The sequence below is a fragment of the Castor canadensis genome, chromosome 2 (assembly GCF_047511655.1).
Source record: "Castor canadensis chromosome 2, mCasCan1.hap1v2, whole genome shotgun sequence".
NCBI classification, from domain to species: domain Eukaryota; kingdom Metazoa; phylum Chordata; class Mammalia; order Rodentia; family Castoridae; genus Castor; species Castor canadensis.
In genome coordinates, this window is record NC_133387.1 from 126,962,628 (window position 1) to 127,023,575 (window position 60,948).

The following is a 60,948-nucleotide window of genomic DNA, read 5'->3' on the forward strand; positions in this document are numbered from 1 at the left end:
GACATGAGTACAACAGCCCTTGTTTTCCACACAAATTCCTCTCTCTTTCACACCCCAGCATATGCTGAGAGCTCTGAGCGGCACTCTTCTTCCATCTCCGGGAGGTGTCTTGAAACATTTTTAGCTTACCAAACACAAGTCAGAGGAGAATCTGTTTCTTTACTCAAAGATAAGCATCTTCAACTGCTTATTTATACTGCAAATGGAAACCTATAGGTTGAAAGAGACTTATATTCATTCTAAAATTGGTGTCTGTGCCATGGTTAACAGTGCACCCACTGTGTTTGAAAGCAATCATCCAGGAAATGCCACGTTGCCCCCAAATGTTCAAACCAAATGCCTACTGAAATTAGAAGTGAGTAACATTAAAGAGCTGAGGAGGAAACTCCTCCTACTGAACTAGTGGGACCACAAGCAGGAGGAAGATACCAGAAATGACAGTAAGATGGTGGGAGTAGAAAGGTCTCATGACATAGAAGCAGGATCAATGCCGTTGAAGACCTGGTAAGAAATGACAGATTAAACATTTAGGCCTGGTGCTGGTGACTCATATCTATAATCCTAGCTACTTGGGAGACTGAGACTGGGTGGCTAGCAGTTCAAGGCCAGCCAGGGCAAAAATTCATGAGCCCTGTCCCCCCGGACCCCAGCCAAGGAAAGCTGGGCACAATGGCATGCCTGCTGTCCCAGCAGTGTCAGGAAGTATAAATGAGGAAGATTGCCAGTCTATGGGCAAAAAAGGGAGACCCTATCTTCAAAATGACCAGAGCAAAAAAGGCTAGAGTAGCGGCTTGAGGGGTATAGCACCTGCTCCAAATCCAGTACCACCAAAAAAAAAAAAAAAAAAAAAAAAAAAGGAAAACAGTCAAGAGCTGTGCTGTGTAATACAGTAGCAACTTACCATACACGGCTATTTGTAATAATTAAAGTTAAATATAAAGTGAGAAATTCTCTTCGGTTACAATAGTCACATTTGACTAATAGTCACATGTCCAACATGTGGCTACCATATTGGACAGCGTGGATAGAAGACATTTCCATCACAGCACAAAAGTCAACTAGGCAGTGTGGTCTAGAAGGTTCTGGTTGACTTCTGGGTTAGCTTTGTGTTAAACTGGGGAGAACTGCCTGTCTGCCAAATGAAACAATCCATGCCAGGGAAGGGGAAAATAACTCTCCTCCTAGAATGAGCTGCTATGCTTCAGTGCTGGCATTTGTATTACAAGAAATAGACAAGCAGAGACATTTTGAGCTAAGGTCAGAAGGAGTTAGTAATGACCACTCTGAATACCTCACCTCTTGCTTCTAAACATTCATAAATATGCCAGCCTCTCTTCATCTGCTAGTGGCTGATTGGATTTTATTGCTCATTTCTCAAACATTTTCTCTGCCATTGCTTCCTCCTGAATCCAATGTTCTGCTGTGGTAACGTTTTTGAAAGTTTATTTAAATAAATTCAATCAAAATAGAAAAATGCAGACTCTTCCCATTTAAAAAAAAAGGCAAGAACTTTATTTTAAACAAATCTCAGTTGTATATTACATCATGTCCATGTCTAAATCAAAACTGATAATTCAAAGGAAAAAGAGGGCTTCATGAAAGCACATCACCCGATATATCTCCTGGAGAATGCTGTAGCTAAATACACAGTGGATGTAAAAGGTACAATATGGCACTTAAATCCATAAGAGCAGAAAGAAGGAAACTTAGACACAGTCCAAAGCAATAGGTTTTTGAACCTTTGGTATATGTCTCAAATAAGAATTCGTAAACACTCATTAGCCAATAGTGTTTAGTTCCAGGTTTGTTAAGCCAGTGATTGCATGTATGTGTGTGTTTCAAAAACAACTGATTAAATAATAAACTGGGATTGACGAGGGCTGATTAAGGTCTCTGGCGTGAGCACACAGGTAAATCGAAACCATGGCAAAATGACGTGCAGCTGTGTTGCACAACAAAACTATGTAAGAAAATGAGTCAGATACACCAGCTAGAAATTCTGGGGCTTGGATAGACGCCCTCAATATTAACAAAAGAAACCTTTTAAATACTAAAGTCCACAAGCTAGAAGGCAGAAACATCCCACGGCTCATAAATGCATGCCTAATGATGCAACAGCCATCTCACAGAAGTGTTGCACTTGCATATTGAGTTCCCTCCCGCCACCCCATCCCCCACCCCTAATAAACAGCACCACTGCAGTTTGAGTTAGAAAACTGGAAATACTGAGACATTCCTAAGGGTTTCATAATGACTACAAGCCAGTCAGATGGGGCTCTAATGCAAAGCTCGGTCATGACCAATCTCTAAAAGCACCCCATGGAATTCCCTCCAGCTTGCAGATAAACCACAGTAGGGCTAATGTAAGGCCAGATTAAGAAAAAAAAGCTGGCATGCTATCCTGGGTTGAGGAGAGGGGCATGCTGATTGGGTAGATACATGAAGGATCCCCAAGGAGGCTTGTCCTGTAGTCCAGGATAAAGGGACTTATATCAATGAAGTACTTCACTCACACCATTCACCAGAATGCACAGCTCAGCAGAGCTAAGTCTGACTTGGTAGTTGGGAAAGTCCCCTGTTACCAGGGCCATGAGAGAGAAGTTCCCAAAGAAGTCTAAATCATCAGTTTTATCGCTCCAGCCAATTGTCTCTGTGGAACCAGTAGTGTGACATGTGACAATGCTTCTAATTTTTCTCCTCTCCTGTCAAGGCAAGATATCCACTTAACTGGCCTTATTGTACACCCGAATGGTGAGAGTCACACAAACGAGGACAGAGCTATCTACCCGGGAGCAGTCATCCGCCTTGAGGTTGACAGATTCACCCTGCAGGCCTTTCCAAAGCCTGCCCTTTCACACATAGGCAGAGTCACTGGACTGAGTCCTGCCAAAATTAGGAACACTGACCCGGGGTAGGTCCTTGTTACGGATCTCATAGACTGACTTCCTCTTGGCCTGGGCCCCTCGAACAGCCAGCTTGATTTTGCGCCATCCCAGGTGGTTGAGTTCAGCCAGGTTGAGCACCACACAAATGCCGCTTACAGCAAACATAAACACTAGAAAGACAGTTTTCTCAGTGGGCCGGGACACATAACATTCCACTTCTTTGATGCAGGGGTAGCGGTTACACTCGTACAACCCCGGGACACTGAAGCCATAGAGAAAGTACTGGCCCACCAGAAAGCCAATTTCCAGGGCGTTTCGGAACACCACTTGGATGATGTAGAAACGAGAGATGCCTTCCTGCCTTCGGAGTTTGGACCTGGCCGCAGTGCGCAGTCCTGATGGGTGTGGCGTCAGCTCCTTAACCTCTAAGCAATCTGGCTCTGCCTCCTTGCTGGTGTTCTCTGTGTTCTGCAGCACTCCGTTGACAATGGCATTTTGCAACTTCTTATCTTGTTTGCCCCCACCACTGCCCCCACCCCCAGTTCCTCCAGGACCCCCCATGGACTCAGGGGGATCTCTGTCCAGAGCTAGGAAGACAGTAGAGTATCGGCGTTCTCGCTGCTTGGCAGACTGGTGCACAGAATAGGTGATGAAGCAGAGACTGGGGGTGCACACCATTATGATCTGGAAGACCCAGTAACGGATGTGGGAGATAGGGAAGGCGCGGTCATAGCAGGCCTGGTTACAGCCGGGCTGCAGGGTGTTGCACACAAACATGGTCTGCTCATCATCGTACACCGTCTCCCCCACAATGGCCACAATGAGGATCCGAAAGATCACCACCACAGTCAACAGGATCCTGAGCAGAGGAAGGGATGGGGGAGCAGAGGAAGAGAGAGGTTCTCACAGACTGCTACACTGAAGGGAACCCCTGATCTACCTTTCCCTGTCGTGGTGTTTACCAGTCCTTTGACTAGGGAGCTGTCCATCCCTGCGTGGTGCTGAACTGGGAACCTCAGAAACAAATTTGCCTCTTTCTTTTCAGCTGGATGCTGGGAGCACTTCATATTCCAAGGACCCCACATACACTACACACATGTCCAAACACGGCATCATATAGATTCCATCTGTATAATGGAACGTGCAGAGACACCAAACACACCTTGACTCTGGACGGCAACAGCACACAGAAGGCCTGCAGGCAGTGCGTGTTTCAAGGCCTACACACAGGGTGTGCACAGAACTACTCTACCTGTATATTTAGCCTGTTCTCTTTATCAACATCGAACTTAATGCTTTATCGAAATAGATAGCTATTTATATACATACATGAATATATTTTCAGATGGACACAGACTCACAAAATGTCAAGTGTGTGTGTGTGTGAACTCTGACACTGTAAGTTTTAACAGGCAAATCACTGTAGCTTAATAAATATTTTCTGAGAAAGGATGCATCTGCTCTGGAGAACAAATCCATCTCCCCACTTGCCCTTCTCTGTCCAAATGCAATTCTGCTTTCTTTGTAAATTCTATTTTGGGAACCGGATGGAGATTGGCTCTGTGACTCTGGAGAGTGGGGGGGCCCAAGACTGAGCCAACAACTCCTTTTCTGGTGAGGGAAGAGTGGACGCCCCCTCCTCCCGGGAGCTTCACAGCGCTATGGGGGAGCTAGTGAGGAGGAGCTGGAGGAGGGGGCGTCACGGGGCGTCGGGTAATCCTTCCACACCAGCCACACAGGCGCAAGGACCTGGGAAGATGGGGAGGAGGCAGGGGACGGGCTGGGGGCTGGGGTTGGGGACTTGGGGCTGGGGGTTCGGTCCCCAAGGACCGCCCGACGGCCCGCGGACGGCTGGCTTGGCGCCCTTACCTCCCGATCATAGTGGAGTGCTGCTGCACCGCGGCTTCCAGCAGCCTCTCCAAGATGGTCCATTCCCCCATCGCTGTACATCCGGAGGCAGCAGACAAAGACTGGGCAGTACCCGGCACGTTCCTGCTCCCGGCCCCTCCCCGGGCCGACTGGGAGCGAATGGCCCCCCAAGTAAAGAAGCAAACAAAATTTTTTAAAATGCACGACTCCCCCCTCCCATTTATTGCACTTAACAGAGGGAAGCGGGAAGAGAAGTGCGCGCTCTTGCCGGGCGCGGTCCAGAGAGCCGTCTGGCCGCTCGTCCGTCTGTCCGTCCGGGGTCGGTCCGCACCGGCGCTTGCGGGCCGAGGGGCGGGGCGGGGCGGCGTGCGGGTCCGCGCTCCTGCGGCGGGAGAAGTCTCGGGGCGCCGCTGTCCCTCGGCTACAGCTGGGGTTGGTGAAGGTCGGGCACCACCCGCGCTTGCCACCCCCGCGGGCACCTGCGCTGACGCTGCGAGGCCGCGCGGAGCGCGCACAGCCGCCGCCGGCCTGGGGAATCCGCGGCCGCCGCGCTAATCCGCGCTTAAGTAGTCTCCGCCTGCGTCACTCCAGGTCGGCGCGGGGACCGGGCGTTGCGCGCTGCGGGCGCCGCGCGGCCGAGCCCGAGGGTCGGGGACGCGCGCCGGGGGGGAGAGGGGCCGAAGTCCCGCGCCTCGCGGGGCGCGCGGCGACGGGGACAGCAAGCACGGCTGCGCCCCTCGGGGCCTCTGCGGCGCCCAGGTAACCTCACCTGACCGCCCGCCTCCCGTGGGAGGGGGGAGCCCGGAGCCGACGCGTGGGCGAGTGGAGAGGGCCCTGAGCCGGCAGCCCGTCTTGTCCCCGCACGGCCCTCCCCGTGTGCTCTTTGCCCTCGGGGAGGCAACTGCAGTTCCTTTTCCAGATGGAGATGCTTTCCCCTGGAGAGGACGCTTCCAATTTCCCTTGGAGAAGGGCAGCTGGCTGAGGGTGACGCTGAGGTTTCCAGCCTCCGGGGATCAGATGCTGGGGTGAGGAAGGCCTGATGGGGTCCTTGCAAGCTAAAGCCTAAATGCAGGTGTGAAGCCGCCTCTGAGGATGGGGGTCTGGTAGAAGCGTGAACCCGACAGGTGTCTAGCAGTCGGCCGGTGGGGTGGCCATGGTTAAAGGTATCGCTTCCCCAGCACAAACCCAGATGGTCTGGTATTACTAAGGGAGGACAATACGGTCTAATCCGAATTTAAGGAGACCCAGTATTCCGTGAGCAGAAACAGGGGCTCCCAACCTCGCCCCACTCCCACTTTCCTTATCCAACCTCTGCTTTCTTTACTTGACAAGCACATCCTGGACTCTGCTTTTAAATTTACATTTTGTTGTCAGTTCTCTCTGGAGCAAGTACTTAATTGATTGCTGGAAATTTGAAACAGTCACACCAGGCTGCTAATTAGTTCAGGATCAGTTTGAGGAGGCACCAGAGTAGTGAGTGTCTCATAAGAATGTTCCAAAAGCACAGCGGGTAAGTAGTTGTCATCCTTTTAAAAAATACAACTGTGAAAGGGTTGCTAGCTCGTCTTAGCATGTAATGCGGCAAGAATTATCCACGGGACCATGGCACACATGTGTATTACATAAGTCACACAATGATGGCCTTTAATTCTAGAGCAGCCAAGGTGGTTGGGTACCTGGTGGCTCAGGGACTGGGAAGGAACAGAGAATGGAGTGAAGTCCCCTCTCAAGGCACTTCTGCATAGATGAGGCTTAAAAGACATGAGCCAAGTTTGGGTGACAGAGGGATGACTGACTGAGGTCCCTTCCTGAGGCTGATGCTTTTAGCTCCCTAAAAAGCAGCTTTTCACTAGAACGAGCGAAAGGGTCCACTAAAAATTGAGAAAGATATAGGGCATAAATAGAACGTCAGGGCTGAGGTATGGTCATTTTACCTTCTGGGAAAGGAGGAGGAACAAGAGTGAGAACAGGTGGCTATCATTCTCCAGTTGGCTAAGGATGGAATGGTGATCTCCCACCTCTCCTCCCTTAGGTCCTTCCTCCCTGTATTCACTCCTTCTCTGTGAGACACTTTTGGAGTAAAGGATCTCAGACAAAAAAGAGAATGAGTGAAGAAGTCCTGAGGGAAGTCCATTTAATGTCCTTAAATGTCCCCAGACAAGCTGCACATCTCAAAATCATTACCTTGTGTACTTGGGCTTTTCTAAGCCCTTAAAGATAGTGGTCCTGAAGACACAGATAGCAGGAAATACCCTTGCAGCATTCCCACAGTGCAAATATGCCCTAGGTCACGACTGAACTGTCAATCATTAGTTTATTATTTTGAAATATACTTTAATATGCCATATAGATTCAGAATGTGAGCACATGTGTACAGAACATGGGTATACAAACACAAGACCCTTATGTAGAACCTGTATCTTAAGACTCATCCATTGGACTAGGTAAGAAGTTTTAAGGTTAAAAGCCTTATTCTCCTTTGAGAGCTGCTATTTTTATTTTATTTATACAAATTTTACTAGTCAATTATACTGCAATAAACATAAAAAATAAAACAAAAAGCCAAGTTCCCATGTTGAAAGACCTTAAAATATATTTAGGACACTGATCTTATATCTTAGGAAACAGGAAGTTTTCATGGGACTAAAATAATTTTTAAATAGTCATCAATTCAATTGCCTTAAATTTCAAAGCCTTTGTATTTTAAAAGACTAAAAGGAGCCAGAAGCCTGAATGTGCCAGAGCTGTAGAGATAACATCTAAGCAGCAAGTTCAAATCATCCTCCAAAAATTGAGACCACAGAAAATAGAAAATACCCAACTGTTAACTATTTCATCTTTACAAATCACTCAAAGTTGCTTTATACTTGCTATATGTAGTTCCTTGTTTGAGCCCAGTCAGCTCTGTTTCCAATTAAAAATTCTTCCTGATAGTGCCACATTAAATATGAAAAGGTCCTGTGTCTGCCTGAAAATCTGAAGTTCCTTGGGTTGGAATCTTGCCTGGTTCTGTTTCAAGTCCCCTGTGACTGAAAATGCCCATTTCAGTTAATGGGAAGTTCTCTCTCTTAGTTCTACTGTGCAACTCATTCTACAATTTTAAAGAAATGGTTTGGATGAAAAACAGTGGCACTCATAGCACTAACATTAGTATACACTAGACTATTTGGGTTTGTTCATTAAAAATATAAATACGATGGATTCCCATCTCAAATAGCTAAATTAAAATCTATACAGTGAGGGTTAAGTACCTGCATTAATTATAAGGTCTTATTTATGGCTCTGAAAAACAATAAAATTTTGAGAACTTTTACTTCCATGAGCACTAAGTTTGGAAGGAGTCCTAGAAATCAGGAAATCTCACCCATGTCTTCATAGATGTTAAAAATGTTTTAGGTAACTTGTCTAAAGTCATACAAACGTCAAAGGAGGAAGCCGTGGAGGAAGTGGTATTGAGAGTCCTTAAGAAGAACATCGAGGGAATTTAAAAGGGTAAGAGGTGACCTTTGAAGAAGGAAAGGGGAATTAAAATACATCCACCTGTGAGCATCTAAGGGGAAATAATTCCTGGGTTATTAGCCTTGTAAAGCCATGTCTTACTAAGTACATTAACTGAGCAGGGACATAGTTCCAGAACTAGTAGGAAAAACTGTAAAGTCAAGGAGCAAAAGGCATGGTTCAATATTCTAATTCAAGGGTGGAGTGCAGAATTCCTGACAATAGTCCATTTACTGCATAGATGTGTCTGGGTTTGTTCTTATCTTTATATATGCTTAAATCTGGATTCTCGTCTCAACCACAGGTTCCAAGGTGAACTTTTTAACTTCGCAGCTTCAAATCTTTGTATATGTGGTAAGAATGAAGTTCAGTCCTGACTCTACTTGATGATAAGATCTTGGGGGCAGAGGACCTGCTATTCACCGTGGTACTTTCCATGGCGGCCTTAGCACCGTGGAAATCCAGTATTTGTTGGGGGAGCTGGGTAGCTACTCTTCCCCTCACCTGGAGGAGCTGCATGTTCCCGGAGTAGAGGTGGGTTCCACCCTCCACCATGACCATCAGTAAGTCAAGCCAGAGAGGAGAAAGGGAACTACCGCACACACCAGGGGCAGCCTGGACTCCTCAATGGAAAGCCTTCTTGCTAACTACCAGCCCCCACTCCTCTTGCTTCCATTCTTACCTCCCACACTGTGGTCCCAACATCTGCTAAACTAACCCAAGAATGCTGCTGAGCAAAGCTTGGGTGGCAGCATCAGACAGACCTTGGAAAGCTGATTGCAGCCCTGGATGCATTTCCCCCGGGAAGCACCAGCATCTGTAGCCTCCCAGGATTTGTGTGAATGGGAGAGACTACATTTGATTTGGGATTGGTCTCTGTGTTAAAGTCCATTCACAAACAGCTAGGATTAACTGAGCTTTATCTCCCCCGGTGGCCTACATACATCTGCTTCCTAATGAAACCATCAGATTGTGTTCTGAAGGGGCAAACCCAACCTATCTTGTGAGACATCAAAGAACATAAGTGGCCAATGAAATCTACTGCTCTTTGCTGCAAAGTGGGCTCCTTCTCCCGCTCCTCCTCCCTCTTTCTCTTTCTGTCTCTCTCCCTCTTCCCTTCTTCCTCTTTCTGTCTCTGCCCCTCTCTCCCTCTCTCTCTCTCTCCCTTCCTTTCTCTTTTCTCTTGCATCTCATTCCGTGTTTGAACCTCAGCTTAAATGTTTAAGGAAACAATTTTGTTTTGCTGTTTAGACAAAATTTATAGTATCTCCAAAAGGAATAAAGCTGTCCAACCCACCAATTATGAGAAGCCATAAATATGGTAGCTTGCTTTCTGGCAGTGAACATTCCAGAGCCTGTTCTCTTCAAAACTATTTTGCATTTTCATGGTCCCAGATGCCAAACTGTGTCTTAGCTTCAAGAAATTTTGGATCTAAATGATAGGGAAATGGAACTTTTTTTTGCCTGCTAGTCCTTTGAATAAAAGGGTATGTATCCCTTTTAAAAAATCACATGTACAAATGCCCCATTCCTCCCCATCTTGTTTATAGGGAATATACCTTTGTGTAGTTCTGTCTCAGGGATTAACGTAATATGGCATTGTGGCCGAAGCCGATGTGTGAAATCACAGCAAATAAATTAACACTCCGTTAAGAATCAAATCAGCCCTGCTGACACATAATCTTTCGTTTATGTCAAGTCGTGATTCCCATTCACATTGGGAGCTTCCCAGGGGGGCTCATTAGACCTGCAGGAAGAGATTTCTTTTAAGTGAATGCTATTCAGAAGTCATTCAGCTTCAGTGCAGAAGAGCCTGCCTGGGGTCTGGGCACTGCCTCCCACGCTGTCTTTGTGGCTGTCCAGCCAGAACCCCACCCAGCCATGCAGGATATAGCTGGACAGCCTGCTGAGTGCGTTTCCAGTCTGTATAAAAGAGAGGAGGAAATTGCAGGGGAAACACATGTGGGTAGGACCTACCCTTGATGAATTGTTAGACTTGGAGAATACATTTCAGTTCTTATGTGCGTCTTTCCTGCACCTCTTCTGTATCAGAGGGTGTTGCTGAAAGTTAGATTTCTCAATCAGATCAGCAGCCAAGACTGTAAGGTGGAGTTGGTATATGTCCCCAAAGGAACCTTCCTCTCAAAAAGCTGGGGCTTATTTTCAAGGTCCTTCCTTGCTCCCGTAATCATACATGGATTTCCTGAAATTCAACAAAATTCTGTCCTTGTCAGGGTTCTGGAGGGTCAGGCATCACTCAGCCCAGAAACTTTTGTGTTTTTGCAGTTCTTGTCATACAGCCTACCATCTGCTCACTCTTAGACACCAACATGGAAGTAGAGAGCCTCTTATCTGTGCAGACGTTGAGACTGAAAAGGGGTAGCCACTCACATATGGCTCACCACGCGCTTGGCCAAAGGCTTGTCAAGAGCCGGATTCCAGTTTGCCCACTTGATTTAATTCAGTGTTCTGTAACCTGAACCTCACACCAAATTCACCTTTTTGGTATATACTCATCTACTCACCTTGACTGTAGACTGTCAGCAGGCAAATCTCCCACACCTGGAACTCACCTGGACCACGTCCTGTGGATGATCTCTGAGTCTCCCACCATTGCCTTGACGCTTGCTCCACCACCATAAAGAAAAGTAATCCGATCAAGAAGCACACAGTAGGTGTTAATAACTGATAACTACTTAATATGTTATCTTTCTCAGAGGAATTAGCCTCATTTAAGTTGCAAGGAAATGAAAATTTTTAGATAGTCTTCCAAATGTCATACTTGGCATGAAGTGAATAGCTATTTGGGAGCAAAAGATGCTTTGAAATAAAACCCCCAAAGTACTTGCTTCTTTTATTGGTCTATAAAAAAACCCCCAAAGTACTTGCTTCTTTTATTGGAACTACAAGAATTACACAAATGCAATGGTTCTTGCAGCTTTACTTTACTATACCTTAGAATCACCTGGGGAGCTTTGAAAACTCTCAGTGCCAAAGCTGTACCCCAGACCAATTTAACCTACAATTCTGGAATTTAGACTTGTGCATTAATATTTTTAAAATTAAAAACTCTCCAGATGATTCCTATATGCAGTCACGTTCAAGCACTAGTGCAATAATGTACACTGTTAACTTCCAAGCTGCAGCAGCTCTGCACGACTCCAGTAAAAAATCTTTCTCCTTGCGATGGAAATGGTGCTTCTAGCCACAAAGGTAGAATTTCATTCTGAAAATGTGTTCATGTGGTTCTCTGCGTACTTAATGTAATCCACACAGGCTAAGTTGCTAAACTGCAAACACCCATCTCATTTCGTTTCTGTCCACTCCTGGCCATCTGGTCCTCTGTACTCCTATTACATGGCCATGTGTGTATTAATGAAATGATTGCATCCGATTACATCTTTTATTCTGAGCAAAGAAGGACAGTTCATGTATTCTGTTCCCTGCAATCACTGTTTCTCTCATGATTTGAATAATTAAGTTATCTGTTTCATGCAGAGGTGGGATGGTCTTCCATTAAGGTAAGGATATAAATCAGCTGGGTGATGGTGGCTCATGCCTGTAATCCTAGCTACTCAGGAGGTAGCGATCAGGAAGATCGCAAATAGTTTCTGAGACCCTATCTCGAAAAAAACCATAATGAAAAAGGGCTGGCGGAGTGGCTCAAGGTGTAGGCTCTGAGTTCAGACCCCAGTACTGAAAAAAAGAAGAATATAAATCTAATATGTTACTGCTTAAATTAACATTTTAATCTTGCTGGACATATCTGTCAGATAGCTATTTCAGTCAAAAGCACAGAAGCCTCCATGTCAGATACTTGTCAGTAGAATCTTGTTTTAAAACGTCCATCATATAGTTCATGTTAATGCTCAAGTTGTGACAGTCGATGTACAAGAGGGGTCACCTAAGGGCTGAGCTGGTCACTCTTTTTTCTCTAATTTCTCTAAGCTTCATCTCTGAAACGGCAGATAACCAAAGAAACACATACCTACCCTATCCGCTCTGTTATTGTTTGGTGGAGTAGGAGACATTGTAGGCAAGGAAGACTCACTTTTTAACTCAAATGCTTACCACAGTCCTTTGTGTTGTTTTGCAACCAAGACAGTTATCTTCTTGGGCAAACTTTGCTTTTATTTTTGTTTTTTTGGCAGTGCTGGGGTTTGAACTCAAGGCCTCACGCTTGCTGGGCAGGTGGTGCTCTACCACTTGAGCCAGACTATCAGTTCAAGACAATTATCTTCTTAAGGGAATTTTTTTTTCCATTTTGTGACCACTGCATGAGCAAAAATGAATGAGGAATGAAGGATGGATAGCACTCTTTATCAACTAACCATGTTCTCGATACCTTCCTGGAGCATACATTTAAAAGTCAGTTGGCGTCCATGAAAACCAACATGCATTGTCTTACCCACATTCAACCCCCTGATATTCTGTCTTTGCACACATATGTTCTTGGCCCTCTCCTTCATTCATTTGTTCAATTAAGACTTATTCCTTGCTTCCTGTGTGCCAGGCAATATGAAATAGTGACTAGTACAGCATGATGCCTGACATCCAGGAATTTGAAATCTAGTAGGGGAGGCATATACTATTCAATCCAATATTAATCAAATAATCTCAAATACCTAAGTGTAATTTTAAAACTGTGATGAGTAGCGACTTCCTAATGACAGCTCTGAGAGCTACAGTCCCAGTTACACAATGAAGCAGAGAGAGGCTGGCCTGCTCTGTGGGGACGGGTCAGGGGGAAAGGGCATTCTGTAGCTGAGATCAGAGGAAGACTAGTGAGAACCAAGGGCAAGGGTGGAAGAGGAGCCAGGAGCCTCGAGAGCTGGAGAACAGCAGGGAACAGACCTTGGGGCAGCTCCAGAGCAGATTGCAATAAGCAGTGGGTGAGTTCCTAAAATGTTCTACACAGTGTCAACAGGCTGTTCCACACACGTGGCTCTCCAGGTGCAAAAGGAACCATTTTGAAGCTTGTGCTGTTCGCATGGTCAAGTGCTGATGGGCTGGGATGGGGACCCACATAGGTTTGCTTTTGCTTTTGTTTTGCAGAACCAGGGATTGAAGTCAGGACCTCACACTTGCTAGGGAAGCACTCTACCACTTGAGCTACTCCCACAGCCCTTTTGTTTGTGAGTCTCCAAACTTTGCCCGGGCTGGCCTCAAACTCTCAACCTTTCTGCCTCCACCTCCTGACTAGCTGAGATCATAGGCACTACATATTTTTTTTTTAATGAATGGATAGGTTGTGGTAGGGAGACTCCCTTTCATTCAACGTGTGTTTCCTGGGCTGTAGCTCAATGGTAGAGCAAATACCTAACATGCATCAAGCCCTGGGTTCCATCCCCAGTACCACATAGAAAAGGTGTGTTACATAGCGGTGTCATTAATCTAACAGCATCAACAGTGCCACCACCTTACCTCATATCAGAGAACACTTCCCACCAGGGAAAATTTTAGTTATCAAATAGTTATTTATGTAAAAATACACAAATGAGTTGATTTTGAAGACCTTGGAACTATATTCTAAAATACTATTGTACATATTTTATATTTATCATTAAGTACAATCTTTAAAACTTCAAAAAACATGTATGAGAAAAATAGATTACCAAAGCAAAAAATTTATATATGTGTGTGGGGGATACAACAGAGAGGTTTAGTAGGTTTAGCCTACATGAAGAAGACAGGGTAGTTTGTTGGTTTGTACCTTTCTTCCATGTACGCCTTGCCGATTACTGAGAAAGGTTCTGAGCTCCTAGTTAAATACATATATGGAAGGAACTACATGTATGTAGTGTCTCAGAGGATTGCTAGCTGCATATTAATCCAGAGCACTTTTAAAAGCACCAGTATCATCCCTTAAAAATCCCTGAGTAGGAAGGATTGGTCGTCCTTAAACTTGGCAATGTTGGCAAAGCCCTATCTGCATCCCAGAACTCTTGAGCTCTCTGTAGTTGCCCCACAGACATCCAGATGTCACAGTATTGGTAACAGGGCTCATTATTTTCTTTCAAAATTCTCTCCTATTCTGTTTGTCTTGTAGATCCATTCTTTGCCATTCTGTGCTCTTCTGGGTGTCCTGGGAGGCTAACCTTTACAAATGGCTACTTTGGGCTTGCATTCAGGTTTGACCAATGGGAAGCCTGGGCAAAAAGGTTGAAGGATAAAAGGGATATGAGGTGAGACATTTGCTCCTCCCCGCTTTGTGAAGTTTTGACTGCATGTCTTTGTGACTCTTTTCTTCCATGGCCTTGGAACTCACAGCATTTTGGTAATTCTGTAATTCTGTTTCTTCTCTTGTCCCTTCAGACCCTCCTGACATTGCTAGACCTTGAGCGTCTCTCTCAGTGTCTCTCATTGCTTCCCTTAAACCTGCACACAATTTTCCTCCATGAAAAGTTTCTCCAGAAATCCCAGGTCAAAGAGTCATACGTTCCTTGTCAGGCCCTGACTGCTATACCACCATCCTTATTTATTCTTATGTCTGCCTGTTTGCACAAAACATAACCTACTTCCTCAAGCAAACCTCCTGTTCCTGCTTCTCACCCATCCAGCAAATCCTTATGACCTTGTTAATCTCCCAAGTATCTCTGAAAGTGTTCCCCACTTCTCTCTTTTTCATAACTTATTTGCTCCCAACCCTCCAAAAGAGCCTCTGATATATCTCCTAAACCATTCTTTATCTTTCTGGAATGATCTTCCTGTAATGAATTCTGGCCAACCTATTTATAGTTCTTCAGAGGTCCCTATAGATTTCTAGGTAGGTCAGACTCTTTACCAATCTCATAAGAGAGTTCCTTAGAGTCTGGCCCATAACTACCTCTGTTTACCTATTTACCTATCCTTTTCCACACACTCCCTATACTCCAGCCACACACAGCTTCCTGCAGCTTCCCCAATGTACCATTCCCTCCTACATCCCCTTGGTTTTCCATGTGCTGCTGTCTGCCAAGGATGCGTATGCCTCACCTTTTCCACCGGCTGCTTCTGACTCATTATCCTCAAAGCTCCCCTACTATTACCTCTGAAGGGGCGGTGGCATGAAAGGGGCACGTGGTGACAAAATGCTGGTGCAGTTGTATCCATTCTGCCTTCACATGTTCCAGACCAGCTCTGAATTTGGGCAGGAATCTTAGCAGGAACTGAGTGCTTCTGCACACCTTTAACTCATCTGTCTTTCTTCATCCTTATCACTTCCCAGGTCAGGCCGCTTATCATTTCCTCCTGGAGTAGTTCAGTAGCCACTTCACTGACCTCCCTGCCTCCAGTTTTACTCCTTTCTCTCCTACTTATGGTTCAACCTTAATGTAAATTTTCAGATTGTTTTTCTTGCAGTACCGGGCATTGAACTCAGGGCCTCGTGCTTGGTATGCAAGCATCTTACCCCTCGAGCCACACTTTCACATTAATATAAAACTTAAAATCCAGACTCTTAAAATGCAGGTCCTTATGTGAACTGGCTGTCGTTTGTCTCTTCAGTTTCATCTCTTGCAGCTCTTCCTTAAGTCCTAAGCTCTGTCCAGATGGACAGTGCACTTTCCCAAATCCATCCTGGCGCTTGTGCCTGCAAGCCCGCTGCATGATGCAGCCTCTGTCTGAAAAGCCTGTCCTGCAGCTCCTCGCCACCCTCACTTGTCCCACAGACTCATGTCCTCAGGGAAGACTGCCCCGCACCCACCCTCTGCACCCACTGTGCAATTGTGTTAATTGTCCTTCTAGCATACAGCCTCCCACACCATGAAACACTCATTCTCACCAATGGACTGTGAGCTTCTCCAGTGCCAGAGTTCTTTTCCTTTTTGTCTGGCTCTGTTTGGTCTTCCTTTTGTATGCTTCCAGTGCCTCGTATGGGCCCTGAAAGGTAATTGGCACCCAAACCTTTGCTGAGTGAAGCTTCCTGAGCACAGCAGCCACAGGACACTGGTCCTGGAGAGAGTGATTTAGTGTCCATGTTTGTCTATGGCCAGCAGAGACCATTTGCCAACCCTCCCCCGTGCTGCTATTTCCAGTAACCCTTCTGACGTTAACCTCTTCCATGCTAGGCTTCGGGCCCTTTGGAGGCACAAGTTTTTGAAGAGAATGTTTCGCAACCATGGACAACACAAGCCTCAGTCCCGCTGTGCAGACTTGCAACTGTATACGAGGGTTGAATTACTTACCTTCCCTGGGCAGCCATTTCTTCCCCTGACACCATCACTGGATTGCTGAGAGCCTTACATAACATGTGACCTGGTGCACAGTAAGTGCTCAATAAATGTGTTTCATTCCTCCTTTGTATTCCCTCAGCACCCTGTGCATATCCCATCAAATTTCTTCATATTCACAGGACATGGGGACATGCTGGATAATTGTTAGTTGACTGAATACAATTCCTGATTTTACTGATTATCAACTTGGGGTTTAGAGAGATTAAATGACCTCCATAAATCATACAACTGGGAAATGACTAAGCCAAAAACCTCAACACAAATCTAATTCTAACGCCAATGTTTATTTGGTCCAACTGCATGAAACCCTGACACAAATGGGAACAAATGTTTCTGGAATTGGAGCTGTACTTACCAGCAGAGATTTGGTCTCACAGGGTTTATCAAGTTCCAGGCACGATCTATCTTCCTGTGTTGAAAGAAGAGGACTCGGCTTTGTCTCCATCTGCCCCAGCCCGCCCCACTGCGTACTTCACCCTTCCTATTCTACCATTCTCCTAAATAACTGCAGAACAAACTTTGTTGAGCAGATAGGGTTTATATTCTGATGACTGCATTAGCACTATTCACAAATTGGTCACATAGTATTCTTTCCTGCCCAAAGTTCTGTTTTCCTTCGTAGGAAAGTCATCACATGTTATATGGTTGGCTTTCTGAAGACCTTCACTGTTCCAACCCCAAATTCACAGTCACCCCCCAAATATTTGAATACGCTGTGTTCTATCAATTCCATTTCATAGTCTGACTGATTGGGAAAGTGAACTCCTGATAGGCTGAGATCTTCACCACTTCTTTCCTGCTCTCCATTTGCAAAGGACTTCAACCCATTGCTACCTAACCATTTCCTTCAGGATTTTGAAGGCCTTCCTCCATTGTCTTCAGCTTCTGGTGTTGCATCTGAGAAATGCACCTGCTGTTCTGAATTTCACAATATCATGTCTTTGGTGTAAATCTCTGCTCCATCTGCTTGGCTGAGTACACAAGGGGCCCCTTGAAAGAAAAAAGCAAAAACAAATTGATGTACCGAGTTCTGGGAAAGGGGCTTGTGTTGTTCTGGTCATTCCTTTCTGGTCTTCATTTCCACTTGTTCTGCTCTTTCCTCCTACCATTTGCCACTTGCATCTTGGTTCTCATAGGTTATCCTCTGATTTTTATATTTCCTCTTTAATTCTCCATCTTGTAGATCAGCTTTCCGGGAGAGCTCCCCAACTTTTTCTTACATTTTCTTACATTTTTTCATTGCATTAAAATTTTTTTATAGTCATGTGCCCATGTTTCTTGGTGGCACTGGGGTTTGAACTCAGGGCCTCTTGGTTGCTAGGCAAGTGCTCTTACTGCTTGAGCCACTCTGCCAGCCCTCTGTAGTTACATTTTGAATGTCCCTGGAGAGTAATGATAACATTTGGAGCTTTCTTGTCTTCCGCCTGCACAATGTGTATTTTGAAATCGTTTCATCTCGTGTTAGAGGTTTTCTTCCTCAGATGTCTGCTGAGTTTTGGCTAACCAGCAAACCAGGCACTGAGAGGCAGATTGGAAACTCCGCTGACTGAGCTTCCAGGTAGAGCTGTGGTTCTCAGTGGGGAGGAATTGGTGCTGACTTTGCGGAACTATAGCATCTACTGGGCAGAGGCCAGGCCTGCTGTGCTGCCAGACCTACACAGCACAGGGCAGCTCCTGGCAACAAAGAATTATTCTGCCAGAATGTCACTAGCTGTGGTTGAGAAATATGTACGGAGTAACTCATTGGACCACTGAGTTAGGAAAGTCAATCTCAGTGCTAATTATCTTTCTTTTGGGCTAGAGAGTTTCTCCAGGCAAGGACCCACTCATCTCCTGCCTGGAGTATGCAGGTCTGGCTTTCAACGCCCAGGGAGCTAGTGGGAAAATGGTCTGGTGATTTCAGCAGACCGTAAGGAAAGGTCCCTTAATCATTGTCTTGGCAATATTGACTCCCCACTGTCAACCATGGCTGATGTCACCAAGTTCAGGGTATAAACACCACACCTAACTCTCTGTAGGGCAGTGAGGACAAGAGGAAAGGCAGTCACTTTCTGTATGGGGTGGAGGCTGTACGAAACTTTAATTCTTTCTTAAACAGACTTTGAACCAGTCTTCCTTAGCTATATCCTTCTTCCTATCCACCCCCAGTTACCAAACCTTTGGCGGGAAGTGGGGTGTCTGCTGAACAAACCAGGCTAACCTTAGCTCACAGCTCAATCATTGTCACCCATCTTCTGCATTTCAACTTTCTGTTGTCTCTGGTCTTATAGAGTAATGCCCTCTTAAGAACTGTTTTGAACTCAGCATGCCTGTAATCTCAGTACTTGGGAGGCTGAAGCAGGAGGATCTCCAGTTTGAGGCTAGCCTGTGCTACTTAGAAAGTTCCAGGCCAGCTGGGCTTCACAGAAAGAACCTGTCTCAAAAGAAATTGTTTTATGATTGTAATGGTGACATTTCTGAAGGGAAAGTGAGTGAATATGTCACTCCTTCATCTGTAGTGTGCAGGTCCACAGTTTATCCTTCGTGTTGAGGCATTTGCTGGTATTCTCTAATAAGGGAATCCTAAATGCAATAAGCCCCTTCTCAAATGAAAAGAGTGCACATGGCCAGGTGCTGGTGGCTCTCACCTGTAATCCTAGCTACTTAGGAGGCAGAGATCAGGAGGATCACAGTTCAATTCCTGACCACAGTTCAAAGCCAGCCCAGGCAAATAGTTCGCAAGACCCTATCTCAAAAATACTCTTCACAGAAAAGGGCTGGTGGAGCGGCTCAAGATGTAGGCCCTGAATTCAAGCCCCAGTATTGCAAAAAAAGAAAGCAAACAAGAAAGAAAACAGTGCACTCACACTGAACTGCTACCACATACAAGGTAAACACCGCTTTCTGTTGAGTAGGTCTTGGCCAGGTCGGTGGTGCATGCATCAAGGGTATGTTTTTTCCCTCTCTCTTTCTCTTAAAGAAACCTACTTTTGATTTCTAGCACTGCAAAAAAGAGAAAAACCCTACTAACTACAAATATCAGAAAAAGCTAATTTAGAGTGCCATCATCTGCAGGAGCAGAAAAAAATTAAACTTAAGTCTAAGAGAAAAGAAGAATTCAAACACATTGTGGTAAAAATAAAATCATTGTGTGGAGTAATTGACTCACTGAGGTGCTATGTAAACAGAATTTAGATTTCTCCTGCTCACCAGCTCCCCAGCAGCTGGAGTGCTGCTGACTTCAACTCACTGTCTGTGCTGGTGACCTCGACTTGGACACCCAGCTTTCACTGTGGCCTTTCAAGAGCTGATGGTTCTGAAGGAGACCTGGGTTGCACTTGGTTTCCACCCTTGCACACTGACACTGGAGCATCCATCACACCTTTAGGAAGTGTTTGAGAGCAGAAAGAGGACGCAGGCTTACACCTCAGGTACAATGGGGGCCAGCTTTCCTGAAGGCAGACATTACATTCCACTACAGGGAAGGAGAATTTCTAGTGTCAGGTGAGAACAGGATTAAAGACATTTTGGCAGTGATGTACAAATCAGAGCAGCCCAAAGCTGCTGAACACTGATCTCAGAATGATCTGGCTCCTCGTTTGTCATGGGAAGGGATTCCCCACAAGCTGCCATGACAACAGCATCGCTTCAATGTCCTGTTGAAGAAAATCTCACAGAAACATGGCCGGAAGATACGGGAATTTGACATGGATTTGATGAGCCAGTGAGCACAGTACTTCATTTCTTACTATGTTTTATCATTTACTTTTTCACTTAAGAAAATTGCTCAGCAGAGAAGACATAGGATATACAAGTAAAGAAATGAAGAAAACTACCAGTACCTCTCCACTCAGATACAAGCACAGTCCTGCAGGTATATTCCTATGCCTGTAGACACCCTGCCATACTCAAGGAGAACAGAATGCAGATTTTTCTGACTTTTTTTTTTTGAGAAAAAGTGAAAAGATTTCCTACTCATAGACCTTCACTGAAAGAATTACATGGAACTCTAAAGAAAGAGAGGAATTAAACCCAGAATGGGATGTGAGGGGAAAAGGTATCCATGTTTTAAAGAGGTATTTACTGTGGCTGTTAAATGTGGATAAATGGGGATAAAAACCTGGCGATCACAACTGGAAGGGCAGAAGTATATTTTAGATTATGTTGTCAAACTTTATTAGATGTTTGCAAACAAACACTGAAAGAATAGGAATGGAATGTAATATTTCAAGACTGGTAGAGAAAATGGAGTGGGGAAAATAAAGAAAACAGTAGTCAACAGAACTCAGTGCTTTTGTCAGCTCCAGGTATGGACTAGGCAGACAATGGGGGGAGGTGTTAAACAGCAGGTGCTTGTTTCACACAACCCTGGAGGGTGGGAAATCCAAAGTCAAGTTTCCTGCCAGCAACTTCCTGGTAAAAGTTCTCTTCCTGGCTGTGTCACCATATAGTGCAGAGATAGATAGATGATGATGAGAGAGAGAGAGAGAGAGAGAGAGCACTCTGCAGTCTCCTCTTACAAGGGCACTCATCCCATGTTGAGGGCTCCCCTCTCCTAATCTCATAGAGAGATAAATACTTCCCAAAGAACCAGGCTCCAAATACCATCATACTGGGGGTTAGAGTTCATTCTATTGGCTTTAATAAAGGAGAGGCTCTTGTGGCACAAATTTGAGGGCAAGCAATGACACAAACATCCTGTCCATACCAGTCAATAAAGGAGAAAAAGGAAACAAAACAAAAAGCATACTAAATGAAAACACAAAATATGCTGTGGTTTATTCATGATGGCACACTATTCAGCCATCAGATGAATGAAATTGATCTACATAATTGGTAAGAATAGATCTCTAAAATTTAAACGTTGAGTGAAAATAGCAAGATGCAGAACAATAGAATACAACTCCATTTGGATAAGTGTTCAACCCAAGAATGAGTCTATGTTTTGCACATGGACATTTAGTAGGAGATATGTGGATATTTGATAGAACGAATGAATCACACAGATGTGTGGATCTGAAGAACAGTCTCTGATTTCAGAATTGTGGAGGGAAGAAGGAGCAGGGGATTGGGGGGAGTACAAATCTCCACTGTATCTGACACTTTCTCAACATTTACTGTTTGGCCAACCCAGGGTTAAGGGTTACAGATGACAAAATGAGTAGACATGAGCAAGGTTGCTGTCCTCATAGAACTAACAGTCTGAAGGGAAGTCAAATATTAATTCAACAATGGTTCCAAAACATAAATTATTACTGTGGCGTGTCCAGGAAGGCTGGTGGGGGAGTGCAGGAGTGGTGAGAGAGGCCGCATATGTAAAAGTCCAGAAGTGGGAGTGGTGTATGTAAGAAGACAGACAGACTGGGGCTGGGAAAAGGGTGGAGGATAGGGGTGGAAGATGGAGGCTGGAGAAGAAGACAAGATGAATTTAGAAAGGGCTACAATCAGTAGAAAGCCATTGGGGGACTTCATTTTGCAGAGAGCTGCAATTTTAGAAGATCACTCCTGATGCAGTGTAGAGAGAGGACTGGAAGGGCTGCAGGGCAAGAGGGGACATGCAGGAGACATTATAGCAGTCAGGGTTAGTCTAGGACAGAGGAAGTGAGGGAGGAAATGAGGAGAAGAGACAGAATTCACTGGACAGAATCAAGAGATTTCTAGAAATACATTTGAAAGGATTAGGTGACTGGCTGAGACAGAGAGAGAGAGGAAAAGAGAGAGAGGCCAAAGATGAATTTCAGAACTGTACAGTTACCATTTCAAAGATGGAAGAGTTCTGGATGAAGACCAAGTTCGTGGAGAGGACTATGAATTTGATTTTGAACAAGTTAAAATAAAAGCACCTCTGAGATATTCAAGTGGAGATTCAAGGAGGGAGTTAATATAAAAGTTTGATACCTAAAGGTGGAAATTAAAACCAGAGATATTGGAACCAACTTAGGGAAGACCTATGGTACAGCATGTTCATGGGCAAGTCATGGCCCCAAGAGTCCCCTCCTCTCAGGACCATGGGCAGAAGATGACCATGCGAAGGGTATGAAAAAGCTAGAGGTGGAGGAAAACCAAGGGTGTGGCCAGGAAAAGGTGTGTTGACAGGGGCAGAGGTGAGCTGTTGTGAGGACTGGATTCAGCAGTATGGAGGTCACCAGAAACCTCCACAGCAGTCAAGTGGCCAGCGAGAAGACTGAGAAAGGAGGGGTGATAGGGAAATGGGGGGCAGCCCTTTTGAGGGGTTTGACTTTGAAATACAGAGAGAGAGAGAGAGAGAGAGAGAGAGAGAGAGAGAGAAGTAACTAGAATGGAATGGAGGGTTAGGAAGAATGGGGAGAGGGGTAGTGTGTATTTGCAGTACTGGGGTTTGAAGTAGGGTCTTGGCTCTTGCTAGGCAGGCACTCTACCACTTGAGCTGTGTCTCCAGTCTTTTTTGCTTTAATTATTTTTCAAATAGGGCCTCGCCTTTATGCTCAGGATGACCTGAACTGTGATCACCCTGTTTACCCTGAGTAGTTGGGATGACACGTATGCATCACCATGCTCAGCTTGGCGGTTGAGATGGGAACCTTGTGATTTTTTTGGCAGGGTTGACCACGAACAACAATCCTCCCAATCTCCACCTCCAAAGCAGCTAGGATTACAGGCATCAGCCACAGTACACAGTCAGCGTTTAATTTCTTATGGAAAGATTTGAACCTGCATGTTTAGTGTGAGAAACTGTCCAAGTTTCAATCTGTGCCTTCCATTTTCTTTTTGAAGTTGGAAGAGGGAAAGTCATAAAGGACAAAGAAGAGGAAGGGACCAGTAAGAGCAATTGTTCAAAAGGTTAAGGAGGAAGATTGAAATGCCTGCCAGTTACTGAACACTTACTCCATGTGGGCACTACATTATTCTTTAGCCTTACGTGCAGTTATCACCTTTTATAGGAGCACAGATGAGTTCCACAATGTTGCTGAGTCTTTGTTTAATTCAGTTTAGGTTTTTCTCTGTAGGAACCCACCCCCTAGTTCAAATCCCACACTGCACATGGAGCTGACATTCATGACATGAGACCAAGTTCTGTATGTGACTTTTGAAACCACCTAGAGTCATTCTTGGGCTGTACAAGGTGTTTCCTAGGCCTGAGCAGGCAGAAGCAGATGAAACAGTATGGATAATGCAGCTGGACCATTGCTGGCTGAAATGGCCCTGGGGAAAAGGACAGCATAATATAGAAATTAGTGACTCCCCTCCTGTCACCGCCCTCACTCCATCCAAATGATGATGGTTCTCTTGGTCCAAGCCTAAGAAGGAAAGTCCTGAGAGGGAGGAGGAGTCTTTGTTTTATTCCTGACTCAGTAATGGTATTGTCAGGAGCTCTGAGTGAGGTTCTTGGCTGGCTGGTGTCCTGATTTCTGTCTGTAGAGGGCGATCTCATTTCCAGTGCTCGGGCACCACTTCCTAGAGCTGTTCGCTTTAATAAATGAGAGGTTCTCTTGGCAACTCCCTTCCATCGATACGGTTCAGTTCCTTCTTCTGTGTAACAGACCTCACCAGCTCTGCCTTCTCCTCTCCCTAATTCCATTATTCTGGGTGGGATGGGGTAAAGGACCAGGGCAGAGACACTTCCAGACTAAACCAGATGAGCTGACTGTGTCTACCACAGAAGGTGCAGAGCCGGTGTTCACAGCCTTTGAGGCTTGCTGCAGCTGTCCTACCCAGCTTGCCCATCAGGGAGGTTCCTGTTGACCTCAAATATTCACACCATCAAGAAAGACTGTGCTGATGCTGCTGGACATCTCTCCTATGTTTGGTGGGATGGGGCAAAGGAATAATGAAAATAAATTACTGGAAGAAGTGGGAAGGGTTGTTTTGTCTACCAAGGACAAGGTAGAAACTTGGTGAGAATCAGCAGGGTCCAATCTACTACAGTCACTACCTTATGAGTGTGAACAGTTTCCTAACAATGATTTTATTAGGGCACATTAATTGTACAAAGGGGTTTCATGATGATATTCCCACACATGCATATGACACACATGTTGACAAAATTCACCCTCTTTATTACTCCTCCTCCTCCTTTGTAAAACAATTTTAACAGGTTCCGTTATTCTGTATTTATAAGTCTATAAAGTATGTTGATCATACTCACCCCACCTTCACCCTCTCCTGTCACTCCTGCCCATTGGTTGCCCTGCCTCAAAAATAGTCCCTGTTGATTCCGCTGCAGGTAAGTCAGAATGCAGTAGAGAGACTGCACAGCCATGCTTATAGCTGCACTGTTCACAACAGCCAAGCCATGGAATCAGCCTAGCAATCAGCCAATGAATGGATAAAGAAAATATGGTCTATATACACAATGGAGTATTTTTTAGCTATAAAGAAGAATGAAATGATACCATTTGCAGGAAAATGGATGGAACTGGAGATCATCATGTAAAGCAAAATAAGCAGACAGAAAGACAAATAAAAATGATTTTTAAGAAATATGTGAAAATTGATTGACAAACTGGTTAATTTCAAACTCTTTCCCAGAAAAAGACATTTCATGTCACTACTTCATATCTACACGTATTGACTAAAACAGACTTCCACAAAACATTCACCTGCATTATATACAATATACTCTGCTCTGCTTGGTCATTGTTTAAAATGTTGGAACCTATATAACTGATTCCAAGACTCATTCAAGGCTATGACCAACAATTTGAAAAATATAGATCTAAGCAGAGAAAATCATTCTGGTGGGCAAATAAGTATTTGCCCAGTGGAAGAGATCAAGAGAAGAGAAATGACTCTTTGGGAGGTATGGGTGAGAAAGAAAGTCATGAGAATTTACCAGCCTTCTTGGAGTGTCCTTGTTAGAGTGGGGGCGTCATCAGGGCTTTGCAAATTGAGGAAGCTGCCACCTCTGTGGATGAGGCTCAGCTGCCCAACACCCTTCCATGGGCTTCTAGAAACCACTGACAGCAGAGGAGAGGGTGCCACTGGCCTGTTTCAGCACAGATTTTCTTCCCCACCTGCCTGTCCTGTTTCACGTTCTCTGAGGTTCTTTATAGTTACCAGGCATTTCTCTGACTTGCTGAGGTCATGAACTTCTGTCCTGTCTTCCTCTATTTTACCCGCCTATGGTGACTGTCCCCCCAAACCCATGCCATTGCCAAAGAGGAAGGACAGGGACACAGCTGCTTAACACTTAAATCCCACAGAAGCAAAGGTCAGATGAGGCAAGCAGGATAAGACAAAAAGGGACTCTAGGTAGATTTGACTTCACAATTCAAGAATGAAGAGTCGTCCATTCAGCTGTTTAAGAAATAACAATTGATTACCCACTGGGGAGGCAGGTGAGAATTTCAGTACCAAGTCATGAATGCAAACAACATCAAGGAAATGCAGAACCAACAGCACCTTGACAAACGACCTCACAGATGTAATTTTAACATGTTTTATGCAGGGGTCCACAACCCAGGGTATACAGATATGTGAAATGACACACTTACACTGGATGATCTACTCCCTAGAAAGCCTGTCCCCTCAGCTCGTGAATGTCGCTGTCTGTGTGGCATGGAAGGGCATTGCTGCTCCTCCCACTGCAAAAGCTGCATTTCTTTCAATATTGAGGTTAATGAGGGCTGGGGCCTGTAATCTACATGAGTAGGTTAATTCTCGTGTGTCCTAGATAGTAGAGAGAGATTTGGAACTTCAGCTGAAGGGAGAAGCACACACAGCCAAGCTGGGATGAATGCAGAGGCCACCTACACCAGCTTCTCCAATCTGTAGGGAATGAGGGATGCCGGTCCACAGACTTCAAACCCTTGTGGAGAGAGGCAGTTTTACGATTCAAGGTGTGTTACCCTCTGTGGAAGCCGACACTGCTAACATGACACGCGGCCACCATATTTTCAGAAGGGGAAAATGGGTTGAGTTGAACTCCTGTCTTGTTATCAAGAGTGTAGATGAGTAAGATGCTACTACAAATGTCTTCCTACACAAAGTTTCAATTCATTCATTTAAACGAACACATTCTACAAAAGACAAAAGATTATGACCTCCACATTGTTGATGGGGAAACTGAGGCCCAGGAAGGGAAGAAGACAAATGACCCTCATGGTAAAACCATCACTGTTACCTACAAATGTGTAGATTCTTCCATTTTTAAATGAACGATTAGGGATACACTCATCCCAACTTTTTGCTAGACACTGAGCTAGAACACTGGGTTCTTTTTTAGAAGCATCTAGGAGCATAGACAGAAATGAAATTGATAAGCAAAAAAATTTAAATATAAAATAATTTTAAATATAAAAATAATTTTAAATAAATATTGGTGAAATATTGATGAAATTCCAGAACAGACAAAACTAACCTATAGTGTTATAAAGGATTGCCCAAAGTTGAGGTGGGGAGGACTGAATTTGCAAGTAGAAGGAATTTGATGGGGAGATAGAATTGCTATACTTTGATCAGTGTGTTGGTTATTTGGTATAGATAGGTATACAGATAGATATATAGATGATGGATGATAGACATATAGATAAATATATATATTAAAATCATTCAATTACATGATTAAATAGGCACATTTTATTATATATAAACTACACCTCAATAAAGTTAAAACCAAAAGTCACATGATATATGGTTTGAACCAAGATACAGAAGGTGGAGGTGAGATGTGAACACAGATGAGTATTCCAAGGTGTCTCTGTGCAGATGGGGTTCTGCGGTGAGCAGTGTTAAATGAAACTTATAAAAGGCCATTGCTTTGGACTTAGCTCCTGCACTGGTCTCCTCAGACAAGTCTGAACCAGAAACAAGTCACTCATGCTCACTGTTGAACAGGAGACTCAGTAACCAACCGAAGTCCACCTGAGCTAGCAGGTATGGAAGTCTGCTTTAACTCTGTAAGGAAAGTGATCTTGAAAATCTTCCTGCTCATTGTTTTGCTTTCTTCATCTTTCTGCCTAAAAATCTTGACTACTTTGAGATGGGATGCTGCTGATTCATGAATCACTAAAAAAGTCAATTGTATCATGAAACTCTTTTGTTGATGATTTGTCTTTTCACAGGAGGAAAGGGGCCCAATATGGAATCTCACAGACAAAAGTCCCGAACATTTTTTCTTGCAATAGAGGGCAAAAGCCATCATTTTTTATTAAGATAAAAGTCATAATTTTATGTGTTTTTGTAAAGAACATATATGCAACCAGATCATCCCACCAAAATCTTTCTGAATGCAAGCACAGAAAAATAATGGCTACAGGAGGAGTTTCTTTTAGAGGTAATGAACATATTCTGAAATTGACGAGGGTGATGGTTGCACTCAGCTGCAAATATACCACAAATTACTGAACTTTGCACTCCAGTGGGGTGAACTGTATGTTATGTAATTATATCTCAATGATAACTTTCTTTTTGAAAGGGAATTCTGTGTGAGCCATGTTAGATGGCCAACTCTGGCTATGGATGAAAGCAAAGTTGATTTCATGAAATCCTTTGTTTTGACTATTTTAGCATCATGCTCAGATGTTGAACCAACAAATGGGACTGGAATGACTTCAAATAGAGTTCTATCTCATTTACATGCCAAAGGAAAACAAAACTGCTCCACCCCCAAAAGAGGAGTAAAGTTATAATACTCCACAATACTTCCATTACTGACAGCATGGCGCCTTGGATATATGAACAACCTTCTTAACTGAAATGAAAATTCTGGTAACATTTATTATTTTAAGTGTACATTTCAGTTGGCATGAAACCACTTTGGAACCCTAAGGCAAAATGAAATTTTGGGAGGGTGGGCACCTAAGCTGCTTTTGACAGTGAGACTCAGCTAAGTTATCCTGTAGTCACAGACCCAGTCTTGGTGGTTCACTTAAGAACAGTTTGTCTCTCACCTAGGCTTCATGTCTGTAGGGGCCCAAACTAAAGGAGGCTTCCATTCATCATGGGAGCATGGAGGAGAATCTTGGTTCTTTATACTATGCTTCATTCTCTTAAAGCTTGAATATAATCTTATTTTTTATATCCTCCCTATTAAGATTTATATTTGGAGTAAATACTCATCAAGTTCTCCCTGCTGAATCCCTCATCCCTACCAACCTATGGTTTTCTTTTTAAAAACTGGAATCCTTGTACTATATTTCAGTGAAGGAGCTCCCTTTTATGTATTAAAATCAAACCAGTTATTATAACATAATGGAGTTGACTTTCCAGGGTAGTGGATACAAAAGGGAATGTGGCTACCCTTTACTGAGAGATTTGAAGTTTTAAAATAAGTCCCTTCAACTTGAGAGGAGACTTACAAATGGTGTGCAAACTGCTTCTTACACTGGGAACTCAGAAAGCCATAAAAAGACCAGATAGTATGAAGTCACAGTAATTATTGGTCAAACTCTTCTTCAAACCCTGAGTTGTGAAGTTACACTTTTCCTTACTTCATGAAACTATTTAGGTCAGCGTCTCCTCTGGAGGAGGAGGGAGTGTTTAGCTCTAAATTCTTTGCCTGTAAAATCTGTGCACCTCTCTTCTCCTAGGAAGTTTATACCCTTCTCTGCTCACCAAGCCATCCTGGGTTCAAGTGCAGGACTCCCCTTCTTTCTTTTATTTCATAATTTTTATTAAAGTATATCTTGCTTTGTTCACTTTCAAGTGGAAAAATACATTGCAGTTTAAGAAATGTAATATAAATTCATCAAAAAGTGACCTTTTAAACTGCTCTGTTATATGTACTTCCTTTAGAAGTATCAGATCACTGATTTGATCAGATTAATATTTGCAAATAATTTTCTCATGAACTTTTTTAATGGAATGTTTCATTGTTTTCTCCCTGGGTTCAGTTCCCCTGCATGGAACTACTGTGTCAAAGAAGATGAAGATTTTTTAAATCCTTGAAATGCTTTGCCATCTTTCCCTCCACAATATTAGGCTGCCATTCTGCCATTAGCTCTCTATGCCTCATCAGAACCGTTCTTTATAATGTCTACTAATTTGACTTTCTTTAAACATCATTTCAATAGGCCATGTCTCAAGAAATGTCATCATAAAACACATATGCTCCCATATTTCCACACTTTCTCGTTTTTGTACAGTGTATACACAGATGTGTATATGATACAATATATTATAGATATATAACATGAGAGTATGTGTAAATACAGCAATACAAGTATCAATAATAAAGACCATCAGTTAAGGTCCTACTGTGTGCCAAGGCCTACTGTATGTCTACAAAATTTATTTATTTAATCCTCACAGCAACCCTGAAGAACAAGTACAGTCATCATTTGTGTTTTATAGGTCAGGTCACAGCCCCACAGAACTCCAAAACCCAGGCCTTTGCACTCGCCCTAACTGGTCCAAATTGGCTTGATGAAGGTACCCTAATACAGGCACCCCAATACACTCTTGTCAGTTCTCCCTGCTGCATTTCTGTCCTCAAAACCACCACCCTGCTCATTCAGTCTCTCTCAATCCCTTTCTTACAGCAAACCCTTACCCACTTTTCAAGACCCAAGGCAATCCATAGCTTGGGGGATGCCTTCTCTCTTATGTAAGACTGGAGCTGCATTTGAATTACCCTGAAATTTGAATTTCCTTGAAAACACAGTCTTTCTCCCTGTCCCAGTCCAGCCATAAGTCACAGCCTGTCATTGCAACTGTTCAAGAAACCCCTATCAACTGTCCACACTTTTGTCTGTCTTCATGGTGTCCTCAGCTTCAGGCACCTGTATCTCCCCCCTGCATTGAGGAAGAGCCTCCTGGTGGTTTACTTGCCTCTGCTTTTGTGCCAGAGGTTGACCTGAATGTGGAACAGTGAAGCCTGGTGCAAACTGAATCCCATTTAGTACTCACTGCAACCTTGACGCACACGGCTGTGTTTTATAGACCAGAAAATGCTCCCGTCTTTCCAAAAACCCACGTTCTTACACTGACTGTAAGTGGTTCAAATTGACCTCATGGCTGCATCAGGTGGGGGAAGAGAGGGGTGGAGCACTGGATGTGTGGCTCAAATGGTGGAGCACGTGCCTAGTAACCACAAGGCCCTAGCGCTTGCCTACCAGGCACAAGTACCGCCGGAAAACAAGGAAGAAAAAGGACTTTCTCTGCACCCATTATTCCCTCCATGAAGTCCAGTGTGTTTGTCCACGTGGCTATTGCCTGTCCCCAACACACACACACACACACACACACACACACACACACATACCACACACACACACCACACACATACACACACATAATACACATCACAAAAATATACACACATACACACAACACACAGAATATACACACACCACATACACACAATACACACACACCAAACATACACACACGTATACATATACAATACACACACCACACACATACATACACACCACACACACATACAAGACATACACACACATAATACACATTGCACAAAATACACACATACACACAACACACATACACCTCACACACCCATACACATACATACACACCACACACAAAATGTACATACACACACATACATATACAATACACACACCACACACAATGCACACACCCCACATATACACACACCACACATAAGCAGTATGCACACACCACACACTATACACACAATACATACAACGCACACACAACACACATACTGGGCCACTGGAGTGGAAGCCACATCAGTGCAGTGGCGATGTCTACTTTGTCTTTGGGATCCAGTAGGAGCCAAAAAATAAATAAATAATAAATTTATGTTGGTTAAATCAACCAAACAATTGATTCTTCTAACTCAATTTAAACTTTTGACAGAACTATTGTTTTTGCCTCTTCTTAGAGTACTTGACTGTACACTAAAAGTGTGACAGGGACACAGAAAGTCCTTCTGGGTGAAGAGTTCATTCTGAGGACTGTCCTCTAGTTCCAGCCACCCTTGCTGGTGATGAGAGCCACTGGACATGGGACAGTCTCAACAGTCCTAACTCTGCCATTTCCTAGTAGTGTGACCTGGGTAAGTACCACTCCCAAACGGGAGTGGTGACAGACCTCACTGCATTGTTTTGCTGTGAAGATTGATTAGATAAGATACTTATCATTTGAGTGAAATCATTGCTTTTCTGAAGGGCGTCTCTGGACCTGTCAAATGAAACAAAACTCCTAACCTGGAAGGTTGGAGCCTGGCCACAAATTGGTCCCTGCTTCACAAACCACCATCTTTTGCTGCTGCTCTAGCAGGGATGGACATTTGTACCATTTTGTTCCCTTTCTGTGGAGAATCACTGCTCTCCCCCACTACCACCACCAATTAGCAATACTGATTAGTGCCTGAGGTGGGAATGGTATAACACAGTCCCCAAGCCTGGGGGGACTCAAGAGACCTTCTGGAACTTTTGTCATGTTATATGGGAAGGCACTCTTATCCCAGATGTTGGTAAGTTGGTAGAACCTTAGATCACTGTGCCGAAAAATATGGAAAATCCTGTATAAGTCTGCCAACGCTTCTGTAGCAGAATGCTACAGACTGGTTCAAACAAGTTTATTTTGTCACTGTTTGGAGTCTGGAGACCCATGATGAAGGTGTTGGCAGGTTGGTTTCTGATGAGGCCTCTCTCCACGGCTTGCAGATAGCCTCCTTCCTCGTGTGTCCTTTTGTGGTCCTTCACCTGTGGGCTCCCTCCTGGTGTTTCTTCCTCCTCTAGTAAGGACACCAGTCCTACTGGATTAGGACCCTAACCTTATAACTTCACTTAAACATAATTTCCTCCTGAAAGGTCCTCTCTCCACACATGAACTGGGAAAGGGAGGACAATTGAGAACCCACAGAAGAAATGGAGATGATGGTGGAGCCCTAATGACATTGGGTAGGCCCTGCATACAGTACATGAGCCCCACCACGCTACACATCCCATTCCCTTCAGTAATTTTTCTTTCCTCTCCACTCCACTCTCTTGAATATTTTTAAACAATCTACTTGATTATGAAAAATGAAAAAATAGTGTTTGGGGGTATTAGAAAGTACCAACAATTTTCTTCTCATTATAAACTGAAAATAAGTATTACAATCAACATAGGTTTTTGTGTATGGCCACTTTGACCAAAGACATTTACTATAGACATCTCAACTACTTTACACAGATGCAGATGGCCTTTAAAGCACACTATTGCATTGGTGCCCTCCTTAAGCACAATTTTAAGAAGATTCAGCTGTTCTAATCCTTTACACCCTGTCCTCAAGCAGAGAGGAGGAAACTCAGAATTCACCTTGAATCTGGGTACCTACCATTTCTGACACAAATATCAGAAGATAATTTTTACTTTCTTTTACGTAGACACAATGATATCCATCTCATGTCCATTCATAAATGGACATAACCACAGGCAATATCAATAATCTCTCTACACTTAAATTATTTAATGCACTCAGTGTGAGAGATTAGAAAAAAAGAGCCAAAGAAACTATCTAAATCATACTTCATAATCCCCAAATCCATCTCCTTGGCTGACACCTAGCTTTTAAACCAATCTATTTGTGCTACACAGTACCACTGGGAGAGAAAAGGAAACTACAATAATGTCATCCTTTATCTAAAAAAAAGGCTATTAAGTTGATTTGCTATTTAGCTATTATTAAGAGAAGACCTTCTATTTGGTTACGTTAAATATAGAACTCTGAGCTCCTTAAGCACAGAGAACGTGCTATAATCCATCTTTGTGTTCCCTGTCCCTACTACTGGGCCTGGCATACAGTCAGGGATCAAGGAACACTTTCTTAAATTAATGGACATTAATTGACACAATTATGACCTTGGGTGACAATGACAGCAGTAAGTCACTAAAGATGTCTGATGAACCCAGAGTACTCCAAATTTTGAGCCCAGACTTCCAAAAAAGCATGTGATAGAATGGGGTTGTCCTTGATAAATTCTGCCTAAAGTTAGAAGACGTGCTTTCAGAAGCAGCATCAGGCTGCACATGAGAACATCTGGCTTCCTGTGTCAGGCACTCCACAAACAAGCTGTGTAACACCGCATCCAGGCTTGATCTCTGTGTTGAGTCCCTTGGCAACAGATAAGTTTAATTAAGTACATCAAACACCCCTGTGAGTTCTCACAGTTCATGAAAAATTCATTTGAAAACGAAAGATGTTAAGGCTTCTGCCATCGGGTTGGAGTCTACCTTTCCCAGATGGATTTCCTAAAATTGATCAGCTCTCTCCAGGCTGCCCTCTGCCTGGTGTCCTGGCTTCCTCCCCATTTCCTCCTGGTGAGAGCAACGCCCTGCTCTTCTTACCTAACTCTTAACCAGGCTTTGAGACCCAGGTGCACGCACATCCCGAAGCCTCCCAGACACTGCTGGGGATTTATGAGTAGCAGGGAGTCCCCTGTGAGACGGAGCACACCTGTCCTTAGCACACTGTTCCCAGCCCTCTTCCCAGCATACTTTGCAGAGTCCAGCATGGAGTAAAGCAGATATTGTGCCTCACCTTGCTCTCTCAGGACATCATAGGCTCCATTTTACCTAATCCAAGATCCCAAGATTACAAAGAAATGAAGAGGTTAAAAAAAAAAAACCTCTGTCCCAGAGCTGGGCTGGGTGGCCCATGCCTATAATCCCAGCATTCTCAAGGCTGAGGCAGGAGGAACTCAAGTTCAAGACCAGACAGGGCCACAGAGTAAGACCTTAACTACCTGGCAGTTCTTTGAGTGGGTATTTGCAATGAGACATGACTACGCCCATCAGCTGGCCTTTGTGCTTCACGAATAGCCCTCAAAAGGAGTAACAGAAGGGCTGGGCTTGATGGTACAGGTCTGTAATCCCAGCTATGAGGGAGGTAAAGGTACAATTGTGGTTGGAGACCAGCCCCAGGCAAATTCAAGAACCCTATCTAAAAAATAAAACTAACACAAAATGGGCTGGGGTGTGACTCAAATGATAGCTACACCTAAGCACAAGGCCCTGAGTTCAAACCCCAGTACTGCCTCCCCCAGAGACAACTGGAGACTGCAAAGATATGAGAAGATGAGCTAACCTATTGAAAATAATCTTTGACCTGCTTGTTACCAATGGGTGTGCTTCCTGCAAAGTTACAAAAACAACTGGAACAGATGTTAACACTTTCAAGTGTCAACTGTAACAACTGATCTTAGAGAACTGTCTTCCCCATTTCTCCACACATGGAGCTAATCTACTTTCCTTATAAGATACAAAATGCATTCATGGTTCCACTCCAAAGTCTAAAATTAAAATTTCAATATTGTAGCTGGGTGTGGTGGAGCACACCTGCCGTCCCTGCACTCAGGAGGCTGAGGCAAAAGGACCACAAGGTCAAGACCAGCTGAACTACATAGCAAGAGCCTGTCTAAAAAACACAAGGACAGGGGCAGTAGCTTAGTGGTAGAGCACTTGCCTAGCACGCATGAGACCCTGAGTTTGATCCCTAGCACCACACATACAAAACATTGTCGTATTGTGGGATCCGCATGGGGGTACATATCTGTAATCCCAGCTACATAGGAGACAGAAGGAGGATCTCAGTTCAAGGCTGGCCCCTAGTTAAAGTGTAGGACCCTATCTGAAACGTGACCCAAGTGGTAGGCTACATAAGTGCAAGACCCTGAGTTCAAACCCCAGTACTGCAAAAAAAAAAAAAAAAAAAAAAAATCAGTATTGTAACTCCCAGCTCAACATCACACTAATTTATCTGGTAACCTTAATATGACAATGCTCGGGGTATCAAAACAGCTCCTTTCCCCTCTCATGCCTACCCCAAGAGGAACTAAGAGAGTCTTTTGTAGGTTGCAAGTCCTGGTCTGGTTTATTTATAAAGCAATAAATATTCAAAGCACAAACAAACTGCACGTGTGTAAACAAACTGTACAATGATTGATGAGAGATTGGGGCGGGGGTGGAAGATTCCAAGAAGCAGAGCACTGTCACCCTGAACTGAAGGCGGACCAGAGGAGGTGCCTTAGAAGCATTTGCGGTGGACGATGGACGGGCCTGCCTCGTCATACTCTTGCTTGCTGATCCACATCTGCTGGAAGGTGGACAGAGAGGCCAGGATGGAGCCACCGATCCAGACCGAGTATTTACGCTCGGGGGGAGCGATGATCTGCAGAAAAAAACCCAAAAACGTCAGCAAATTCTCCAAGCAACGAAGCAATAGGAGCCCGTAACCACCCGAAATGTGGGAGACTTCACACCACCAAGTCATCCACCCATCAAGTCTTCTGAACTTTTGTCTAGAATTTCCCCACTCCTCTGAACTACAGCAGAAGTGGCCATAGGCTAAGTGCCTGGTGGGGGCTAGCCCCAAAGTTGGGGGTTTTAAAGTGTGTTCACACTTGGTTTATTTTTCAAAGATTTATCTTTTTTCATTGTTTGAAAGCATTTTTAAAGTTCCCTATCTTGGGGAAAGTACTGGGAAAATGTCAGAAATAGTCATAGGAAGGCTAAATGGTAAAGTTTGGAGGAGACAAGAAGCTCTGAAGATGGGAGTGAAATTCAGCTTGGACATCAAGATCTGCCTCCGCCCTTCCCACCCACAAAGGATTTGTACCTTGATCTTCATCGTGCTGGGAGCCAAGGCTGTGATTTCCTTTTGCATTCGATCAGCAATCCCAGGGTACATGGTGGTGCCTCCAGATAAGACATTGTTGGCATACAGGTCCTTACGGATATCAATGTCACACTTCATGATGCTATTATAAGTAGTTTCATGAATGCCAGCAGATTCCATACCTAGAAACAAGATTTTAAAAAAAATCACAGTGCATTCAGACCAGGGTGGAGGGAAGAGAACAGGGCTCCCCTGTGCTGGAGAGCTGCCACCCTGAAACATATGTTCTTCCATGAATATACACAACGGGGAACAGGTGGAACAGGTGTCTCTTAAAAGTGCTGAAAGATAATCCACCATAGACTGCCAAGAAACAAGCAACTGTGTTTAGTGCCCGGGTGGAGTGAGCACCTCTTGTAACTAGATATATGGAGATGTACTGTGAAAGGGTAAGCTAAAATTAATGCACGGTTTATTTATGGACTAAAATCAGATCCAGGCTTCCTCTTGGAAGTCACTACTTAAGAAATACCCTCGGTGACATACAAGTGTCCAGTTGCTTCTGTGAGTAGGGCTGTGGTGGCATTTAATGACAAATAAAGGAAGGTGCAGCTATTTGGAACTGGAATGAGCCAGCTCTCTGGAGTGAGCAGCCCTCACCTGCAGATATGAGAACTCCGTCTCCACCTTCCCTGTCTTCCTTGATCTTACCCTAGAGCAGAAGACAGTTCCCTACAATAAGCCATCAGGACTTGAGGCTGAGTTTCATGGGACTCCAAGCTATGACTACTAACTCAAAGGCCCCTTAATCTGTCTAATTATAATGGAGTTTACCCTGGGACACCCAAACATTTCTACTCACCAATGAAGGAGGGCTGGAAGAGGGTCTCAGGACAGCGGAAGCGCTCATTGCCAATGGTGATGACTTGGCCATCGGGCAGCTCATAGCTCTTCTCCAGGGAGGAGGAAGAGGCAGCTGTGGCCATCTCATTCTCAAAATCCAGGGCCACATAACACAGCTTCTCTTTAATGTCACGGACAATTTCACGTTCAGCTGCAGAGATAAAGGGCATCACAGTCAAGCTCTGCAGGTAGAAGCAATTATGGGGAAGCAGGAGGAGGAAAGCAGACACATCCCAGTCCCGTGGCAGATAAGACACGCACTCACTCACCGGTGGTGACGAAGGAGTAGCCTCGCTCTGTGAGGATCTTCATGAGGTAGTCAGTGAGATCCCGTCCAGCCAGGTCCAGACGCATGATGGCGTGGGGCAAAGCATAGCCCTCATAGATGGGGACGTTGTGAGTGACGCCATCGCCAGAGTCCAGCACAATGCCTGCCAGAGGGAACAGACAAGAGTGAGGAAAGGCCCTGGGCACCTGCTCCAGCGTTGGAACAACCAGCTCCTGTCTCGCCTGAGAGATGCAAGACTGGGTATCGATCCAGATAAAATGAGCTCTCTTACACACAAAGAATAAAAATGACCACGATGGATGGATATGACATCCAAAGGAAACTGTAGCTCATGCTTTGAAAACTTGTTATAGGACAATTTCCTGAGGTCACTTTCAAATGACTGTCCCTCTTATCGGACATTTAGCATGCTATGGAAGCATCTGACCATGGTTTGGTGATTCAGGTTCTAGGAAATGTATAATGCTTCTTATATATGTTTGCCCAGGGGTTGTGATGAAATAGACACACACCAGTGACTGTGACATTCTGGTGCTACACTGTGCTAAGCCTCAACATAACATCGTATAACTTAAATAAGGGAAAGAGCTAACTCACGAGCTTGTCACCTCTGACAATAAAGGTTCTCTGAAACTAACCTCAGAGAACGATTATCACCTCGCTCACTTAGCGCACACACCTTGCAACAGAGGGTGAGGGAAGGGACCGTTCCTTTTCCAACTGCAGAATCAGATTCACAGCAAGGTCAGTGGTGGGGAATGTGATTGATTAATCCTATTCTGTGACTGTACCCACAGCCCAGGCATACCTGTGGTACGGCCAGAAGCATACAGGGACAGCACGGCCTGGATGGCCACGTACATGGCAGGCACGTTGAAGGTCTCAAACATGATCTGGGTCATCTTCTCACGGTTGGCCTTGGGGTTCAGCGGGGCCTCAGTGAGCAGGGTGGGGTGCTCCTCAGGGGCCACGCGGAGCTCATTGTAGAAGGTGTGATGCCAGATCTTCTCCATGTCGTCCCAGTTGGTGATGATGCCGTGCTCGATGGGGTACTTCAGGGTCAGGATGCCACGCTTGCTCTGAGCTTCGTCACCAACGTAGGAATCCTTTTGCCCCATACCCACCATGACTCCCTATGACAAAAAAGAAGACAGGGACACCATGCTTCCACCATATCAGAAATATATCCATGCCTTATCAATGTGTATCTAACGGCCCACGTCAAGGATCTTCTTAAAAATATCAGAAACAATTAAAATTAAGATTTCCTCAACTTAGAAGAATCACTTAAAATAAACCTACACTTTATCCCCACACACGGATGTGCGCTCCTATTGTTTAGAATATCACGGGGGAGGGAAGAATAAAGATATTTCACTAAAGAAGGAGAACCTACTCTCATTTTTTAAATTATTAAAATTAATAATGCCCTCATTAATTATTAAGCTTATCACCTATGTCAACTGGAAAATAGATGACTATCTTTTGGAACTACTAAATTAGTGACACATTGTACTTCTCCTAAGAAAAGATTTTGACATTCACCATGCGAAAGTAAATAGATAGGCTGATATGCTACTGTCACTCTGGTGATAAAATTCAACCCCTGTGGAGCTGTCCAGGAGTCCCTGTCATTCACCAGCCCTGAGCACCAAACAGCTCCGAGTTCTGGCAGCCTGTTTGGCCAGGCATGTGACAAACCCAGAGAGCAAAGCATTTCTTTTAATAAACAAGGTGGTATGTCACTATCACCATGGCACTTCTGCCTCTGTCACGTCTGACTTCTAAAACTGCAACAGCCAGGATGGAGATCCATTACATCTTTTAGGAGCCCCATAAACTGCTGTGAACAAGAAGGAAGAATGTGTGTTGGGTCCTGCTTGGTTGAGAGAGTTATATTATTTGAAATTTTGAACAGGAGTGGTTAAGGGGGGGACAAAGAAGAAAGCAGCATTAATAAGAAGTAGGGAAGGCACCGAACACAGAAAACCCAGAAGGTGGCGTGAGAGAAGCTGGTGGCTTTGCACTGAGGAAGCTGAACCACTGACAGGTGTGCCATTGAAGTATAAAATGTACATTTCTTGGGGTACATTTGCTTGTCTTGGCTTGGATTTGCAGCTAACCCATCTCTTCCTTACTTGACCCAACCAAGCAGTTGGGTCAGGTGAGGCATATCCTACACTTGAAGAGGATGGAGGCTGGGGGATGGGGAAAGGGGCACGGTATGGGGCTGGGGACCCGGGTGGCAGCAGGCGGGGAAGGGCAGGGCGAACCTGATGGCGAGGGCGGCCCACGATGGAAGGGAAGACAGCGCGGGGCGCGTCATCACCCGCGAAGCCAGCCTTCACCAGGCCAGAGCCATTGTCGCACACCAGGGCAGTAGTCTCCTCGTCGTCACACATCTTGGCAAAGCTTGTTCAGGGTCTGTAGGGTGAGGAAGGTTGGGTGGGCCACACTCAGCGCCCGCGGAGCTGGCCTGCGCCAGCTGTGCCTGGAGCAGGCAATGGGGCCCAGTGGGGTGGGAGTGGGATGGGGAGTGGGGTGGGAGTGGGCTGGAAGAGTTTGCACTGTTCCCTTCCCCAGGAGGCACGAGAAGGTCGAGAAGGGAGAGGAGACACCCAGTTCCCTGGCTAGGAGTCTCACCCCGCACCCCAGGTCCCAGGAGGGGCGGTCCTGACCACCCAGGGGAACCCCACTCCTCAGCAAGTCCCCGGCCTGTCCACTTGTCGCTTTTCACAACCCCTGTCTTCTCCACATCCCATGCCTTGCCCGAGGTGGAGGCGAAAGCGCAGGAGACCGGGGACCCCAGTGTCCTCGGTGGGGCGCAGGGAGGAAGGCGCAGGGCTCGCCTTGCCTGCGCTCCTGTCCTGCGAGGTCCGAGGCCCAGGGCAACAAGAGTCAGAACCACATCAAAAAGTTTGCCTTGGGGACAAAGCAAAGGAACAAAGACAGCGGGGCGCGGGGACTCACCGTGTGCGGGGCTCGCGGGGCTCGCGGGTGGGCGGAGGCGGCGACAGGCGCTGGTGGCGGACGCCCGGGGCGCCGCTTTATAGCGCGCTGATGGACGGGGTCAGATGCTGCGGCCGGGGGCAGGGGCGGGGGGCCAGGCCTGCCACCTTGCCTTATTTGGTCGCCTTAGCCCCATCCAGGACCGCCGAGGCCATTCATGGAGCCAAGGACAGGGGAGAGGATCAGCGGGGGGCTCCCAGACCATGTAAGGAAGGGGAGGGGGCAGCCAGAAGAATGGCCAAATACGGAGCTAGGGAGGGGCACGGGAAGACTGGGTGACGCCAGCCCACCCCTGCCTCCTTCCTGGGGTGGGGGACCTCTCTGGGTGTGCTGTGGACTTGTTCCTCTGCAGCCTTGCCCCTCTTAGGGACAATAAGCCACATGCAAGCGGGGGAGGCTTGGCGCCCTGCCTTCAGCTCAGGGGTCCTGACAGCTGGGCCAGGACAGCAGAGAAGTGACAACAGCTTCTCATCTTCCAGGGCTGGGAGCGGGAAGAGCTGAGCCTGGCAGTCCTCTTGGGCACAAAGGGTGCCATAGCAGCACATTTGAGTACCTGCAAAGTTACACCTGGAATAAAGCACCTTCCTGGCTGCTCCCCACTTTCTGAGCTGGGACTGTGCTCCTTCAGGTGGGGAAGGTGAGACTGACCAGCTGTGATCCCAGCCTACAGGAGGTCAGGGTCTGGCAGGGCAGAGGCTGAGGAGGGTTACTGTGAGAGTCCAGCCAAGTCTTGCTGTTGGACAGACCAACCCTTCTCCATGCTGCAGGGCTGTGACTCAAACTCACACTTCCATATTTTGGTCAAAAAGAGTCCCTTGCTTCCAAAGAGAATGAAGGCACAAATGCCAAAAGTAGCTTAGCCCGCAGCTGGTGGATAGATGAAATCTTTTAAACAAATATCTTCATTACAAGTGGAGCAAGTCTGAAAAGCAAATACTCTTGTCTAGAAGATGACAGCAATGTCAACCTCGAACCCATCAACCCTGGCCACCCAAGTGCAGTCTGTGGAAAGCAGTCTCCTTGTGACCAAATGCAGAGTCTTGGGCATCGAGCCTTGGTTCTGAGTCAGTCCCCTTCCCTCAAATCCTCATTAGAGCAGAGTGTGCATCAGTGTGAGGAACCTGGCATAAACAACCGACACCATGTCCTTGGTGGAAATTGGGTTTTAAGGGATCTTGGGATGTTTCAAAAGGAAAAAGAAAGATGGTATGAAGTAGAGGTTGGAACAGGAGCGGGGACACAAAAGAAGGACACAGGTCACTAGCTGCCCTGGGCTGCCCTGCGTGCTCAGTTTGACTGGTGCATGGATTTGCAATGTGTGCTTTTCCTCCAGCTCACACCAGTTAAAAATAGAAAGCTGGGCACAGGCCTCTCTCTCTAGAGTGGGCTTGCTTTGATATGCTGAGGAGGGCTGCTGATTAGATACTGGTCCAGTGGGGAATTCTGGGCCCTGCCCGCTGAACTTCCAACCATGTTTGGTTGGTCTGGGGAAGGAACCATGGGGCAGCTGGGTGATGGAGCCAGGTGAGGGGACTGACTGGCATCATGCCTGGCTGCATAATAGGCTTAAAAAAAAAAAAAAAAAAGCATTGACAAGACATAAAAAGCTGAGCTGCCTGAGCTCAGGCAGATCCCAAAGAAGAAGGAGAAATGGAGCTGGCCTTAGAGCAGCCAGCCAGGCAAGCCCCCCTCAGTCTTTTACTTCTTACTGTGCATTTGGTCTTAGGGAGTCAGTTAACTCCCCCTGACCCCTAATTTTCCCCCTCTGTAAGGGACATAATGACTTTTTGTATTCTTTATTAGCATACATTAATTGTTCAAAAGGGTCTCATTGTGATATTTCCATATGTGCATATAATTACTTTGATTGAATCCCACCCCTTTATTACTTTCTTATCCTCTCTCCTCCTTTTAAAACAATTTTAATGGGCTTCACTATTTTATTTTCATACACGTACATGAAGTACTTTGATCATATTCACCTCCCCCTTACTCTCTCTTTTCACCCTGGGACACCATAACTTTTCCTACAAGGGTTATTGAGAATTGTAATAATAATTTTGTAAGTGATATAGAAGACTCAGTGAAATTGACCTGAGCAATTAAGTAATAATGCCACTACTTTGGAAGATATCAAATGCTCTCTCGTTTGAAGAATTGGGTCAATTTCATTCATTCATTGATTCAGCAATGTCCCATTGATTGTGGACAAAACTATGCAAATCACAAGGATTTGGTGATAAGAAACACAGAGAAGGACTCTTCTATGAAATTACAGAACAGTCAGGGGCAGGTACGGCAACTGCTGGGAAGAAAAGGAGGTGTCTCTGGAATCATCTTGAAAAGGGGAAGTCTGAAAGAAGGGTCAGAGAAAGCCTCCCGAGGATGGTTCATTCCACCATTTTTAGAGCAGAACTGAAGTTTGTGAAGGTTTGTGTGAGAGATGGTTCTTGGCAGGGTTAGTGAGAGACCCCCACACTCACACCACGCATGAAGGCTCCCGGAACCCCAAACCACGATATTTAACCTGAACCTCTGGCAACCTTTTTAGGGCTCAGAGGCCAATTCTAGCCCACCCACTCCAGGATTATGGATCCTAGCTGGGAATGCATATGACAGTGGAAGACCAGCTTTGCGAGATAATAGTCTCCCTTACAACATTTTAAACTGTGCTTTGCATTCTATCCAATTTATTTTGAACATTCAAAACAGTGTATTTTCATGTGTTAAATTTTATAGCAGGAAAGAATACTTTTTCCTTAAAGATTTATGGTGAAAACATTGACAATCCTTTCTTCTAGCTTTTTGAGATATATAGCACATTATCTTTATCTAAAGTCACCTATGCCACCTAACTGTAACTTGGCATTCATTGAACAGCCTCGCTCCACCCCTCTGCCACCACTCTCTCCAGCTCTGGTACCCACTATTCTACTCCAGATTCTAAGAAGTCACTTTTCTAAGATTGCACAGATGAGTAAGAGCATGTGGTTGATACTAGGCCTTCTGTGCCTGGTGTACCTCATTTAATATAATCATCTCCAGGTCCATCCATACTGCTGCAAGTGACAAAATGCCTTTTTTTTTTCTGGCTGAATAATATATATCTCTACAATAATACATTTCTTTACTTGTCAGTTAGTGGACACGGGTTGTTTCCATTTCTTGGCTATTGCAATATTACAGGAAGCACGAGGAGCGCGCAAATGTTTTTTTGACATATTCATTTATTTTCCTTTGAAAATATGTCCAGTAGTGAGATTGCTGGATCCTATGGAAGCTTTATTTTAAATTTTTGAGGAGCCACCACAGTTTTCCTTAATTTCTGTACTAATTTACTTTCCCATCAATGGTGTGCAAGGCTTCTTTTTCACTACACTTATCTTTTGTCTTTTTGATAGTAGCCATTCTTAGCAGGCAGAGGGCACCTCACTGGTTTTGATTTGTGGTGCTGGTACCTAATGCACGTACCTGATGGTCATTTGTAAGTCTTCTTTTGAGAAATGTCTATTTAGATTTAATGCCTTTTTTAATTTTTTTTTTGCTAGAGTCCTTTCAGGTCCTCAGATATTTCAGATATTAATCCCTTGACAGAACTAAAGTTTACAGATATTCTCCCAGTCTGTAGCTGGTCTCTTCCCTCTGATTAATGCTTCCTTGGCTATGCAGAGCTTTTCAGTTTGATGCAATCCCATTTGTCCATTTTTGCTTTTGTGTCTTGTCCCTAAAGATTTATGACTGTTTGATATTTACTATTGTATTAACACCCAGGCTTCACAAGTTAAAAACATCAAACCCTAGTTTTATGTATATATTAAAATACAAGCCAATGGAAAAGTCAGAATCCATGACTGATTTTCATTTAACACGAATTTTCAGAGTTGTATTTAATTTGAGACTGGCTTGTCTCATCTACTTAAGTGTATAAAAATAACTTATCCCGTCTGTTGGTGAATTCCAGATACTCTTTTTTTTAAATTATAGTGAAATAAATATAATATCCAGTTTATTACCTTACCATTTGACAGGGGGCAGCTCACTAGTGTTAGGTGCACTGACACCGTTGTGCAATCAGGCTCCTGATTTTATTTTTAGGTGCTTAATTGTTACTAAATTGACTTCCAAACACAGGAATGACAGAGCCCATAGTTTGAGAGACTGGTTCGTGTCCAAGGAGGCAGGGAACCACTGAGCTTGTTTGCCTGAGGTCACACAGGTAAGCAAATAAGAAGAGTGAGATTGGAACCCAGGCATCTGAGTTAAACCCTGTTCCTAACCACCGATGCCTTCCTGTCTCCTTCTGCTTCTTAGAAAGGGATGCTAGAATCACCTGCACCTGGGCACCTAATTAAAGTTCAGCTTTCCAGGTTCCACCCTAGAAGAAATCTGCTTTTCAAATGCCCTCACTCCCTTCCCCAGGTAAGTGGCTCCTTTGTCCACACTGCTGACTCCTCTTCTCAGCCGAACCTCAGAGCCTTGCTGGATACTGCCCAGATCACCAGTGCTGGCCAGAGTCCAGCTTGGCTGACCTTATGCCTCCCAGTAGGACAGCAAAGCCGAGTGGGTCCCCAGGGCTCTGGAGGGTCAGCGAGGCCCTGGACAGCACAGACAGGCCCAGAGGGAGACGTGCAGCGCGAGCTGGAGGAACAGAAGGTGGGACAGTTCCCCTGCCCTTGCCTCCGGGGAAGCCTGTTTCATCCACCATCTGCTGGGGTCTGGAAGGGAGCGGTCCAGCCTCCTCCCAGGCACTGGCACTGGGGGATTAGCAGTCACTTATCTCAGCTGTCCCTCCATTTGGAGGTGTCACAGTATTTACAGAGAAGCCAGAAACAGAGCAAGCCACACATAATTCATCCCCAGGAGCCCTCCTCACCCCTCCTGCCCCTCCTGCATTCCACGGGTGAGGAGCCAGAGGAGCTCTCTCTGGATCAGACAGGGGCGGGGGGCGGGGGGCAGCTTTCCTAAACATGTCTGCTTTCTCTCTCTGCATTTGTTCACCCCCTCTGCCCTCTGGCTAGAGCTCGGTTTCAGTTTCATTAAAAGAAGAAAGTGACGTGATTGTGACAGATGCGGGCCCCCACACATCCTGGTGCTCAGAGCCCAATATCAAGGCGTGGCAAAGATTAGCCACTCACTGTCCCAGGTTTTACCCACAACCACCAAGGAGATTAAACCAAATGGATTCCAGCAGCCGCTGCCTCGGACATGATAAGACCAACTGTAATGAGCCATTTAATAAGATTCAGAAAAGGAGGACAAGACCAGGAGGAGGGAGAAGGCGGGAGAGGGAACACAGAAGGGAGTAGCTTCTGGATCCTGGAGTCACAGTCACCACAGTCACGTGGACTCGGTTAGCTGGGGGCTGCATTTCTCTCTCCTCTATCTGTTTCATGGCAGGAACAGCAGCAAGGATTTCTGGAGAGCCTTTTAATTCCTTAAAAGGAGCTTGCCCTTTGAGGCTGCAGTGCTCACCCTTGCAGGTTTCCTCTTGGAAGGTGTTCCCCTTAGCTCAGAATTGGCTAGCTCCCCACACCAACAATGACTCCATTTATGGAGTTGCAGTTTTTCAAGTGTTACCTGGAGCAAACCCACTTTTCCTGAAGAGCCCAAACCCAGTGACACTTAGCCTAAGCTTGATGGAGTTTCTGCCAGCAGAATCACTTGAGGCTAGGCGGCTGGTCAGAGACTTCCCTAAGGCCATTTTCACTCACCTGCACCAAGTGGAGCCCACCCATTCCCCATCAAAGACCAGACACTTCCGACACACGATAATAGAATGAACAACACTAACCAGACTCTCACTGAGCCTGTCCTGGAGGCTAACTATCCAGAGACTTTCTATTGTGCATGGTTAACCTAGTTAACTTCTGATCAAAGATAAGCAGCCTGCAGAATCCATGTGACAGACCTGCTCTTTGATGTGATGTCACCAGCTATATCAAGGGGCTATGTAAGAGACAGGTCACCGTCCCTGTTGTAAGGACATTGTCATGGGTGTTCCTCATAGGACACCATCTTCTTTATGAACCTCTAGGGAGAATTTCCTGTATGACTCTAAAACTAAGAATAGTAGCACTTGAGCAAATAAAGTACTTTGTTTTGATTCTGTGACCCCTGAATCTAGTCATCAACCCAGTGTCTCTTTCAGCGGTGGTTCAGAAAAATCTTTAAAAACCATATATATTCATGACCCAATTGTTAACATGGTTACAGGTCACTATTATAGATTTGACATGCCCACCTCTACTTTCCATTTTCCTTTTTCTTCCACTTTTAACTTTCATGTACTGCGTCTCTTTGTGAGCTGCCATAAAATCTGTGAGACAAAATTAGGCTGGATGGATGAGATACATAAGAATGAATTTATGGGATCAGTGAAGAGAACATTGGACTTGGGCCAATCCATTTTACAAGCTGCCAAGAGTCTCCAAGGATTCTTACGTATCTGTAGACTTCTAACCCAACAAAAGCATGTATGGTGTAAGGAAGAAAACCCAATACCCAGAAAGCACATCATTTTTATTTTCCTCTTTTTAACGTCTTTATTGGTGTGCATCTATTGTAAAAAATAATGGATTTCATTGTGTCATTTTCGTAAATGTTTGATTTTCCTAACATGTAAGTAAAACTGATATCTAAAATAATATTTCTCCCATTATAAAAATAATACATGCTCATTAGGAAACATTTAAAAATACTAAGAAAATGACATGTTTGGGAGGCTTGTACAGCTCTGGTTTATAACTTCCCTAGAATAAAACTTGTGTGACATGAAATTCACAAGGTCTTGGCTGTCACATGTACTTACAGCAGCTGCCAGCCAAGCAGGACAAATAGCCTTCCGTTCTGGAAGTCGCAAGATGCCCACTTGTTCCTCAAAGACAGACAGGCAATGCAAGGAATTCACATTAAAGACCTTGCTTTGTTGTATCACTGTAATCCAAATGATCTCCAGTCAACAACTGGAACCAAAGAATGCCAGGCTAGGAGCAGGCTCTGCCCTGGGATTATACCTTCCATAGCTCTCTTGTATATTTTAGGGTTCTAGTTTCCAGCTCAGCTGTCGAACTCTTTCAAAATTGCAGTCTAAAACTGATGATGTATTACAAATGTAAAATCAAGCCTTTGTCTTCAGGTGGGGGTCCAAGGGAAGTCGTTTTAGGAAAAATTTTACGGCTATTTCGTGATTAATATTTCTAAACTTTCTCTTGGTTTGAATTACAAATAATCAATCTTACTCTCAGAGCCCTCCCTCCCTCCCTTCCTCTCTCCCTTCCTTCCTCCCTTACTCTTTTTCCTCCCTCCATCTGTTCCCTCCCTCCCTTTCTTTCCTCCTTCCTTCATTTCTTTTCTGAGGCAGGGTCTCACTATGTGAACCAGGCCTCAAACTCTTGATCTTCCTGCTTCAGCCTCCCAAGTGCTGGGATTGCAGGCATGGCCACCACATTCAGTTCAGCCAATAGTTTAATTTCAAAACTTATAATAATAGTAATAACAATAATAGTAATAATAAAGGCATTGCCTAAGTCCAGTGCTCTCTTACAGCCAAAGAAGCAGAGACTGTACCTCCAAACTAAAAGTAACTGAGCCTACTGTGTGAATGTGAATGCTGACACTCACTCAAATAGGGGGTCTGGAGCTTAGGGTATTTGAAAGACAACAGCCAGCCTTCAAGGACTGAGAAGAGTCAGCCATGAAATCATAATTTTGCAAAGTGTACTTGAATATGCAGCTTTCCAGGGAGAAATTCTAGTTACTGCTTAATATTATAGCAGGATTTGCTTCCTGATGACCAAAGGAAAAGTCTGACTTCACAATGACAAAGTATGGAGCAATATTTCCAGATGGCATGAAGATTCACACTGGGTTCATCTCTCCCTCAAGGGTGCAACACCTTCTTTCTGTGTTTGCTGTCCAGTGACAGTCCTCTGTCCAGAGCCCTGTTTCTGAGGTGCAGATGGGGAGCCCTGAAACATTAAGCCAACCTTAGACTGGCCTAAATGGTCACTTCTGATGTCCACACGAGTGTCTCTTCCTAAGCTGCTGACCCAAGGTTGTAGACAGATATGAGAGCAGGGAGATGGTGATGTGGGTGTGCTCCCTCCACCCTCCCCACCCTGCCCACCCATTGTTCTCTGAATAGAAAACTGAAAATTCTAGGCGGGTGTGGTGGCATACTCTAATCCCAGTACTTGGGAGGCTGAGGCAGGAGTATCACAAGTTCGAGCTCAGCCTGGGCTATGTAGTCTCAAAACAATAGACAACTGACAATTCTCTTTGCAAAGCACAGGTACTGGCCGAGGGGCTAGGCTTTACTTTCATATCTGGCAGAGGAAAACTATAAACTGAATTGTGCTCTGTTGCCCACCTCAGTGATCACAGACCCCTAACACAGTAATGGAAAAAGCCAGGCTGACGTACAAGGCAGCAAATGTTGTGCATTAGAAAAGCTTCTGGTTCCTTCCAGAGTGCCCATGGCTGACTCCTCAGTATCAAACCCTGAATATTGCTCCATATTTATCATTATGAAGTCAAACTTTTCTTTGGTCATTAGGAAGCAAATCCTTATTCTGACTAGAGGTGAAAGACCAAATATTGGATGAACTTTCTCAAGGGGAGCACATTCATGTGAACCTGAGAAACCCAGGTGTGGATGAGAAGTTTAGAGCTTCTGCTTCCTCTTGTCCATGGTGCTGCCTCAAGGGAAAACCAGGAGCAACTTCCCCAAATATCTGCACTGGTCACAACCATGGAGAAGAGGCTCAGAAAACCCTGAGGGCAATGGCTGAGAGTGACAGACACTCTTTCTTTGTGTAGACGGAGAAGTCCAGATAAGATTTCAAAATCACCAACTTTGACAAAGAAATGTGTCATCCAGGAACTACAATACCTCACTGTCAGAGATGTGCTATTCCAGTAAAATACCCTTTACCCTCCTGGTGCCTCTGAGCATGGCTTAAATTCTCAGCATCAACCAAGGACACATCTAGTTCTGAGTGACTGATTCTGAATATGATCTTCATATAATTCCACTGGACAGGAATGTGAAACAGGTCCTCCAAGGAGAGGCACTCCCTGGGGGAGGGGAGGGTAAATGAAGGGGTGAGTGGGTTGATGCACTTTCTACACAGTACGAACATGGAACACTGAAACCTGTTAATTTAAGGAGGGGCGTGGGGAGGAGAAGAATAACGGAGAGGAGGAGCCAAATCAAGGTTCAATATATATACATATGGAAATGTCACAATGAGTCCCCTGGATAGCTGTCATTTACTAATAAAAATGTTTGGGAAAAAAGACTCACCTTCGCCTATACAGAAACTCAAAACTCAGCAAAATATTTCAGAAGGATAGACTCTGTGATTTGAAAAGCACTCTTTGTTTGTTTGTTTTTTTTTTTAATTATTTTTTTTTTCATTTTTCTTTTATTATTCATATGTGCATACAAGGCTTGGTTTATTTCTCCCCCCTGACCCCACCCCCTCCCTTACCACCCACTCCACCCCCTCCCGCTCCCCCCCCCAATACCCAGCAGAAACTATTTTGCCCTTATCTCTAATTTTGTTGTAGAGAGAGTATAAGCAATAATAGGAAGGAACAAGGGGTTTTGCTGGTTGAGATAAGGATAGCTATACAGGAAAAGCACTCTTTGTAAGTAGAATTGAAATCATGATGTTTGTCAGGCCAATGTAAGTATGAGCAAGAGGAAAAATCCAACTCTGCGTGTCACTAGCGCAGTTGTGACTAAGAGAGTGTTGCACCTGTGCGAGATAAGACACGTGCAAGTGCATACTTGACCTGCACTTCCCCCAAATAACACTCAAATAACACTGAGGAGACAGACCATGGTCTCTTCAACAAATGGCGCTGAATTATTGCTTATACTCTCTCTACAACAAAATTAGAGATAAGGGCAAAATAGTTTCTGCTGGGTATTGAGGCGGGGGAGCGGGAGGGGGTGGAGTGGGTGGTAAGGGAGGGGGTGGGGGCGGGGGGGAGAAATGAACCAAGCCTTGTATGCACATATGAATAATAAAAGAAAAATGAAAAAACAAAAAAAACAAATGGCGCTGAGTCCATCAGATAGCCACATGGGAAAAAAGGAGCATTTGGCTCTCACACGAAAATCAGTTGTAAGTGAGCCAGGTTCAGTGGTTCACACTGCAATCCCAGCTACTCGGGAGATAGAGATCAGGAAGATTGCAGGTTGAAACCAGTCCAGGCAAAAAGTTAGCAAGACCCCATCTCAATAAATAAGCTGGGAGTGATACACAACTGTGATCCAGCCATGTGGGAGGCACAGGTAGGAGAATTATGGTGTAAGGCTGGCCCCAGGGAAAAACGTGAGACCCTTTCTGAAAAGTAACTAAAGTAAAAGAGCACTGGGGGGTGGCTCAAGAGGTAGAGTACCTGCCTAGCAAACCCTGGACTTCAAGCCAAAAGAAAAAAATCAATTCTAAGTTAAATATGTATCTAAATGGTCAAGTTTAAAAAATTAAGGTCCTAGAATATAATGTAGACCAATATATTACTTACATTAGGTTTAACAAAGATTTCTGAATCAGAAAACACTGTCTGATCAACAAGAAAAATAGCAATAGTTTGGGCAACAACTTTGCCTTACCAAAGAGGGAATCAAGAGACTGAAAAGATAAGCAGCTTTGTGGGAAAATATCTGCAGTCCATGTATGAACAAAGGATGCTACAGGAATTTCTACAAATCAGTGAGTGAAATACAAGCCGATACAAAATGAGGCAAAAGACTTGGATGGCGCTACTCAAAGAGGATGCCATGCCGCTGCGGAATTCACTGTGCAAACTGGACCCGTGAAATCGAGGGGTGTGATGTCTCACAGAACCAACCCAAGGTAGCCGCCTGCCCCGTCTTTAGGTTATTTTTAGGGCTGAGGGTGTAGCTCGGTGGTAGAGCACTTGCCTGACCAGAGCTAAGGCCCTGAGTAAGCCCAGCACTGCAGGGGGCACAAAGAGGACGATTTTCACTTCACAACCAACGATGGGGGCCAGCTGCGACTTTCTGATTCATTTTGTGTAATCTTTGCCTCTCATCCAGCCCACGAAGCTCCCACAGCTTCCAGGTGTCTGTGGACTTCCATTCAAAATAATTTCCATGGATGTCTCTGTCCTAATAAATCTCCAAGCATTTCTTTGTTCTCTGAACATCCCAGAGGCCACCCAAGCCATGTGTGTCCTGGGCTGCAACCCTGTTCTTTAATTATTCCCAAACAAAAGCTCCTCTACTGGAGATTATTCTCTGTGTTTTTATTCAACAGAGCCAATAAAACCAGGCAATCTCCACAGGAATAGGGACTGCAAGTTATGATGGACAAGTTGCCAATACTGACCCCAGCAGAATGCTTTTCTCTCCCTCTCTCTCTCTCTCTCTATCTCTCTCTCTCTCTCGCCCTCTGCAGTCATTCAGTTACACTTCTGCCAGAATCTTATCTTACCCCTAATCTTTTTGCCAAATCACAGTTCTCCTTTCCCTCTAATCTCCAAGGGCATTCCCTTTCAAAACATCTTTTCAACACAACCGAACTTGATTCCTTGCTGGTGTCACCCCTAGTGGTCACTGCTGTTCCTGGCTCCCAGCTCTCCTCTTCCAAGTACCCATGGATCAATGGGAGCCCAAAGCCACAGGCTTCAGACATAGCTGGGATAGTTCTTCGCTTTCTCTGCCTCTTCCTTTCTCTCCTTCAGAGATTTTGCTTTCCAAAGGCCAGGAGCCGTCCTGTGTGTCTCTGTCACCACTTGTACCTCCAAATGACTTATAATTTTCATTGACTGAAGCTAAGAAAAGCGAAGACTTTTCGTCATTCTGTTTTTTGGAGGTTTTGTCTTTTGGTTTTGGAGTACTGATGTTTGAATTCAGGGCCTCGGGCTCACCAGGTTGTGCTCTTCCACTTGAGCCACACCCCCAGTCAGTCCTTTTTTGCTTTTAGTTATTTTCACCTGAGGTCCATCTCACATCATCACCCTCTTGCCTGTGCCTCCTGCACAGCTGGACTCACAGGCACCAAGCCTGGCTCTTTTAACTGTTGTTTGTTTAAAAAGGAAAGTTTGATCTTTATTTGGATTAATGGAATGAATGAGAAAAAATTAAGATTTAGTTGTCTTTGCTACTGCCTATTTTAAACTTATTGCTCTGACAGTCTTGTAAAACAACCAAAGGATTAGATATGTAAACAATAGAAAAAGGATTCTTTTTTTTTTTTTTTTTTGGCAGTACTGGGGTTTGAACTCAGGGACTTTAGGCTTGCTCAGCACCACTTGCACCACACCCCCTTTTTCTTGAAAAAGAACCCCTACCCTACAAGAAATTTCTCCAGTTCCTGCTGAGTTACATGGAAAGTTTAGGGATGGTGCATTGAGGGGAAACAGGGAGGGACACAGGGCTTGTTGACTTTGCCAATACACAGAAGACCTTTGGCCAAACAAAGCAGGGAAAAATCACGAGTGTCAGAGACTTAGTCTGGACTCTCCTCTCTGCTAAATTCCTACCCTGGGCTAATGTAAGGATTTTCTCTAGAGAATCTCACCTGCAACATGAACTCGAGACAGTTAATTTAGAGAAAGATGGAAACAGAAATAAAAGCCACCAACCCACAACAAAGTCCTTCCATTCAAGTGTCAGCAAGTCTTCAAAACTGATGTCTCCGATTTCACACAAATGAAAGGAAAATCAGATGCCACTGTGCCAGGAAAATAAACACCACATTTATAATTAGAAGCTCCTCTGGAGATTTGGTCATGGCCCTGTGTGATGAGATGAAGTCTGGGTGCCACAAAATGCACTCAGAAGGAAGAAGTCCCCTTCAAGAAAAAGCCGAGATGACCTGGTCACCTCCTACCCAGCCAGCCACTCTGGGAGTCGTATGGGAAAATTCATCCTGCTCCCTTCTACTCATCCTCAGAACATACCCCCTCCTGTTCAGCCAGTCAAAAACTCCTCTTTCCCTGCACTATTCTTGGGTGTTTAAATTAGACTTTATATAACTTGTAATATAAAAACAAAGATTTTGATAAGAACCAAAGTCAATTAAGTGGGGATTGAACCCAGGGTCTCGTGCTTCCTGGGCAAGTGCTTTACCACTTGAGATATGCCCCCAGCTCACAATGTCAAGCTTTAGAGTCAAAAAGAGAGGGCAGAATACGATGTGGCACGGAGGAGCAGATATCTACTGCAGAACCTGACAGTGGACAGAAGATTCACGAAGGAGACACTCTGCGTTATTTTTATCAAGTGCACTTCTGCAGGCAACCATTGGCTGGAACTCTGCAATGAGTGAACCACACCCCCAATATTCATTTCAAAAGCATCAGCACAGCCTCCCGCCTCCCAATTCGCCCCCAGTTGTGTGGGTTAGACTGATCAGGGAGGAAGTAGTAGATGACCTTGAGGTTTGGGTGGAGGTGATCTGGAGGAAAGAAGGAATGGCACCCCAAAAAGAGTCACAAAAAGCAAAGCCACAGAGAGGCAGAGACAGGGGTGCTTTGTGTTATGGTTTGAATATGAGATATCCCCCAAAGTTCATGTACTGGGGGCTTGGTTGCCAGCTGATGGGTTTTGGAAAGTGATTGGGTCTGACCTGATCAGTGGATTGATCAATTCCTTTGTAGTTCATTATTGAGAGGTGGTGAGAAATAGGAGGCGGAACCTCGATGGAGGACATAGGTCACTGAGGGGTTGTACTCCGAAAAGATACACCCTGTCTCACTCTGATTCCTGGCCACCATGAGCTGGCCAGTTCTGCTCCACCATGTCTTTTGGCCACCATGTTCTGCCTTGCCTCATGCCCAAGGCAATGGAACCAGCTGACTCCAGATTGAAATCTCCGAGATTTCACCATGAGTCAAAGTAAGCCCTTTCTCCCTTGAGTGCACTACGTCAGGTGTTTTGTCACAGTGGTGAGGTGCCTTCTAACACATTTCATGTGACATGCTTCTTTATCAGACTTTATTTTCAACCTGAAGTAACACTACTATCAGATGCATAAGAGCAGGACTGGGATTGCATAAGGGTGGAAAAGATCGGGTTGCGCACCATACATCACCGTCATCACCATCATCACATCACAATCTCCTTGTGACTGGCAAAAGCCCACCCTAGACAAACCCACCATCCTCCTCCAGCCCTCAGCAGTGAGAACTGGGGGACATCAGCACAATGGCTGCCCAGGCATCTTCTGTGGTCAGTTCTTGATTGTACCGTCCGCATGCTTTCACACCTTACTGTTCTCTTGGAAGCGTCAACGCACTCCCACTCTTGAGGATGACACTGTCCTGAGTGAGCCAGGTGTGGGGAGAGATCGGGCCAGAAGTCCATTCCTGGAACTTCCTTCATCCCTGCCTGCCTCAGTTTCTCCTCCACACTCCAGTCTCACCTCCTCCAGAGCCTCCTCTCCTCCTCCCTGTCCACTCTCCCACAGCTGGGTGCTGGAGAACTGGCTCTCTGAAAGAGATTACATGTTTGATTTGCAGTGCTCGCTAACTTCTGTGGTATAAACACTCCATCAGGCTCATTTCAAACTATCACCGGCTTGAAATGCTGCACGACTCATCCTCAAGCCGGAAGCCTGACCCAGCCTCTGGCCTCTTGCAGTGCACTGGCCTTTCTCTGTTTCCCACCCTGCTCTGCCCACGGGCCTCTCTAGCGCTTGTAGTAGGGACGTGGTTCATAATCGTGTCCAAGCTACCAGGATCAGTTGACCGAAGTACCCTCCATCACTGCTGTTAGACCCGAGGGACGCTAAACTACATGTTACCTTTCAGCATGTTGGACTTGTCCTCCCTCACTCAGGAAACCCTGTTTCCTTGCAGGATCAGGTAATGTCAGGGAAGCACAGGAATCGTTAGGATCCCTTCCCTTCTTCTCAAATTTCTGGTTCTTTAGCTTTCTGGGCACAGTTCTTGTGCACGCTTGGTAAGAGGCAGGAACTCTCACTTCCTTGCACTCCCTGTCAGTGCCACGTCAACTTTGGTGTGTGCAGAATCACCCGGGGACCCCGTTAAAGTGTAGATTTAATTGAGGTCATCAGTAGGGAGCAAGGATATTGGGAGTTTGCATTTTCAACAAGCTCTGAGATGACATGTGTGCTCCTGGTGTATTTAGGAAGAGAAGGTGGATTGTTGGAGGAAGAACAGCACGAACAATGCAAACCCAAGTCTCTCTGCTACGCCACAGGCTGTGGCTTGCAATGTTGTCTGTGAGGCAGTCACCATCTCGCTTAATTTCTGGTCATGAGGACCATTTCATTCCTTTTTTTTTCTTTTTTTAATTTTTATTTTATTCATATGTGCATACAATGGTTGGGTCATTTCTCCCCCCTTCCCCCGCCCCCTCCCTTACCCCGCCCCCCGGCCTCCCCCCCACCCCCTTGCTACCTGGCAGAAACTATTTTGCCCTTATCTCTAATTTTGTTGAAGAGAGAGTATAAGCAATAATAGGAAGGAACAAGGGTTTTTGCTGGTTGAGATAAGGATAACAATACAGGGCATTGACTGGTGACCATTTCATTCCTGAGCATAGAGTGTTTAGCTCAGCATCAAGTGCAATCTAGTATCCTTATTAATGCTGCCTGGGCTTTGACCTTGGAAACTTAGACCCCTTATCCAGTACTGGCTCATATCCTCCTATGGTGCTGGGCAAGGTTGTGCACCTTTGCTTGTTTTTTTATCCATTCACCTACTCTGTGCCTGCCAATATTCTTATTCCAGAAGCTGGGCTTTAAATCTCCCTCCTGGATCTTATTCTTAAATCTAGTCCCCTCTTTCTGCAGCCTGGTTTACTTGATGACAACCCTCAAGCAAGTGACACTTGCTGCCACCTCCTGAGGAGGAATCCTATCCCCCCCAGAACAGCAGACTCAGGAAGTCCACTCACTCCATGGTTCAAGGTCACCAAGAACAAGACTCACACAGGCACTGGATGGAGCAATGCTTTACTCACAAAAGGAAGCACAGAGGAAGATCAGTTTCAACAGCCAGACTCTCAGGCAGGGTGGTGACCTATGCACTTCCCCTGGCTCAGGTGAAGGACCCAGTTCCCTCCTCACCAGGTACCAAATGATGCACAGACTTACGAGAACAAAGGACTGCACCCACACAAGGATGCACAGGCTCTTATCTCTTGGTGAGGACAAGTTCTAGGTCCAAGGCTCATTCTTATATGACCATGCAGGAATCTTGACAAGCTTAGAATAGAAGGAAATCTTTGGTGTCATTCCATCTCCTCCCATGTCACTTTGTCTGTTGTCTTCTATGTATATTTGGCTGCCAGACATGAGGACGTTGCACTAGCTGTCCTAACTCTATGCCATGTTGTGGGGAATCCACCCAGTTACCAGCCATCCCAGGATTGGGTCCAAGCGGCTTCTAGGCCAAAATTTGGACTCCTGAAAAACTGAATATATAGACAGTGGTCACAGCATATGTGACAATAGAACTCTGACCCACAAGCTGTGCAGCAACCAATCCAGGAAGCAAAACCTCAGCCTCCAGCAACCAGCCCAGCATGGTCAGGAATTAGTCAATGATTAGCAGATTTCATATTTTTAAGTCCCTGCTCTCAATTCAGGACCAGTCAGAGAAGGTCCAGTATGCTTCTCAGGCCAAGAGTAAAGACGCCCTGCTTCTGGTTAGCCAGCCTCCAGCCTCCTTGTGCAGAAGCGCCAATCAGGAGACACCCAAACCTTCCCTTTCTTCCACCACATAGTTTTCCTACTCTGCATTCCTGCCAAATGCAACTGTGGTGGATGACTCTTGCTGTATAGCTAGCTCTGAATAAATCACCTTGTTTTTTTTCACTGAGGTGGGTGGTTTTCACATCTTCACCCACACAAGTGTACAATAAATTAAATTAATTTGGAATAATCTCCTAGGTATCATGGGCTGAAACTCACAATTAGAACCTGTTGAAAGTAGTCTGAGTAGACTGCATCTTTTAAATGATGCTGGTTACATGGAAACTGTGGCCAGCAGGTAGCAGGGCGGATGTTTGGCGATGGTCTGCCAAGCCAGGTTAAAGGGCAATAGTCTCACAATGGAGTTTATAAAATTGGCAAAAGACAAATTCTTGTAAAAGATGTGACTATGATTTTGAACTATCTGCTAGGAATCTAATTATTTCCAAAATAGAGTCAGATGCATTTCTGATTTATTTTGTTAATATTTAAGGAATAAAACAAAACCATGGAGCTAAAAAGATGGAGACGATTAAACACTCACAGTTATCTCATCAGACAACTTGAAACTTGGTAAGAAGTGAATGGATTGAAGTGAGTTGAACTGGGAATAAACAGCTCTGTAAGCGACAGCTAGGAAAGACAGCTGCATCCAGCCAGAGTTTTTCTGCGGCCTTCTCTAAGCCAGTTTGGCTCTCTGTTGGAAATTTGACATTACATTTTTTTCTTCTATTTAGTATTCCAGTAAAGATCTCCAACATTTATGGGTGAAATAGTGAGGTCTGAAGTTAAGTTATTTTAGCATATGTTCCTATTTCTGATATGCTAATTTTGGCAGATATTTTGGGCAGTTAGTGCTAAAAATTGAAATAAGAAAGCCACCACCTACACTCTACTACAGCTTTATTTCTGACTCCCAGTTAATGCTTTCAGACTGACTATACATCAACAAACTTTTGTCTTTCTCCTTTTTTTAAGTGGGTGCTGGGATTTGAACGCAGAGCCTCAAGCTTGCCAGCAGGTTGTCTATCACCTGAGCCACTCTGCAACCCTTTACTGCATCAGTTTATGAAGTTAGCACTGAAGGTCAATGAATGGCTAATGATTTTTGCACCTAAGTAGATATTGGCCGTGTGTTAAGACATTGTGCTTGCTACTGTAAGGCAGGCTGAACGAAAGATGGAAAATTTGTTCTCCTAGTCTTAAAAATGTGTTTTTTCATTTCTCCTTTTCTTCAGGTGCTGAGGATTGAACCCAGGGCCTAGCGCACATGTACTACCACTGACCTCCACCTACTCCTCAGTGTCTCTCTTAGAGACGTTCAATCTTTGTGTTTTAGAATAATTCCCCAACAATGGCTACATTTTTGTCCATTTAACACAACTTTCTTTGACACTTTGGCCAAACAAATTCAAGTACATTTAAGATATTTTTAAAATTAAAACAAAATATTTCTCAAATTTGTTTTTGTGGTATTGGGTTATATGAAAAGCACGTTTGATGTGCTTCCCAGAAAACACAATCTGAAGACAGAATGTGTTGCTTGGTGAATAACTCTATACTTGTCTCGCAGGTACGAGTATCGGGTACCAGTATGCCTCTCCCCCACACCAAGGTTCCAATTCTGTATGCATGAACACAGCACTTCTAAAATTAGGAGGTTATGAGCTGTGAAATGTACTCTTGATTCAGTAGCAGGTATTGGGGGAAAACTATTCTACAAAATATGTATTGAGTTGTAATTGTTAAAATAAAGAGAAGGTACATTTGGGGAGCTAGGAGGTATGATTTTCTCATGGAATACATGTGCATATATAACATTTTTTCATAAGTGTTCCTATTTATTTAAACATTTCCCCCGGCCCCTCCCCATCATCGATGTGAAAACCTCTGTCACCATAAGTACCTTGGCCCCTCACATCCTGATTAGCACATGTTGTCAGCACAAGCACACTTCTCACGTAAGTGACGCCACCTTCACGGCTTGGGTGCCATTTTCCCGTTAAATATTTCAGTGCAAATGAGAATTTCACTGTGATGATATCACGGGAATTTTAAGTTTACAACAGTCAGGAAATTCCCAAAGTAGATGAAGAGTTTAAACATGGCACACGTGCAAGATGTCACCTGGGACCAGCAGTGTTGCTCCTAACGTTGATTTTCATCCCACTTAGAGGCATTTAAATCATACCACAACTGAAACCGGATCCTTCTGGTACTGGTTTATTTAACTTTAATTATTTAGGAATAATCACTTTCTAAAACCCAATAACCAGGTTAGATGTAGCATTTTGAGGAAAGTTAACCATGGCTCCTAACCACAGGAGAAAAATATGAGGCAGAAGAAAAAAGATAAATGGGAACTGGAGATGACAGCCACCTGTCAGCCTCCCAAAGGATGCGTTGGGTTTTGTGTCATGTTGGGGTTTTCTGTTTTCTTTTTCAATGCTTTATGGGGCAGCCTGTTGCTCAGAGAGCCACACTCAGGTGGAGGAATGAGAGCGACACATGGACGGTAATTAAGTGCTGGTGGGGTCTCTGATAGCTAATCTGGCTTGCCCACTTACAGGTTTGGGACGATGGCATTAAGCACTGGGGTTAAGACAGGAATCTCAAAGCTACCGAAGAAAACGATAGACTTTTGCATTCATGAAAGTATTCATTTTTCAAATCCAAGGCAAAAGTGCCATACAGACAAAGTCCCTAGAGCAGGTGAACTCTGATTCCAGCAGACATGTACGGGATAATTTTAAACTATTCCGTGACAAACAACTATAAGTGCCAGATCAAATAAAGCAGTGTGTACATTTAAAATACAAGTTCATGGCAGATTCTGCAAGAGAAGACAGTCCACAGATACTAGGACTACTGGGGGGGAACGAGAACCCCTGAAGAGTGTGTTCTGATGCAGCAGCTATGGTAGAAAACTGTTGACCAGGGCAGTAACTTAAGGGCTCAAAGGATGTTTTTCGTTTTTGCTGACTTAAAATTCTGCAGATTTTACTTCAGAATTACAAATCTGATATGGACCAATTTCTTTCCCCCTTTTGGCAATACTGGGGATTGAACTCAGGGCCTTGCACTTGCTAGGCAGGTGCTCTATCACTTGAACCACTCAGTCAGCCCTTGATATGGACAGATTTTAAGTGTGCAACTTGAGGAGTTTTCAAAAATGTATACACCCATGAAGACATAGACCCCCTAATCAAGACATAGGACACTCCTGTGCCCCAAAACTTTCCCTCCAAGACCCTTCTACTCAACTTCTACTCCCACGGGCAATCATTATTCTGATTCCTACACCATGCCCTTCTTCATCTTCCTGAACCTTGCATGCGTGGGACAATAATTTGGGTACACCTTCTTTCACTCAGCACAGTGCTTTGGAAGCATGATGTTTTGTGTTTCAGTCATTCGTGCTTACTGACTGCTGAGGAATATTCCATTGTGTAGACAGAATGTTTGTCCCATGGTTGTTTCTAGTGTTTGGAAATTATGAATAAAAAGTTATACACATTCTTGCTCAAGAAATTTGTGTTCATTTCTCTTGGTTAAAAATCTAGAAGTAGAGTTGCTGGGTAATGAACTAGGTATATGTATAACTTTTAAAGAAACCACCAAAATGTTTTCCAAGGTTATTGGAATAGTCCACGACAATCTCACCAGCAATGTCTAATTAATCCACATCTTCTCCAATATTTGATGTCATTTTATAATATATGTAATCTACTTATTCTATTGGGCATGAAACATCTCACTTTTAATTGTACTTCCTTGACTACAATAAGAGCCTCTTCATGAGCGAAATGTCTGTTCAAGTCTTTTGCACATCTTAAAAGTTGGATATATTTTAAGTGATTAATTTCTGGGGATTCTTTATAAACTTCAGCGTAAGCCCTTTGGTGGGTATATATATTTCAAATGTCTTCTCCCTTTCTTTGCTTGGTTTTCCATTTCCTGAACCATGTCTTTACATAGAACTTTTAAATTTGATGAAGTATAGTTTATCTTTTTTTTCTATTTCATGCTTTTTGTGTCTTGCTAAAGAAGTCTTTGATTACTCAAAGTGACAAAAAATTTTTCATTTTTTCCC

At 44.6% G+C, this 60,948-nt stretch overlaps 2 protein-coding genes and 2 long non-coding RNA genes across 4 annotated transcripts; 2 read left to right on the forward strand and 2 right to left on the reverse strand.

Annotated features, from left to right (window-relative positions):
* Positions 1-1,991: 1,991 nt before the first annotated feature.
* Positions 1,992-5,280, reverse strand: Gjd2 (gap junction protein delta 2). Its single transcript, XM_020153581.2, has 2 exons — positions 4,755-5,280; positions 1,992-3,744 (listed from the first exon to the last, which is right to left on the reverse strand). Exons 1-2 carry the CDS (start codon positions 4,823-4,825, stop codon positions 2,853-2,855), a joined length of 963 nt encoding a protein of 320 aa, XP_020009170.1. The 5' UTR covers positions 4,826-5,280; the 3' UTR covers positions 1,992-2,852.
* Positions 5,281-5,401: 121 nt separating this feature from the next.
* On the forward strand, positions 5,402-10,174 carry LOC141417462 (uncharacterized). Its single transcript, XR_012442028.1, has 4 exons — positions 5,402-5,513; positions 5,674-5,779; positions 8,151-8,246; positions 8,557-10,174. It is a non-coding gene; the product is annotated as an uncharacterized lncRNA (long non-coding RNA).
* A 25,008-nt stretch (positions 10,175-35,182) lies between these two features.
* Positions 35,183-40,266, reverse strand: Actc1 (actin alpha cardiac muscle 1). The gene is made up of 7 exons (XM_020153586.2): positions 40,117-40,266; positions 39,420-39,570; positions 37,955-38,279; positions 37,127-37,288; positions 36,817-37,008; positions 35,955-36,136; positions 35,183-35,507 (listed from the first exon to the last, which is right to left on the reverse strand). The coding sequence occupies exons 2-7, from the start codon at positions 39,546-39,548 to the stop codon at positions 35,364-35,366; spliced, it is 1,134 nt and encodes a 377-aa protein (XP_020009175.2). The 5' UTR covers positions 39,549-39,570; positions 40,117-40,266; the 3' UTR covers positions 35,183-35,363.
* On the forward strand, positions 38,890-44,574 carry LOC141420771 (uncharacterized). Its single transcript, XR_012445382.1, has 3 exons — positions 38,890-39,196; positions 44,287-44,371; positions 44,467-44,574. It is a non-coding gene; the product is annotated as an uncharacterized lncRNA (long non-coding RNA).
* The last annotated feature ends 16,374 nt before the right edge of the window (positions 44,575-60,948 follow it).

What these genes read in the sequence shown, in the direction of transcription:
- Gjd2 (XM_020153581.2), bottom strand. Translation starts at nt 4,825, where the DNA reads ATGGGGGAATGGACCATCTTGGAGAGGCTGCTGGAAGCCGCGGTGCAG. An exon ending in CACTCCACTATGATCGGGAG is followed by an intron (nt 3,745 to 4,754) that starts GTAAGGGCGCCA and finishes TCCTCTGCTCAG; the next exon opens with GATCCTGTTGACTGTGGTGG.
- Actc1 (XM_020153586.2), bottom strand. Translation starts at nt 39,548, where the DNA reads ATGTGTGACGACGAGGAGACTACTGCCCTGGTGTGCGACAATGGCTCT. An exon ending in TGGGCCGCCCTCGCCATCAG is followed by an intron (nt 38,280 to 39,419) that starts GTTCGCCCTGCC and finishes TTTTTGTCATAG; the next exon opens with GGAGTCATGGTGGGTATGGG. An exon ending in CTACTCCTTCGTCACCACCG is followed by an intron (nt 37,009 to 37,126) that starts GTGAGTGAGTGC and finishes TTATCTCTGCAG; the next exon opens with CTGAACGTGAAATTGTCCGT.